This window comes from Podarcis cretensis (assembly GCF_951804945.1).
Source record: "Podarcis cretensis genome assembly, chromosome: 11".
Taxonomy (NCBI): domain Eukaryota; kingdom Metazoa; phylum Chordata; class Lepidosauria; order Squamata; family Lacertidae; genus Podarcis; species Podarcis cretensis.
Genome location: NC_137180.1, coordinates 21,904,451 through 21,976,539, shown reverse-complemented (window position 1 = coordinate 21,976,539; position 72,089 = coordinate 21,904,451). Strand labels below are relative to the sequence as shown.

Genomic DNA, 72,089 nt, shown 5'->3' with positions numbered 1-72,089 from the left:
GCTAAGGCCACATCCACTTCATACATTTAAAGTAGTATCATAACATACCCTCCAACATTTCTCCAATGAAAATAGGGACATCCAATTCATCATCAACAACAACTTTATTATTTATACCCTGCCCATCTGACTGGGTTCCATCTGACTGGGTTGCCCCTGCCATTCTGGGCTGCTTCCAACATATATAAAAATAAAACATTATACATTTTTTTAAAAAACTTCCCTATACAGTGGTACCTCAGGTTAAGTACCAGTACTTAATTTGTTCTGGAGGTCCGTACTTAACCTGAAACTGTTCTTAACCTGAAGCACCACTTTAGCTAGTGGGGCCTCCTGCCCTCCTTGCCGCGCCGCCGGAGCCCGATTTCTGTTCTCATCCTGAAGAAAAGTTCTTAACCTGAAGCACTATTTCTGGGTTAGTGGAGTCTGTAACCTGAAGTGTATGTAACCTGAAGCGTATGTAACCTGAAGCGTATGTAACCTTCTGTACAGGGCGTATGTAAGCCCACTGTACAGGGCTGCCTTCAGATATCTTCTAAAGATGGTATGGTTACTTTTATGGTTCCAACTTTTATCCAATGAAAATAGGGATGTCCTAAGGAAAAGTGGGATCAATCAGAAACTGGGATGGCTTCTGTAAATCCAGGACAGTCCCTGGAAAATATGGACACTTGGAGGGTCTGTCATATCACTTTAAAATAACAGCTTTCCCCAAAGCATCCTGGTAACTGTAGTTTATTAAGGCTGCTGAGAGTTGTTAGGAGCCCCCACCTTCCCCTCACTTAACTATAATTCCTAGAGTTTCGTGGAACGAGGGGTTGATTGTTAAATCACTCTGAAAATCGTAGCTCTGTGTGGAAAATAGCAGTCTCTGGGCAGCCCTTTTTATTCAGCCTGCATACAGATCCTCCGCCCACCCCTAGCAGTTAGCCCAAAACATCATGCAGTGGCATAGCATGGGGGGTGCAGGGGGGGCCGGCCGCACCGGGCGCAACATCTGGGGGGGCGCGCTCGCCGCCTCCAGAGTCGCCGAAGAGCCTCGGGCGCAGGCTGTAGCAGAGCCCCATGTCTCGCGGAACCGACGAGCTGTGTGCGCGTCCGGGCTGAAGGCGTCCGGCAGGCAGCAGCCCTCAGCGCTCACCGCGGTCCCCGCTTGTCAGGGCCGCGGAGGGCACGCCAGGCAGCCCCTCCTCACAGCCCCCCCCCCCCCGCCGCCGCCACCGCTGCTGCTGCAGCTGCTGGGCCATGTTGCATTTTCCTCGCCTCTCTGCCCTCCTCCTCCTCCGGGCAAGCGGCGACGTTTGGGCGGCAGCGCCAGCGGCAACTCGCCTCAGATCACCTGACACGGACCCGCCGCCACCGTGGCTACCTTACCGTAAATACCCCAGCCCAGGCAGCAGCAAGAAGAAGCTGGCAGCGGTGGCAGGTTAGGGGTTAGGGGCGCAAATTACTTGCCTTGCCCCGGGTTAGGGGGCGCAAATTACTTGCCTTGCCCCGGGTTAGGGGGTGCAAATTACTTGCCTTGCCCCGGGTTAGGGGGCGCAAATTACTTGTCTTGCCCCGGGTGCTGACAACCCACGCTACGCCGCTGACATCATGCATATTTTTAGAGGGACAACTTTAGGCCTGTGAAGTGTTCTTTTCTTTGCTTTTATTTTAGTAACTTGCATCTTCTTTTCTTCACAAAGCAGCAGAAGTAATAAAACAACAATGCCATAAAAAAAAAAACATGCAACGGAAACACTCATCATCCTTCTGGTGGGTGGTAAAAGGGCTAAAATATCAACATCTAAGACTACTAAATCAGCAATCCTTACCTGAGAAGAAGTCCCATTGAATTCAGCAGGGCTTACTCCAGTGTAGACATGGTTAAGGTGGTGTTGTGATTAGGTGCAAACCTTCTGGAACAGATGCCTGAATGAATAAAGAGTCAAGGCCTGGTGATCCTTTTCAGGGATACCCAACATAGGTGCCGTGCATGTGGGTGACGCTGTGGGTTAAACCACAGAGCCTAGGACTTGCTGATCAGAAGGTCGGCGGTTCAAATCCCCGTGACGGGGTGAGCTCCCATTGCTCGGTCCCTGCTCCTGCCAACTTAGCAGTTTGAAAGCACGTCAAAAATGCAAGTAGATAAATAGGTACCACTCTGGTGGGAAAGTAAGCGGCGTTTCCATGCGCTGCTCTGGTTCGCCAGAAGCGGCTTAGTCATGCTGGCTACATGACCCGGAAGCTGTATGCTGGCTCCCTCGGCCAATAAAGCAAGATGAGCGCCGCAACCCCAGAGTCGGTCATGACTGGACCTAATGGTCAGGGGTCCCTTTACCTTTACCTTTAACATGGGTGCCATTGTTGAAAACATTCTGCTCCTAGTGGCTGCCCACTGGGTCTTGTTCAGCAGTGATGCCTGCAGCATCTGGAGGTGATCAAAGAGGAGAAGGTTATGCATCACTAACTGTCTGTGAAGTTGGTTAGCTTCTTACCCACCAATATCTCAAGCTGACTCCATGGTTGATGACACGAAACTCGTAGCCCAACATAGTTGGGGATTTATTCAAAGCTAGTTTTGGAGGAAGCTGAACAGGTGCTGAGCCCAGGATACAGAGGTCTCCCTAACATAATTATAGACTGCAAGCAATCATGAACTGTTAATTATCAAATTCTTTTTAAAGATCTGTGCCAATCTATGTTTCAGAAGTCTTGCATCTGATTGATTTTTATCCAACTCTCCCACTTTTATCTGCCTGTGTGCACCTAGAATTAATTATAGCAACATTCAGCTAAATAAATGCCTGTGGCGATAATACTCATTTAACAGTTATCAATCTTAAGAGGTCTTTGTGACCGTGCCCAAATGCTTGAAGTTTTACCTCCAAACATCTATTTCAGCATTTTATTTGGCTCATCCCATACCCAATAAAAATTATCCATAAACAGGGGGTAGGGGAGATACTATCTGCGTTTAAAAAGGAGTAAAAGTAACAGAAAATTGAAACTAACTTTATTGTTTGAATTGAGTTTAAAAGGACTAATACAAATAGAAACTGTTTCCCTCTAAAGGAACTGTTTCCCTCTAGAGGAAGCCTTTGAAACTGTCACAAGAGTTGAGCTGGGGGAATTTCCAGCTGCAAGATAAAAACCTGTGAGATTCTGGGGACCTTGAATCGGTTAAGAATGTTGACAGAAGAGGCCTTAGTGGATGTATTATGTAAGATAAGTGACTCATTGGAACAGCTTCACAAAAAGGTGGATGTGGTAATTACCAAAATCGACAATTTGGGACAAAAAGTGAACACCAATACAGAAACTATTCAGAAACTGACACAGGAATCTACTTTGACATGGCAAACTGCAGAGAAGGCTAGGGAGGAAGTTATTGCCATTGAACCTAAAGTAACACAATTGGAGAGAGAGAGAGTCCCAGCCTTACAGATGCAATTTAATAACCATAAGTTGATGCCTGCTATGATTGAGTTTAAAGAAAATCAGATTTCGAGAATCAGAGCCCTACCTGAACTGGAGTAGGAAAGTTTGATAGATTTCCTCACACAGGAATTTGATGATTTTTGGGACCGGGACTTGGGTCAAGAAGAGATTAAAACTGTGAGGGCCTTCGGACTTGGAAGAGGAGGGGAAAAAGAGAAGAACAAAATAAGAGACTGTTGGAACTACCAGAAGAACCTAGAAGAACAACAGTCAATAGTGGAAATTTTGAAAGACGTCCCGAAATATCTTTTGGATTTTGGGTTTAACTACGGAGATTTGGTTGCCCTGTTGAGAAGGAACAAAATCATCTCTAGGTGGGAGTTTCCCCGAGATCTACTCTTCAGCCTCAAAGGAAGGAAAATGAAAATAAGATCAGTGGAAGACAAAGTAAAGCTCATGTATAAATATGAAGAAGACTCGCAGAAGGGACTTGGAAAAGAGTTAAGAGCATCAGACAGAAGATCACCAGGTTGATGGACTATAGGGAATTGGCGGATATGACTGGCAGAATCCGGGTCCAGGGAGTAGAGTCGGTGGAAGAAGATTGGAAAAAGTTTAAAGACTATTTATAAAAATATTGTAAAATTAATGAGTATTAGAAAAATGTTGGAAAGGAGTTATATGGCTTTAGTAGAAATGTTACAAGGAATTAAGTACAAATAGATTACTAGAGTATTAAAGGGAAAATAAGGTTAAAATATGTTGAGATAAATTACAGAATTGCTGAAACAGTTAATTAAAGTGGAATACAAAAAGGGGGGTGTGAGGAGGTCATTGAAATAAGTAAATGAAAGTTAAGATAACTTATTAGATGTGTTTTAAATTGTGTTTGTTTGATTTTGTTAATTTAATGTTTTGGGGCTGGTGTTGTGTGGTGTTTTTGTTTTTGTATTGTATTGTATTGTTTTGTTTAATTCTTTTTCTTTCTTTTGTAGTTTTTAAAATGTTAATAAATATTATTTTTAAAAAAAACACACCAGGGGGTGGGGGAGATAAAGCTTTATCTTTCAAATCACGCCATTCTGGGGGTTGTTAGATTTCCATTCACCTCCTCTCAGGGGCATAATTTATGGATTTGGATATCAGTAGACACATCTGATTGTGCTGGCAGGTAGCAAATAAACTGGCTTTTACTGCAAATTAAATAGTGTTAAAATAGCCCCACTCTTCAATCCATACTCTTATAAAGCAAGACTGCTGCCACATGAACCCATTAAATGCAGCTCTGTGTCTCCTCTCTTGCATGAATAGATGAGTGGACTTGTGGGGAGGACATGTTGCTGAGCATCTACACTTGTAAACTTCACAGACGTCTTTCTTCTCCAGTGACCCTCTTCGCATCTGAGATAAATGGAGCAGTGCCAGGGACATAGGTGGGACATGCTGTTTCTCTCTTCGGGGCAAGAGGCTTCAAGACAATATAATGTTATTGGTGTGTGTGGTGTCCTGACTTCCATAAATTCCTTGGTGCCAAATCCCCACCCCTTAATTCAGCAGTGTAAAAATACAAGCTAACCCTGGTTTTTCCTTTCCAGAATCCCCTGGCAGATAAGCTATTAAGAAACCAAGACTGGATATCAGCAAAGCAGAGGCTCTGCCAGCCTCAAATGGGGCATAGTTAGCAAAGACAATACCAGAGTTGGGAAGGAGATGTTTCAGAATTACCATGGGCCTGAAATAATCAAACAGGAAAAAGTGTCCCTTTTGCAAACTGGAGGGGAGGGGAAAGAGCACAGGCCACACAGTCTGTTTTATGCTGCAGAGAAGGTCAGGCATGATGTTTGGGGTCTCTTGGAATCTGAGGCTGCAGCAATGGGATGAACAGGACCTTTTTGGGATGTGAATGCTATGAACTCTCTCCACCTAGATGCAGCTTGGATACAGTATATGTGCAAATAAACCATCTATCATAAAGACACCACAGACTCTGTTGTGCCTCATTTCCAAAGGAAGATTGGACCCTGGGTAAGCACCTGGAACCCGTGAAATCTTGAACTGCTGTAGAGATTGGGGTGGCATGCAACAATATACTGCTAACACCCAACCCTGGTTTATCCCAAGCAGTTAAGTTTCACCTAAGCCGAAAGGTATATCCCTTTTAATTTTATTGTCTGTAGTTATGGACTGTTGCTATTTTAGTTTGTTGTGGTAGTTTGTGTGCTTAATTCTATTTTCTATTTTTATTGTACTTTTACTGTTTCTGGCTACTTTGTTAGCTATCCAGAGAACAAAAATAAATGAAAACTCTATAAGACGATAGATAGGTAGATAGATGATAGATAGATAGATAGATGATAGATAGATAGATAGATAGATAGATAGATAGATAGATAGATAGATAGATAGATATAGAGATAGATGGATGATAGGATAGGCCCTATCTGTCAAATTATGGAGACAGGTTCATACACTACCAGTTTATCAAATCCCTTCCAGTGTAGGAGAAGATATGTTGTTTCCTTCCCTTCTCACAGATCTCCTACCTATGAGGCCTCGGACACAGAGAATCAGTTTGTGATACTCTTCACCCTCTAAAAAAAAATGGGAACTGTTATGGTAACCAGTCCAACATGTGTATAGTCACATGCCTGAAGCATTCTTGTCACGCTTTATGGGAATTGCCTGGTTCAGGAGATGGGATGCATCATCCCAGTAGTTTTATGAACTGGGCAGAGGACAGATTGGGAGCTATAATTACAATGAACAGGGCTTAATTGTTATAGCAAAAGTCACTGCTGTTTTGTATTTCTCTTCTGCTTTTCTTCTCATTCCCTTTCTTTGAATTTTTCAATCCACATGGTCTCCTGTTACGACTAAATGCACTTTGCCCACAAGTTCTGCTGCTCAACTTTGCCACAGCTCCATCGAAACCTCGCTTTTGTTTGAATGCCAGGTTGTTGGGGGTTTTGTGGTCCCCACAGCTGAAAGGAAGGCGGCTCAATAAAGAAGAGTTCTCACAGAGTTAATGGACCAGGTTGTGTTGATTTCAACGTGGCAGACAAAGGGAGCTAATCACGATCAGCAGTAGTCCCGTCTCACTTCGGAGAAAGCCGCAGAGAGATTGCTTTGTATTAAGATGTTCCTTTTCAGTAACGCTCTGAAGGAATGAATTACATATCTGCGTAAAGAAGTGCTGTTCTACAGACAGCCATGGCTGCCATTGTGTCGTAATACAAACAAAAACCTTATAGCAGCCGAGAATTGGTGTCTCAGAGCTATTTTGGAAAACTAGAATGGTCCCCATTACAGGAGGGGGGAAAGCAAGGTCTACCGTTCAGGTCAAACCACAAACAATGCTGTTAGGTGGGAATACTTGTAACTGGGATCAGTGTAAGCTCTTTATAGACCAAAGGTGACGTTTCTTCCTTCCTTCCACTCCACTCAGTGAGACAGTGTTTGAATGGCTGAGTCACAAGTCTATTGACTTAGTACGGTGGTGCCCCGCAAGACGAATGCCTCGCAAGACGAAAAACTCGCTAGACGAAAGGGTTTTCCGTTTTGGAGGTGCTTCACAAGACGAATTTCCCTATGGGCTTGCTTCGCAAGATGAAAATGTCTTGCGAGTTCCTGCGGGTTTTTCCCCTCCCCCCCCCTTTTCCTAAGCCGCTAAGCCGCTAATAGCCGCTAAGCCGCTAATAGCCGCTAAACCGCTAATAGCGCTAATCCACTAAGCCGCTAATAGCCATACTTCGCAAGACGAAAAAACCGCAAGACGAAGAGACTCGTGGAACGGATTAATTTCGTCTTGCGAGGCACCACTGTATTGTCAGTTACAGCTTTGCCACAGTCATCCAGGATCTATCTAGAAAAGCATTGTGCATATCGCACTAATGGAAACAGGCCAGGAATTGACATAGTCATGTGAATAAAAACAAGATGAAGATGAAAAAGATGAGAGGGCAGGAAGTCCGGTTTTTGTTTGAACCCAGCCAGCAGCTTCCCATGCTTCTGATTTCACTGAACCCAGAAACGTGTGAGGTGAAGGAACCACCTAAGAACACAAGTCGAGCCTGCTGGGTCAGGCCCATGGCCCGTCTAGTCCAACATCCTCTTCTCACAGTGGCTGACCAGTTGTCCATGTTGGCTATTTGCAGTTTAGTTGCACTGCAGAAAGCTTGCTGGGGAGACCACACATTACAAGGAACTCAAAAATAACTTTAACAAGGTTTTAATAACAAAAACAAAAACTCTTTTTACACCAAATATATCAACAAGCATGACCCAACCACCAAGCCATCTCCCAAGGTACTGAGAGAGCTAGGTGCTGCTCTTTATATACTATACCCAGTTGCTGACACAGCTTAATTAACACAACTTAGCAGCACCTGCTATACTGTTTCACAGCTGTAAAACTGGGTCTCGTTATTTGCTCTGGCCCTTAAAGACATACACATCCTGTGGAACAATAATGAACCTTTACATTTAAAGAGGCCATTCAACAGTCCACAGGCACCGGCTTCCACCCAACTTTGGGGAGACCCAGTGCGAGTGCGTGAGGTGACGTCATGCAGCCAGAGGTGGCCGTGAGGCCCATTGTGGCTGCAGTGAGGCCGGACAGGGCCTGCCGCGGCTATGAGTAGGCCCCATGAGGCCTGCTGCAGGCCATAGACTATTGGGGGGTGTCCCCTTTAGAGGGGACGAGACCCCTCTGTCCCCCTGCTAGATGCTATTCAGAGATATAATGCCTAGATGACCCCTCAGTCCCCCTGCTAGATGCTATTCAGAGACATAATGCCTGCATGTGGAGGAGCAGGGAAGCGAACCCGGTTCACCAGATTACAAGTCCATTGCTCTTAACCACTACACCACACTGGCTCCCTGTGGTTGGTTCTTATCGAGGAGACAGTACCTCCATGCTGTTGATTTCAGTGAGTGAGCATAGGCTTGACTCCATGTCCTTCAGATGAAACGGTTTTTTAGATTAAGCTGACTGAGTTTTGGTACCGCAATGCAAAATCCCTTGCAAGGAAGCTTAAACTAAACGCTCAGAGTCTTGACTCAGCAAGTGAAGTGCTGGCAAATCAGCTTCCATTAATTTAATATCACTAATGGAAGATGGATGTCAAGTACCTAGTAAGATGAAGAAGGTGGTTCTTGCTGCTCATTTTTCCAGCTAGGAACTGATAAAAAATTTCCAACCATTTTTAATTACTGTCCTCTGAGAGGGAATTTATAGTCTTGCTTCCTATTTAAATACCAGTAACTCTGCAAACATATTGGTCTAAATGAAATATTGAGCCTTCTTTAACTATTATATCTGAATATATAGGGCCAGGTACAGTGCTGAACTTCTGTATCAGGTTACATACAGAATCTCTCTGAAAAAGAGGTCTAAGCTTTGGTTGCGGTGTCAATCTGTTGATGGATGGAAAGTGCCTGGATAGTTTCCTCCTACATTACTTCCTCATTAGGTGATTGGTGCTTTGACAGCCGGCATTGCCAGCCACTTCTTCAATGGGTGTGCACAGCTCTGCTTAAGATACGACAACTATTTGCCCCATTTCCTAAGGCCAGGTAAAAGAGTTTCCCCCCACTTATATGCGCAGTGCAAGACCCACTTCTCGAACCCGTTTCCTATTGCCGGATAGGGGCAAGCCCACAAACGGTTGTATCTAATGAAGTCAAAGTGCTCATACAATGTGTGGTATACAGTGGTACCTCTGGTTACGTACTTAATTCGTTCCGGAGGTCCGTTCTTAACCTGAAACTGTTCTTAACCTGAGGTACCACTTTAGCTAATGGGGCCTCCTGCTGCTGCCGCGGCACTGGAGCATGATTTCTGTTCTTATCCTAAAGCAAAGTTCTTAACCTGAGGTACTATTTCTGGGTTAGCGGAGTCTGTAACCTGAAGCATATGTAACCCGAGGTACCACTGTATAATGATTAGAGTGTTAAAGTGAGAAGCTGGGAGATCAGGGTGCAAATCTCCGCACAGGCATGAAACTGACCTTGGGCCAGACACAGTCTGTCAGCCTAACCTATCTTATGAAATTGTTGGGAGGATAAAATGAGGAGGAACCATGTACACCATCTTGAGTGCCTTGGAGAAAAGGTGGAATATAAATATAATAAGACAAACAAACTTCCCTTCCATGACCCCACCCCCAAATCTGCTCTGGGACTTCCCTCAACCCTAGCCCTCCATTAGATGAGCACAATTACTTCATTGGCTACAACGAAATGTTGGTGCTGATCTTTAAAGCCCTAAACGGCCTCGCCCCAGTATACCTGAAGGAGAGTCTCCACCCCCATCGTCCAGCCCGGACACTGAAGTCCAGCTCCGAGGGCCTTCTGGCGGTTCCCTCACCGCGAGAAGTGAAGTTACAGGGAACCAGACAGAGGGCCTTCTTGGTAGTGGCACCCACCCTGTAGAATCAGATGTCATGGAAATAAACAAGTACAGTGGTACCTCGGGTTAAGTACTTAATTCGTTCCGGAGGTCCATTCTTAACCTGAAACTGTTCTTAACCTGAAGCACCACTTTAGCTAATGGAGCCTCCTGCTGCTGCTGCCGCACTGCCAGAGCACAATTTCTGTTCTCATCCTGAAGCAAAGTTCTTAACCTGAAGCAATATTTCTGGGTTAGTGGGGTCTGTAACCTGAAGCGTATGTAACCCGAGGTACCACTGTATCTGACTTTTAGAAGACATCTGAAGGCAGCCCTGTTTAGGAAAGTTTTTAGTGTTTGATGTTTTATCGTGTTTTTAATATTCTGTTGTGAGCCGCCCAGAGTAGTTGGGAAAATAATAATAATGGGCATTATTATTATTATTACCCAATGTCAACCTTTGTGTCAATATTTTGGGGAAAAATCTAGTCAGGAGTTTTCAGCCACTTATGTGTCAATCATCCTCCTCTTCTTCTTTTTTTCTCATGGCCATTTTTCCAGAAACCACATTTCTACTTAGTGGTTTTACGTAAATTTGTGAATATTTTAAAATATCAGCAGATATAGAGGATGCTGGACTTCTGTTCCATTGAGATATTTCAGTCCGACTCTTCTTGATATGTATTTCAGCTTTGTGCCTGTTACATCTGCAGAAACTGAAATGAGCTGCATTCAGAAATTGTGGCAAGAAATTGTGGTTGCACTTCCACCTGTTCTAAGAAAGGCACTGCTGAGACAGAAGAAATGTTTTGTACATGGACTAAAGTGCCCCCTAGTGTTTCTTCTCTGAGTTCACTAGAGCTTTAGAAGAATAAAATTCCTCCTTAGACATTTTGTTTATGCTAACAGAGAAGTCAGTTACTTATCTCCTTGGCTTGACGGTCACCTGACTCCATACCCTCCAAGGCAAATAGGGACATCCTACCATACCCTCCAACATTTCTCCAATTGCAATAGGGAAGTCCTAAGGGAAAAGTGGGACATTAGGGGATCAAACCAGAAACTGGGGTAGCTTCTGTAAATCCGGGACTGTCCCTGGAAAATAGGGGCACTTGGGAGGGTCTGTGATAACAGAGGATAGAAAAGTTCCTGATATTGCCATATCCCAACCAAAGAAGAATGGCAACTTAAGTTGACAATATATGCACAACTTGCAGACTTAACATATCAAATAAGAGAACAGGAAGAACATATGTTTAAAGAAGATTGGAAAACATTTATTGAATATATGGAAGATAATTGTATACAGCTGAAAACGCTGACAGCATTAAGATAAATTCAACCATGTAGATAAGTTTTGATGGATGCAATAATGGAAAACTGATTGGTATAGTTTTTGTAAAATATGCAGGGATTTAAGATATGTAAAATGAACCAGGGAAAGAGAAGAAGGGAAGTCATTGATATTTTAAGGATGTAAAATGAATATTTGAAATTGTAAAACAGAAAATTTAATAAAAAAATTAAAAAAGAAAAGTTCCTGATATTTAAACTTTTTAACATAGGCACTAAAAGGTCTTATAAGTCTGCATATAAAAAGGTAAAGTGCAGAAAAGATACACAGTTTAAGGAGACGTTGTTTTTAAAAAAAGTTCCATTTCCTGTTTCAGCATAAGATAGCATGCCAATCAGGAATAACAACAATTATTTCTGTATCTACGAAAAGCAAGAAGCCATTCAGCACGTCGAGACTATTTTAAAGACTGTGGCACGAAATATTCAAGTCACATTCAGAAGCAACAGCAATAGCCAAAGAATAATAAATTAAACATAGGTGCTGCATTCATGCAGGAAAACAAGGTCAGAGAGGTTACCCCTCCAATTTTCCAATGTGTGTAACAATAGAGAAAGAGGCGGGTTCAAGAGAGCAACCTCATCAGATGCCAATGCATTTGAGATGAGAGAGATAATCCAGGTGGGGGCACAGAAAAGGCCTCGGGGTTTATAGCATGCCAAAAGCCCTATTACTCTTTCCACTTTCGGCGCGTTTAGATCCAAACATTGTATTACAGGGACATCGGGACAAATGAATCCTGCCAACCACATTTAGAACAACAACAAGTAAAAAAGTTGGCTTGACATCAGATGTGGGTCAAGAATTGGGTTTGCCCTGAGCAGGTTGGCTGTTTTGTTTGATAAGGACATTGGATTTGATGCCCAACGATACAGGAGTTTGTTGGCTATTTGGTTGGTTTGACGTGTTTCCTATTTTCTCCCATAGTCTCACAGCTGTTTACAGCAGTTTTTTTCTAAATATTAATAGTCCTAGTTCTTTGGTCTCGCAATCTTAATGGCTGTGCCCTCCCCACCCTGGATGTGGCAAGCCTGAAAATGATCTCTCTCACACACACACAAGAAAAACAAGACAAAACGGCTGCATGTTACACATTAAGCAGAGAGTGAAATTTGGCCCCAAGGCAATCAAATAGTTTGGTGGATAAAAGCAGCCAGATGAAATGAAAGATTGAGGTTAGAAAAGCCACCAAATGGTTTGTTAAAGAGTTACAGTGGTACCTCTGGTTACGAACTTAATTCGTACCAGAGGTTCGTTCTTAACCTGAAACCGTTCTTAACCTGAGGCACCACTTTAGCTAATGGGGCCTCCTGCTGCCGCCACACCGCCACTGCATTTCTGTTCTCATCCTGAGGTAAAGTTTTTAACCCGAGGTACTATTTCTGGGTTAGCGGAGTCTGTAACCCAAAGTGTTTGTAAGCCAAGGTGTTTGTAACCCGAGGTACCACTGTACTGTACAGTGGGACAGTGATGCTGTCTCTGGGCTGTCACAAAAAAAGCAGGTAGCTCTTCACCTGCTTGGGTCCCTGGAGAAGATGCTGCAGATTAAGATGGGGCGGGTGGGGAGCAGAGCTCAGTTTAACTGAAAGATCTCATTGGTTGGTATGATATGGGATTCAGAATGTGGTGGTTGTACTGTGTTGTTGGCATCTGTCTATCTTGAGAGACAATGGAGAGACAATGGAGACTTCTGGGGGTAAAGTCAAACTGCTGTGCTAGCAGCACTGAAGTGACCTCACCAGGGCGCAAGTCTGGGCAGCGTGCATGGAGGTCTTGTGCTGGCAGAGAACAAGACCCCTCTCTTGGCCTCGCTGATGTGGTCCAAAGGAAAGCAGAGCAATACGTTTGGCACCAGCTTGGCTGCAGGAGTTGCCAGAAGGAGGTGTACAATACACCATCCAGTTGTCTTAGGGACTCCACTCAGGATTTGTGTAGGGTTTACGCCTTAGCCTTTTCTTCTCCCAAAGACATCTTGCAAGGCAGTGGAGGTTTAGGATCAAAGTTTTCCTTCTCCTAGATGGGCTTGACAATCCCCATCTGCCCCTAGTGGTGGTTGTACTAGAGCAAGGATAATCAGTGTGACTCCCTCAGATGTTCATGAACTAGTTTCCATTATTCCCAACCACAGGCCATGTTGGCAGGGGCTGATGGGCAATGCAATCCAACAACAACTGGAGGGTTGCCCCTGTACTAGAGGTTGTGCAGGCACTTTTTATACTACACACAAAGCCGTAAACAGGGAAATAAACAAAACCTTTTTCATCCTGGACTCCAATGAAGAGAGACTATAAAGCTGCTTAGTCCTATGCAGTTTCCTAGCTGTATGTCATGCATAGACATGTATAGGATTGCATTATTCTTTTGATCAACTTTGCAAATGGGAACTTTCAATCTATCAAGTGTTCTGGGATTTTCACCTCCCTTCCCAACTCCGTTATCTAGCATAAAACCATCGTCAAGTTTCCTTGGTCAACTTCTGAAAATTAATCATGAGTGAAATGCTATTACTACAAAGGCCTTTTTAAAAAAATAAAATATGGGGAGACTTTGTTGTTTGTTGCTATGATTTCTCCACAAACTATTTAAAAACCTTAAAAGACACAATTTTTTTGTCTGGCAACCTAACCCCAGTGGTTGCTTTAGAATTTGCCAGTTTTGTTTGTTTGTCCCGAAGGATTGAGATATGCTTCTCTCTTCCGCGTGGCAATAAATACCAAAAAGCAGCAACTCTGCTAGACATGTGAATGAAAATCGTTCTTCCTTACTTGCTGCCTGGTTGATGGTCACCATCTACTGGCAAGACCGAAGAACAGCAAAGAAAAGCATCTCACGGTTGTTGAGCCAATATTACTGGGCAAGTTTACATGGAGGATGTTTGAAGGTGAAGACAGAAGCTCCCCTCACAGTTGTTACTCACATGGAGGCACTCAGCCACAGGAGGAATGAGGATGCCCCACTGTCATGTGGCTGATTTAGCCCCAATACCCAGGCATTAAGCTCAGACACCTGAAGAGGAGCCCTTATGTGTGAGAAGCTGCTATAGAGCTATACGGGGGGGGGGGGTGCTATACATTTAAAGCACTATCCTACCATTTTAATAGCTGTGGCATTCCCCCCAAAGAATCCTGGAAACTGCTTCGTTAAGGATGCTTAGGGTCAACAGGAGAACCCTATTCCCCTCGCAGAGCCACAATTTCCAGAGTGCTTTAACACTCCCACCAGGGAACTTTTGAGAATTGCAGTTTTGTGAGGGAAATAGGGGTCACCTAAGGAGTACGACAAGGCTGTCTATTGTCTCCCTGCTTATTTAACTTATCTGCAGAATTCATCATGCGAAAGGCTGGACTGGATGAATCCCTAGCCGGAATTAAGATTGCCGGAAGAAATATCAACAACCTTAGATATGCAGATGACACAACCTTGATGGCAGAAAGTGAGGAGGAATTAAAGAACCTCTTAATGAGGGTGAAAGAGGAGAGCGCAAAATATGGTTTGAAGCTCAACATCAAAAAAACGAAGATCATGGCCACTGGTCCCATCACCTCCTGGCAAATAGAAGGGGAAAAAATGGAGGCAGTGAGAGATTTTACTTTCTTGGGCTCCATGATCACTGCAGATGGTGACAGCAGCCACAAAATTAAAAGACACCTGCTTCTTGGGAGAAAAGCAATGACAAACCTAGACAGCATCTTAAAAAGCAGAGACATCCCCTTGCCAACAAAGGTCTGTATAGTTAAAACTATGGTTTTCCCAGTAGTGATGTATGGAAGTGAGAGCTGGACCACAAAGAAGGCTGATCGCCGAAGAATTGATGCTTTTGAATTATGGTGCTGGAGGAGACTCTTGAGAGTCCCATGGACTGCAAGAAGATCAAACCTATCCATTCTGAAGGAAACCAGCCCTGAGTGCTCACTGGAAGGACAGATCCTGAAGCTGAGACTCCAATACTTTGGCCACCTCATGAGAAGAGAAGACTCCTTGGAAAAGAACCTGATGTTGGGAAAGATGGAGGGCACAAGGAGAAGGGGACGTCAGAGGAAGAGATGGTTGGATAGTGTTCTCGAAGCCACCAGCATGAGTTTGACCAAACTGCTGGAGGCAGTGGAAGACAGGAGTGCCTGGCATGCTCTGATCCATGGGGTCACAAAAAGTCGGACACGACTAAATGACTAAACAACACCACCACTCAGCATGCAGTTCCCAGGATTGACCCTTAAATGACATCACAGTGCTTTAAAAATATTGTGCAGATGTGCCTCAGTTTTAATCTCAGAAGAGATTAAAGAGTTTCCTTCTGAAACATCTTGCATGGGATGAGGGAGCCTTTAAAGTTCACAGCACACTCCCCAAACTTAAATCTGTCCTCTTCCTCCATGAACACTTGCTATAAGCGCCCCTCCAGACTGGGATGGTGTTGTGGGTATATTATTTGGCATGTCATTGATGCAATAATAGTGCATTAGATGTGGGTTAATACTGGACTATCCAAATTTCATTTCACTTTATCAGTTGTTCTGCGATGCTCTCCCAATGTTAAGGTATCTTACGCAACAGTTCAGTTTCACAGGTCCATGTATATTCAGTAGAACCTTGGTTTTCGAGCATTCAGAAGTCAACCAATTCAGAATCCGAACGCCCAAAACCCAGAAATGACTGCTTCCATTTTCGAACGCGCCTCGGAAGCTGAACAGCTTTTGAGGCATGTTTCTCCATTGCAATTGCCAACTGCAACTGTGCCTCGGTTGTCAAATGTTTCGGAAGTCGAACGGTCTTCCAGAAAGGATTACGTTTGACAATGGAGGTTCCACTGTACACACACAAAAGGTAAAGCCAGGAACACCTGGAACCAACCCCCACCCCACCCCCCACAAGGTGGAGGTCTGCTTACCTGGCTTTGGGAAGGTGCAAGGGCTCTGACAATGTTCCAGAGCCCTCCCATCACCTTCCGAAATCCCACGAAGCCCTTGCCCAACTTTGGGAAATATGCTGGTTCTAGAACCCTGCCAAAGCCCTCAAGCATTATTCCCAATGTGCTGCCAGAGCTCTCATGCCTTCCCAAAGCCAAGTAAGGCCGCATCCACAGCTTTGCACAGGTCGGGAAAATAGATAAATGAGAGTCTCTTTCCTCTGCTATAATAAATAAGAAATGCAGCTCTTCAGCATATAAGAAGCCAATTGACTGGAGACAAACTCTGCATTGCCCAAATATGGAAAAGGAAAAACCCTTCAATTATAACAAGTTAGTTAAGAAAAAATATGGGGGAAAGCTAGCATATCTATGAAAAGCTTCAAGAAACAATCAGTTTGGATAATTTATTGAGAGATGGGCTTTCTTCATTGAATACTGTACTCAAATCACTTGACAGGACAGCACTATTAGCATTCCCCAACTCTGTATGTTCCCACTGTTAATTGTTCATCTTTGTGGAATTTATGTTGATCAAATAATGGGAATATATATATATATATATATATATATATATATATATATATCAGCTTCTCAAAATTTAGCCCTTTTAAAAACATTACCAGCCCCAATTCAGGACATCCATTGTCTTGAAAACCAACTCTTAATAGGACAAGGGGAAATGTGTAATCATCCTTTGCAAATGATTTAAGATAGTGTCAGAACCAGGACCAGCAAACAAAAGCTTTTATGCATTGAGAGCAAATAAATTGAGGGAATAAATTGAGGGAAATAAAAATAAATTGAGGGAAAATAAACCTGCGTATTAGAATCTTTAAGACAAGCCAGGGGGGTTATCTGAGCAAATGGAGAAGGGAAGGGGTTGAGTGTTCTGGGACAGGGCATGTCTAGCTAAACGGGCTAGCTAAACAAACAAATCCTTTCATAAATAGTTGGACTGGTTTGATGTACTGTTTGGAGTTGGCAGTGTGAACAGAGAAGGCCTTATTGCAGGGCCAAGGATCTAGAAATAGTCTCCAGCTCAAGTCAAGCCCAAACTTGTAAAGAACATCTCTTTTATGGGTTCAATCAGTAGGTTTGGGGCTGGCATGCCAACAATGAGGAAGGAATATGCTTCCCTCCTGCCCCACAAGACTGGTACACTATGAATAGCTAATTCTCATGTCCAGGAATTGGAGTTCCTAATACTATTTTGGGGAAAGTTGCATTCCACCTGAATGAAAGGGGTGCAGTCTAGGAGTACCAGATTCCTACTGGCACTGAAATCTCAAATGGCTAGGAGTACTTATGCACCGCTTAGGCTGGTTTGTCAGCTACAGCTGTGCAGTAGCCTGACCTTATTTACCCATGCTCTCAGTACATCCCACCTGGACTACTGTAACAGATTCTGCATCAGACTGCCCTTGAAGATAGTCTAGAGGCTGCAGCAAGTAGGAGGCAGCCTGTTCTTGCACCACTGACCCTGAAAGTGCTGCACTGGCTGCCAGTGAGCCCAGTTCAGAAGCCATAAACCACTTAGGACCCAAGGATCCAAAAGAGCAGTTGCCAAAATGTGAACTTGGGCCCTATAATCAGCAAGGGAGGTCGTCTTGGTGGCGACAGTGCACCAAGTGGTAGTTCCCCATTTGTGGAATGTCCTCTCTCTCTCTCATTATTAATGTTCAGGAGGAACTTGCTAAATTGTCTTGTTTACTCAAGCATTTGAGAGCTACATTTGATACTGTTCCAGGCAACCCTGAAATTATGAGCTGTGAGAGTATGTGATTGTCCTTAATTGTTTTTTGTTGTTTTAAATATTTTACTTGTTTATTTCTACACATTTAAAAAACAAGTATGAATCACAATTAATGCTGCACAATCAGTGCAAAATAATAAGCAAATTTGGAATGTGTTTTGGAAATTTGTCTTGAGCTAATTAAATCAGTTGCTTTACTTCGTTTTCATACCATTCACATTTTGAAATGCAGCCTGAAAGCAATACGGTATCAGCTTTCCCCACACCTAAAATCCAGTTGTCAACTGTTATTAGGGAGTTGCCATTATCTTAGTAATAACAAAGAGTGTTTAATAAGGACATTTTTATTTGACATACTTTATTTTTAAAAAATCTTGAGAAAGTTACATTTCCACTTCACAATATTTTCAAACAAGGCCTTACGGTTTGCATTAAAGCTTCAAATATTATCTTCTGAAAATTGTCTACATGATGTACACTTGTATAGAGCTTTGCAGATCACACAGTAGTCCCTAACAGGTTTGTTAGTTATAGCAGCTATATGTGAATGATCCACACAAGGTTTCACTTAGTCTGAATGTAAAGTGCTCTTTCTTTTCAGTAGAAACTGGATGGGTTTTTTCCCCCTTTTCTAAAAAAAAGACCAAATGAAACCATGACACAACATTCCTGGGTGGTTTAAAACTTTTCAATTTTAGTTTAAAGCAAGAAGCTCTGCATAGACAGGTAAGGGGTATCTTTGCCCCTGGTCCCTTCAGCTGAAGTGTAAGCACCACATTTATATTGAATAGGTCCCAAACAATCCACTAATTCTCAGTACTGATTGAAACAGTATGGTGCATAAAAGTAGCAGAAATGTCCAAATCCACTTGTTGATTAAATTATGGTGGGGGGGTGGTTCTTTTTAAAAAGCAGAATATCACTTCACTGTACAATAAATAAGTTATGGCTTAGTCAGCATCTCATAAATAAACACAAGCTAAAAGTAACGCTTTGGGCTACAGTTTTATGATCCCGAATGATCAGCAGCTGCCAAACCTTGGGAAACCTGTTGCAGTATTTTTAAACAGTATTTAGCAAAACATATTACACAAATTTAATTCCGCCAAAAGAAAACGATGATCAGAAGTGCAGTGCTTCACCAACCTCTGCTTAAGAGCGACATTTGCCACAAGCTAAGCAGACTATATGGAGCTTCAGTCAGTTTTGTATGGATTACTTTCTAGCTAACACATCTAATTGACAAGGGCACCCTAAGGCAAAAGTGTTCCAAACTTAATGGTCAGTACACTTTATTCTAAACACACTAAAAACCTTTTTTTTAAATGAAGTTACAGCATAAACTATGCAAACAAAAAAATGTTCACTTTTTCTTTTTTTAAAAAAATCTATAATATTACCATTTGGGCCTGCATTTTTAAATCTCTCTCTATGCAGTTTTCAACAGCAAGGTCTGATGTTTCAAGAGAAATTGCACTTATATTTAAATATACTGAAGTACAGTATATAGGAAATAAACAACAACACTGAAAACACACATAAGAACCTTGCTATTGATCACTCATAGACAGACAGGTTTGTAAAAGTCAATTGCCTGAGTCACAATAAATCCATCTTGGATGCAATCATTGTGATTCACATCTATCTCCCAATTATTATGTGTTCTATTGCAGTGTAGATTCACAATGTACTCTGCTCCCATGCAAATATAGTAACCAGGATACCTAACCACTCGCAATGTAGTGAAATAAACTCCTTTTCAAGCAAGGAGCATACATAATGCATAACCATAAGTAATGCACTGTTACATAGGGCCCGTTTCCATTTTAAAATGGAATGTGAATGCCAGCAAGCATCAGCTACGTAAGAATTTAAAACCAGATAGCCACCAGACTTCCTGCTTATGAAAGGCAATGAGACTGCTAATCCATTTGATTTCTGAAGGCTCCAAAGGCATGCCAAAAGACAGGTCAAGCGGTGACTCCAGAAAGCTCTTTCCGGACAAAAAGAAATCTGGTAGAGATGGAAAAATTTCTGTGACACTTAAAAAACGAAACGAAAACAGAAAGACTCAAAAGCAGGGTTGCAGCAAAAGCACTTAGGAGATATGATGTAATTAAGACATAATGCTAAAGATGGATCCTTGGGCATTACATGTCTTCATCTTCGTATTTCAAATATTTTGCTGCAATCGTTTCTTCCAGATGAATTCCTGCACTCCCCATCAATGCAAAAGCTGGATACATTTTACCAGAGCAGTCTACCTGACGCTCATACAGACATTTCATCCTGTCTGCGTCATAGAATCCAACTTTGCCTTTGTCATAGTCAAGGCAGATTCCAATGCATGATGGCATGGGAAGAATTCTGTTCATAGAATCTTTGGAAGCAGCTGGAGCAGGAGAAACCTTAGGAATAAAGAATTTCTTCATGCCTAAGGTTACCAGTGTGAAAGGCTGCAAGGACTCGACAAAGATGTCTTCACTCCCACTGTCATGACCACTGTCTTGTTCATATCTGGAAGAAGAACACAACATTGATTGATGTATACTAGACATACTGGAATATCTCCTAAAATCTTCAAAGTTTTCTCACAGTCCAGCACAGTAAATTTCACACAATAAAACACAGACCCTTAAAACATTGTGCATGAAGCCAGATCCTCTGCCATGCAGTCCCAAAGTATGCTAGAGGGCAGGGAGAAGGAAGATTTGTGCAGATTTAAATGAGAACTGCATGCATGATCATGCGAGTTAACCGCATTTTTTCACAATGGAAAAATGGCCCTCCTCCGTGATCCTGCCAGTATGACTTGCGACCACAGCAAGGTCCTTGGAGCAGGATCCTGGCTTGTGTCCTTGGAGATATGTTACATCCATCTCAAGTGATATCACATTCTTAAAGTGTACTGCCAAAGGCCAAGACTCAAGGCAAGCAACAATTACAATGCATATAGGGCATCCTGCCCCCCCCATCTTGTTTGATGTGCCTTCTGCCTTCCACAGGATGGAAGCAGTCAAAATGTGTTTGAAGAATGAAAATCTAGGTAAGTCAACTGTGAAGCAAGCTCAGGAAATCTGGATAAGAGTCACTTGTCTCTCAGCTTCAAAAGCTGTTGTAAGACTAAAATGCTGCTTTGATTTCCCCTGAGGAAGGCCAAGTACAAATGTAAACAGTTGAGAAAATAGTATACGAGGTCAAAGTTTGAGGCATTGCGTAAAGCAGGCTTCCTCAACCTTGGGCCTCCAGATGTTTTGAGACTACAGTTCCCATCATTCCTGGCCACTAGTCCTGCTAGCTAGGGATCATGGGAGTTGTAGGCCAAAAACATCTGGAGGCCCAAGGTTGAGGAAGCCTGGCGTAAAGTAGCAACTTTGGTACCCCTGAGACCAAGAGGACTATGCTACTATGCTACAGGGTAACGTCTATCAGCAACGTTCAATAAAACAAACGAATCAAAAGAGGATTCTAACTTTCTGAAACAGTGAAAGTAATTCCTCTTCTGAAAATAGTATTTCAGTGGCAGTGTTCTCATGTTTGAGGAAGTGAAGCCAAACAGGCTCTGGCAACATGAATACAAGGTACAGTTCATGACAACTACAAGTTGTTGTTTCTTTCTATTTTATAGAGAGCATGTACCTGGTTACCATCGTCCCCTGAACTATTTCCTCTGTGGAAAGAAACTTTCTTGAATTAAAATTTGCAGTGTCATTTACCATTTTGTTCTCTGCCAAATGTTATAAATATTAAACACCTTTCCTTTGTAATTCTGCTGGACTTACCATATGCAGGCCTCCAGCGATAAGTTCTCCTCTGCAAAAAATCACTATGAACTAGGTCAGCCCTAACATGGCTTCCAGATAATTGAGCACAAATGAGAGTAATTATCTGGATTCAAGAACCTTACAGCTAGAAGCTACTGCTGTCTGTGAACTGAGGTAGAGCAAATAACAAAGGAACCCCCAGCAGGTAAAGTAGGATCCTATTCCTGGCAAGCAGGAAACCCTAATGCTAGAATCTACACTCTTAAAAATGAGCTGCTGGATGTTGGCTACCAGAAAACATGAACTTTAACAGCCAAGAGCAGAAAGACCAGGTCTAAATTGGAAATTATAAGCGTCTGTGTGTCGTAACTTATCTTCTTCACATTTTCTCTCTCAAAATTTTCACTGATCCTCCCCTATCCAATGACTCCCAAAAGCTTTTCCCAAGGGTTATGGGCAGTGCTTTTCCCCCCTAAAAAAATAAATAAAAATGTTTAGGGGTACTCTCATTTTCCTACCCGTACTGAAATACTGCCGTCAATGAGGCCAAACTGAGATTCACAAAATGTTTAGGGGTATGCGTACCCCTGCGTACCCCTCCCAATAAAAAAGCACTGGTTATGGGACACTCTAGAATGGTATGGACTAGAGCAGGCTTCCTCAAACTCGGCCCTCCAGATGTTTTGAGGCTACAATTCCCATCATCCCTGACCACTGGTCCTGCTAGCTAGGGATCATGGGAGTTGTAGGCCAAAAACATCTGGAGGGCCGAGTCTGAGGAAGTTAGAGGGCTGCAATTGGCAAGGGGGATTAGCACAAAGAAGGAGTCTTGGTTGGCCCCAGCAGAAGCACTTCTATGCCAAGTCACCATTGGATACAACTCTTTGTTTCTTAAGGCAGATGATGATGATGATGATGGATTTATTCTGTGCAGGTTATTACCCACATACTGGTTACAGAGTTTCCATCTATATCCCTGTGGACAAATTTTCCCAAGCTCACACTTGCTGATGTAACACCTCCCACACCCATGAAATCTCTTCGGCCTCCAGTTCTTCTCCCAAACAGGCTTCACTTCCATTTTTAAGTGTGCAACAGGAAAAAACACTGCCGTTGAGTGTAGCAGTAATGGTAGAAATTACTAGCAGCAGCATTTGAGAGCTAGGAAGTATTACTATTCCATTTCACCTTCCAATTCTCTCTTGCAAAATCCCATGCACACATGTTTGCCTTACAAAATCATATAGTGAGTTCGAACCTTCTTCTAACATACACCTCCACCCTCAGTTGAGTCAGGATTTGGGGGAGGAAATCATTTTGAGACTCTCAAAAAGAAGAAGAAAGCACTCTGCAAATAATACTAATTCCTTTTTTCAGGTTCAGGGTAGGAGGTTGAAGGAAAATTGTCTGAGGGATGGAAAGATGGCTGTATAATAGAGATTAGTAAACACTTCAAATTCCTGCTTTGGGTAGTTCATTGTAAGTTTGTGTTTACTGTGATGTGTTCTAGTGTATGATAAATAAAAATTGAAGAACCAAGGCTATGAAGATATGTAAGTCAGCAAAAAATGCAGGTATACAGAGGTTGAGCCTAAGGCATGAATCAACCTTGGGAATCAAGCAACAGGTGGGAAGCCAAAATAGCCCCCATCTACACATGCTGAAGAGACAAGTCTTTGCATCTTTGCTTTACATAGGATGTAAAGTAGCTGGCCAGGTGTATATATCTACTAGCAACAATCTGGACTGTGCTTCTGAGAAATGTGCAATTTCAAACTGTATTAATTTTTTAAAAAATTGTCCACCTTTTTTCCATTCTTCCCCCCTCCTCCTCTTTCTGGCCCTTTTCTTCATGTTGTAAGATTTTTCTCTCCCCGACAGTGTCACGCAACTGTAATCTTAAAAAAAAAATTAAAACGGTACTTGTCAGTACTAGTGAAGAGGGAAAACAAGGATTATGAACAAAGCAACTGACTCAGGACAAATATGGGCAGCCAGCATTAGCAAAATACCCATCACAGCAGCCGCATAGGAATCATCATCCAGTGCAGAAGGATTCGTTTCCCCAGATGCTGAACGTGAAAAGAAGCTAATAGAAGTTGAAAAGGCAGCTTAGATCCTGTCCTCCTCATTTCCACCCCTCCTGCTAGAAGCAGGAGGTCAAAGGAGACTGACCTGAAGGGTCTGAGCTGAGTTAGAAGAGTAGCCATGAATGCATTGCTGTCTGCATGCATGCACATATTATTTCTGCTCAATTTAAGCAATGTATACAATACTGTAAAAAGGAGGCTTCTTGCCTGCTAGTGTGAGCTGCTGCAGTGCTGAGCAATGATCTGTAACAGTTTGCTTTTGAATCACACTCTATCGCACTTCTGAGCTGAATGCTTTTTTATTGTTGCTGCTGCTGCACTGAGTAGAAATTTAGCTTGTACAAGCACGCAAGTCAAAACGAAATCAGCAATCTGTCCTTTTATGCCCATGTGCTTCTTGGAAATGCATATATAGATATTTGATACACAAATGCGAGCACCAACTCTGATACACAAGTACTAGCATCAAATCTGTGTTCCTCTTCCCTATACAAGTTGTAGGAAATGTACATTACAGTGACCAATATTCACAAGGGGGGAAAGGCAGGAACAAATGTCATGTTGACATGTGCATGAGTAAGCAATCAAGAGCATGTCGCTTTTTTAGAGACCCACTCCAATTGAAATCACTTGAAACAAAATCTCTAAAAAGAAACAATCACTCTCTAATAGTGAAATCTTGGAAATGGAACCAGAAAGATGGCTGCCGAGAAGCAAGTGGGGTGTATCAGCATGCTTGGGGGAATCCCAAGTTTTATTTAAAACTTGAGAATTTAAAACCAGGAGAAAGAGGCAGACTGCCTTCCCCGTGTGAAGGCAGCTGAGGCAGCAATCCAGCTGTTACTTCAACCAATATGGCTTTTATCTTATATAACCTTTGCATTAGCTTCTACGAAAGAGACGAAAAGTATTACTCACCTTGGGCTTGTTAGATCACGAGAATTTTGGAACCATTCTTGGATCTTAGCATCAGATGCAACTCCTACTTTCACCAAATATGAATAGGGCTCCACGCGGAGAGCCCAGAAATGCTTCCCTTTCACAATACCGGTGTCTCCAACAACATAGTCTAATGTAGTGTAGCAACCAGCTTGGATACGTTCAGCTCCCAGAAGCAAAGGAAATCCAGCCCTGCTTTCCACAGCATTTCTCCTCGCATTCAGCATGAGGTGTTCGCTATTGTAGCCACACTTGTCATCGAAAAGGAAACTAAAAACTGAAAAATATGCATCCTAGATCAGCATCTAATGATTGAGATATTCCTAATTATTTTTTTTAAAATCACTTTTTTACTCTATCAGCAGACTGGACAAGGAATCTCAGACATAATTACTAGAACACATTAGTGGCACCATGAATCCTATTAAAGTGCAATTAACTTCACCTCCCAAGATTTTGTTTGTTTTAATAAGCATGATGCAAAGGATGCTCTTCTCCTTAAGACACCATAATTATGCTAATTTCTTTTTGTGGGCCAAATGGTATTGGCTTCTCTATATCGTAATTTTGAAATTGCCAACAACTGGGGCACTACATTGTCACTTCTTCCCTTAAATATCTGATATTTTAAGAAACTGTGATTGCTACGAAGTTCTAATATTTTAAATAGTTTTGCTTGCTATGGTTTACAATCTCCTCCTTGGTTCTTTAGCAAGAAGGGAAAGGCAGTATGAGCTCTCAGGTGCTGAAGACCATCAGCACTAACTTAATTTTATATTCACAATTAATGTAGCCTTCTACTAATAAATAATCTCTGTGGTACGACGCTCCGGCTCTTCCTCTCATTCAGAGAACCATTCCCTTGATTCCATAGCCCAGTCCTCCCATTATGGATCAACTTTTGGCAGAGTGAACTTTTCAGTCATCTTCCTAAACATTAGGAAGAACTTCCTGACAGTAAGAGCTGTTCGACAGTGGAATTTGCTGCCAAGGAGTGTGGTGGAGTCTCCTTCTTTGGAAGTCTTTAAGCAGAGGCTTGACAACCATATGTCAGGAGTGCTCTGATGGTGTTTCCTGCTTGGCAGGGGGTTGGACTCGATGGCCCTTGTGGTCTCTTCCAACTCTATGATTCTATGATTCTTCATCCCTTGTGCATTCTATGCTCTTTAAATGAAATATAATTAGTTTCGTTTCTCCCTAAAAAATTATTCGGCTGGCATCAAAGGATGTTTTCTTTTTTCAGATTCAAATGATTCAATCTGGTCATATTTCTTTACATTTGGCACTACATATCTCCTTCCAGGAAGTACCTATAGAGGAACATATGTAGGCACCATTCAAATTCAAGTATATAAAGACCAATTGAGACTAATTTTCAACACTCAAGGTTTAGATTTTGTTCTACTACATACAGCGAAGGAATGCACAATTGGTACACACACTGACCAAATAGAATGTGTTATTTTAGACATAAACACATTATCTGAATATGTTTCCAATGTTTGCCGTTGTGTAGTGACAGCTGCATTTGTTATTGGTTACTCCCAACCCAAAACTGAATCCAAACAAGATTGGGTAGCAGACCACAAGACTTATGCGGGATGGGTAACCAGCATGGTAAGGCGATGCTACGAAGCCACCGTCCCCACAGCAGTATTGCTGTCACTTACCTGAAGGGACAGTGGCCATGTCAGGGCACACTGGTGATAGTGCTGGAATGGTTCTGCCAGTGCCAACCTCACCACCCACCTGCCCCCAGCCCCTCACACCCAGAAGCCTTGAGTGCTTCAGGACTAGCTGTTGTACCTAGAAGCTCAGGTGTTTCTAGCAGCCAAGGGCATCGCTTCCACTGCAGCTACGCATGGTAAGAAAACTGCAGCCTATTCTTTCTGATGAGGCCCTGGTGTTCATCAGTCATTACCTTGAGACATGGTGACTGGGCTGACCTTGGAAACTATTCAGAAGTCTTGGTGCAGGGGAATGAAACTGCCCACCTTTTAACAAAGCTGAGTCATCAGAAGCACATTGTACTAATGCTTTTGTGATCAAAAGAGACCTCTCTTTTATTAATAGAGCTCTAAATGGTTACCGTAACTTCTCCTTTGTATTTCATTTGTTCCACTATGAATACTTGTCTTTTGGTCCTTCCTCTCCTAAAACTGTCTCCTTCAATAGCCATTGCACCTGGTCACATTTACGTAGCTTTATTAAACAATTAAGTATCTGCATTTGCTTGTTTTGGTATTGTTTCTCAGGTTGTATCTCTGCAAAGAGATACTGCATTTTTAGTGTTTGTAAATGTTAAGTGGTTTATAAAACAGAAGCTAGGACTGCCTCCTCCTAAGATCAACCAAGTGTGTCATTCTAACAATACAAATCACTGCACCAAGTTTAAATAGGATATGGAAACACTTCTTGTAGTTGCCCCCATTTATGGAGTTCACCTTAAAAGCTTGCCAAAGAGCAAACCTGTGCACATTTCAGAAATATTGCTAGAGCTACCTGTTTGGGCTAAATACTGGGGCTCATGGTTAAAGCAGGCGGAGTGGGGAACTTAAAATATTCATTAAATGGAATTTTATTATAACTTGGTGATGGATATAATTCTGTGTGAGTGTTCATATATGTATGCACAGCAAGACCTCAACCTTCCACAGCCACCAGTTTGGGAGTTGCAAAAATACGTGAATTGTACCTGGAGCTGGAGGTGTGTGCAAGGTAACTTCCCTGCTCCAAGGGCTACAGATAGATCCTTTATATCCTCTGACTCTGAAGGCATAGCTGCTGTTAGTGTCAAGATCAGAGATGATCTCACTCTTGCCGAAGACTTCAATCTCTTGCCAGGCTGGGTTAGCATCTTCTCTGTTCAGTTTACGATATTCAAGGATGTAAGTATCAGCTGAACCTGCTTTCTGTGGATGATCCCAACAGATCAAAGCTTTGTTATACATTTTGCTTTGTTCCTCATTGATTTCTGGTATATCAACACCTGAATTAAACATACAAGAATATTTTTTTTAGATTTGTAAACAAGCTTTTAACTTCACTAAATTAAAACAAAGACATCTCCAAGTTGATAGTTGTTGGGCTGGGAGGGAATTCTACAGAATTTGTGCTGGATCTTATTCATCCTTGGTTGTCACTCACTCAACAGCAGTGCTGCTCATACCGTCTACCAAATCCCTTGGTAACAATACATTAAACTCCAGGGAAATCATTGGCTGCTCCTGCTAACACCTTTCCTGGACTCATTCCCAATCTAAATATGCTTTGAGATCAACTAGGTTACAAGAAAAAGCAACTCCGGCATGTGCATGACAGCACACACAGCTGAGAGCCAGTGTGGTGTAGTGGTTAAGAGCGGTAGTCTCATAATCTGGGGAACCGGGTTCGCGTCTCCGCTCCTCCACATGCAGCTGCTGGGTGACCTTGGGCCAGTCACACTCCTCTGAAGTCTCTCAGCCTCACTCACCTCACAGAGTGTTTGTTGTGGGGGAGGAAGGGAAAGGAGATTGTTAGCCGCTTTGAGACTCCTTCGGGTAGTGATAAAGCGGGATATCAAATCCAAACTCTTCTCTTCTTCTTCTTCTATGTCAAATACTGACTTGACCTTGCCACACTATGATTACTTCTTCAATACAAAGGATCTGTTCTGTCTCCCCCAAAATGCCCAATAGTAGCATGGCCTATTAGGGTATTTTCTAGTACTAAGAAATCCCCATAGTTGTTACAGGTATACAACTGGCTTTTGAAGAACTTTGAAAACTCAACTGAGAGCAAATTGTGTTTGGAAAGACTATGTTGGGGAGAGGGGCGGGATTAAGCAGAGCTTCCTTTCCAACTTACCACTCGAAAGGAAAGACATGTCCCCAAGAGCCTCCTGTGGCTTTGCTATGTCAAGAACAAAATCTTCAAAAGAAGCTTGAGCTGCAGGTCTGAAGCTCTTCAAAGATTCAGTTGCTTTTTGAATTCTGTATGTGGAAAAGTTTTACTAGCTAGATATATACATATGCATTCTTTCTTAACGAGTTAGCCAGTGGTTCTCAAACTTTTCTCTCTGGGCCACACTTTCAGAATAAAAATTTGCTTGCGCCACACTAATTTTTTTACTGATAAGAAATGCATTGGAAAACGAAAAGAAACAACTTCTAGCAGTGCTTGATTTGTAACATAGAATACAACTACAGTGGTGCCTCGCAAGACGAAAAGAATCCGTTCCGCGATTCTCTTCGTCTAGCGGTTTTTTCGTCTTGCGAAGCAAGCCCATTGACGGCTTAGCAGATTAGCGCTATTAGCGGCTTAGCGGCTTTTAGCTGCTTTTAGCGGCTTATCGGCTTAGCGGATAAGCGGCTTAGAAAAAGGGGGGGAGGGGAAAAAACCCGCAGGAACTCGCAAGACATTTTCATCTTGCGAAGCAAGCCCATAGGAAATTCGTTTTGCGAAGCGCCTCCAAAACGGAAAACTCTTTCGTCTAGCGAGTTTTCCATCTTGCGAGGCATTCGTCTTGCGGGGCACCACTGTACTTTGTAATATGCTTGTAAGACATTCAGAAAGCCTAAAACAATGCAGCTACATAATAACATGAATCATTCACAAAATATAATATTGATTGTCCTTGAATCTGCCCAGCACACTTGCTATCTTCTACTGCCACATCAGTGTGGCTGGTGCACCACACTCTTTGAGTACGACTGCTTTAGCCTCTTACAAGTGAGAGAAAGAAAAGATCTTGCAAATGAACAATACCTTCCAGAGACCCATACTAAAATATATGATCCTTTAGTTTTTGCTAATGTCTTAGAATGAATAAAACGAGTCACCTGCCTAAGTATTCTTCTTCTTTGACTTTCCTATGTAACAGTGGAATTGAAATCCCCAGTAGTTTATTATATATTGATTATTCAATTAATCAGAAACTTTATGATGCATAGTTGACATAAGCTAGTTTGAAAGAAAGTGGGGACACGATCTAATAGGATGTTCTCCTCTGCAAAGAAATTACAAGTGTATTGGAGCTACTTGAGACCCATGATCTCAAAACATATCACTTAGATTCAAAATACAGAAAGTGGGCAGAAAATAATTTTACTTCCACATAAGGGAAGTTGCCCCACATGCAGATCTCTATACTCAAATTATGGTGAAGAACAAGGCATGTTTTGAAGGACATCATCTACACATTTTAGAATATAAATGGCATACCTTTCATGAAGCTGTTTCGCTGTTTGAACAAAACAAGACTGGTCTGTTTCTTTAAGAACTTCTTGGGCATACCCTACAAGGCCATTATTTTCTAGAAGTCCCTGATACTCTTCTATCTGAGAATGCAATTTCTCCAGTCTTAGGTTTTTGGAAGCTTCAATAGCCCTGAGTGCAGTTGCTCGCCTCTCTTCCAAAACATCGAACAACTTATCGAAGCTGTGAGATGCTTCTTCCTTAGCTCTTTCACCATTATGCTGAAAAACAGGAACATATTTTTCAATAACTACCAGAACAATTTCCAAAGGTAGCTAGGTCAGTCTGTTGCAGCAAAAACAAGAGTCCATACCTGCTAACATTTCAAGGATCTGAAGAGCCGTAATAAAATTTGTAGTCTGCCAGAAGACTTGTTCTTGCTTTTAGCAAAACAATGACATTGAAAATCTAAGCTTTTGGAGCAAAGTGCACTTACATACTGTATTTTCAAAGTTACAAAGAACCACTTCCAAGCTAGGTTAATTAACACTTCACACAGCTGTCCTGGCCTGAATATAAGAGCTGTTATTGACAAGTCAGATGTTGCAAAATGTGTGAAGAGCTGCTCTCATTTTCAGGTGACAGTGAGGCTCACCTGAAGTTAGTTGTGTGAAAATACATCCAATTATAAATTTCTAACAAAAACTCAAAGAAAACTCCTAAATTTACTATTTTGTTTTATCAAGAGATAGGTGTGGGACTTTAAAAAATAGCAGTATTTATAATGCAAGCCTTTAAAATCACTTTCATTGTCCCTTTGGCTACAATAAAGATAAAGTAATAACTTGGATACAGCGGTACCTTGGTTCACGAACTGAATCCATTCCAGGAGTCCATTTGACTCCTGAAACCATTCAAAAGCCAAGGCGTGGCTTCCAATCAGCTGCAAGAGCTTCCTGCATACAATAAGAAGTTGCAGAAGCCGCGTCGGACGTTTGGCTTCCAAAAAACATTTGCAAACCGGAATACTTACTTTCGGGTTCGCGGCGTTCAGGAGCCACTTTGTTCGGGAGCCAAGCCATTTGAGAACCAAGTTACCACTGTACTTATTTCAAAACTATTTCAATAACAGTTGGTTTTTGGAGGGTTTTCAAATATGCAAGTATCTGCACCTCACTGAAAATATTGGTTCCAACCTAAATGGAAAATTACATCCCTCCATGCATTTTTTTCTAGTGTGAATCCACTACTTACCACCTGGTATTTGCCCTGTTAGGTAAAAGTATAAGTTTAGCTTGGCGGGTGGCGCTGTGGTCTAAACCACAGAGCCTAGAGCTTGCAGATCAGAAGGGGTGGCTAACCTTTTGGGGCAAGATGGTCGAATTCACCCTTGGACAACCCTCTGGGGATCTCATGGCAACAGTGTGGGGTGGTCAAAAGTGGATGTGTGCTGCCCAGTCTTGCACTCTCACATGCATGCACAAAGGACACGCAGGCAGATATGCGCACAGACAGAGCTCAATCCACCATCTTCAGCTTATCAATGCAGACCAGCTGAGAAGAGGTTATTGTCCCCTCCTTGCTCGTCAAACGCTAGATCTGGTGGTGAAGGATCTTCATCAGGTTCTGGGTTCTACCTACCCCCAACCACTGTGTCTACATTATAATCATCATTTTGTCACTGCCGCCAAAATTGGTGGTATCAGGGAGGGGGAGGGAATTTGCTTGCAAAAGTGCATCAGGCTCCCAAACTGGGTACAACCTCACACACACACAAATCCGCCACTGTCTCCAATGTCTCATGTGAGCACACACACAGGTGAAATGATTTTCCTTGTGAGATTGCAACTTTTCCATCAAATACTCTTGTTTGCAACATCAATATCCGATGGAATCTGTACAAAGGCTCTATGGATAATGTTTCTACGTATTTTCTTGCCTTAAGATTTATTTAAAGTCATTGTTGCTCTTGGAACATTGTTCTCACATTACTCTTCAGACTTCTTTCTTTACGAAGCACCACTTTCTTAGAAACTCCAAAATGTATTCACACATTCCAGTATTACAAATGTTAAACTTGCCTTCAGCCAAAATGGTTGCAAAATGCCTACCATCACCAATATAAGCCTCTCCCCGCAGTCTCATCTGCTTCAGGATGTAACTTACTGGTACTTGCTTTTAAGAAATGCGTACTGGTTTCCTCTAACCCATGTTACGATTTTGTATTGCCATCTGAACACTTTGCATGCAATACCACATTGTGGTATATCCTTCATCACAGTCAACATTTTTTTTAAAAAAAATCTGCATTATAAATACCAGCCTACTGTGGCAGATCTTTTCACCCCAATTCCTAGAATGAAGATAAATATTCTCTACCCACCTACTAACCAAGTATGCCAGATTCTTATTCAGCTTACGTAATTTGTTTATTATGTTCTTTAGAAACACATTTATAGGCAACTCTGCCAAATAACTGGATGAATAACTGGATCTCTGTGAAAAAAAGAACTGGGAAAGGGAAGTAAGTTTTGAAACAACCAACTAAAACCTGAGGAAGAAGGAGAGAGAATAGCCGATGGATTCATATTAGGTGCATTTACACCCCACTTGTCTTCCAAGGAGCTCAGGGTAGTGTAAATACATTGTAGTGTAAACTTAAGTTAGGCTGAAAGATAGCGACTGAGTTGCAGGTAATCCAGTGAGCTTTGTAGCTGAGTAGAGATCTGAACCCAAGTCTCATCACTCCTAGCACAACAGCTTAACAATTATACAGTACCTATCTAGGAACCACTCCTCTTTTAAAGAAATTTGTATGCAAGTATTTTAAATATAAATGACTGATCTATGGCTAATATACATGGGGGTTTTTTTAGGGAAAGCTTATTTATTAAAAATCATTTATTTACTGCCTTGAACAAAACACCACCTAGCCAACATGCATAAATTAACATTAAAATGAGCATTGTTAAAAATGAACACACATCACAAGAGAGTTTAACACATGCCAATATATAATTCTTACCTCTGCCTCTTTCATTAAAAGACCAAGTTCTGTAATCTGGCTTTTCACCTGGCTCTCCTTACTAATGAGGTAGTTTATGTCTTTTGAAAGTTTCTCCTATTAAAAACAGCAGCAATTCTGGTTAGAAAAAAAGTAAAAACATTGCATAGGAATTCTAAGGCTAAATGTTCTGCTGCTTTTTGAAGCAGAATCTCTCGAGCAAACAGGGAATTTGGGGGCTCTTTTCAGAGGAATATCAGGACATTAAATAAATATGTAAGCAAATCCCCTTCAACAAGCAACAGTGTCATGCAAAATACCATCTCATCCAAGCAAGTGTTTAGGTGCTACTACAGCTAATTGCCACTGGCTGTGAGATACAAAACAATGTATAATTCAAGTAAGTACAGCTAAAGCATGATGGGAAAGAGTGTGTGGTAGAACTGGTCATGATCCACATGTGCACTGCCCTGAAAGTCATTTCTGCAACTGCAGTACAGGTGAAGAAAACCAGCTTTCATTCATGGAAACCAATGCCACTTCATTCTATCAGAACATCTGTAATCACTTCTAGACTGCTTCAGTCTGAAACAAGAGTAACTGAGAGTCTGAATAAAGGAGTACCAATCCACTCCTGTCATCAGAATATTGCTTTATTCAAAGTATGGTTCATACATAAAAACCCATCGTGACAAAAAGTCCCTACAGAATGAAGTGAATTCAATAATTAAAATGTCATTTGTTCTACAAACACAATCATAAAACATTTGTCTGTTTGAACAGCTGGTATGAGCCATGCTAGGAATAGTCAACAGTGTTAATCAAATTTAAACTTCCATGCTTCAAGAACATTAAACATTTTATGAGCAATAACCACTACCTCTGTTTTATGGGTTAAGGCTGGCAACATCCAATTAAAAATGTCCGATTGTAAAAAAAAAAAAAAAAAAAAAAATGTAATTTGGTGAGTTAAATAAAACCAAAAACAATTTTACCTCTAAAGCTATCAAAATGGCACCACCATGGCTATTTCGAGAGCATGTGTTGGGCAGACTGCAGCCAGGGCTGCTCCTAGGCCTTAAGGTTCCCCAGAGACCAGATCTGTTCTTCTACAGCCCAATCTATCTATGCTATCACCCATTTCTACAAATCTCCTACAAGACACCAGGTGGCTAATGGCAGTGCTTCCTGCCAACTGGAGGCAATGCCAGGTACTGGCTCTGGAAGGATATGATACGCAAGCGGACTGTTCTTTAGAGCCACTGCCTAATACAAACACAACGTCTGCCCAGTGGATGCCCTGGTTCCCATTGCCACTGGAGCAATAATCTCAAGAATAGAATCCGACGTGGTTTTCAACACAGGGCCTTCTTAGTGTGCCCCAACCAAGGGAAGATGAGAGAAGGTAACCTAATGAGAATGGGCCTTTTCAGTAGTAGCCCTGGGGCTGTGAAAGGGCCTTCTCAGCGAGACTCACCTGGCCCCACCTTTGCCATGTTTCATGCACCAGGCTAAGACCTTTCTGTGTACCCAGGCCTTTAGATAATTAATGCTGCCTCCTATAGTGGTGCAAATGTCTTAGTGGGGGGTGGGGCTTGGTTCTTATTAACATGTTGTGGATCACAGAATCATAGAACTCTAGAGTTGGAAGGGATCCTGAGGGTCATCTAAAGCATCCATGACAGATGGCTGCCCAACCTCTGCTGAAAAACATCCAAGGAAGTAGAGTCCACCACCTCTGTAAGACTGTTGCATTGTCAAACAGCTCTTACTGTCAGAAAGTTCTTTCTGGTGTTTAGTTGGAATCTCTTGTCTTGTAACCATGGGTTCGTGTCCTACCTTCCAGAGCAGGAGAAAACAAGCTTGCTCCATCTTCCATGTGAGAGCCCTTTAGATACCTGAAGATGGCTATCATATCTCCTCTCAAGTCTCCTCTTTTCCAGGCTAAATATACCCAACCCGCTCAACAGTTTCTCATAAGGTTTGGTTTCCAGACCCTTGATCATCCTGATGAGCATTTTATGTACTGTGTATTATCGGTGTTTAAAAATACTTCAGGTTTAAAATTGTTTTTGTGTGTTGCATTTTATTCTTGTCATTGAGACTTTTTGTTATAAAAAGCAAACTGATAAACAAAATAAACGAAGAGGGTGCCATTTCAACAGATGGTGCCTACATTTGCAAAAATGAGCCTGTATGCAAATAATCTCTGTGTGTGTGTGTGTTAAAATACACCAGGAAAAAACTTCATGATGCTTTTGTTACCAAAGATGAAAAAATAGAGCATTCCCACTTACCTTGAGTGTTTTGTAGGCACTGCTCATGGTAGTCACTCTATGGTTTGCATGTGAGCCACCCAATTTGCAAAGATGACAAACAGGCCTTCTGCATATTTCACAATACATGTTTACTCTTTCCATTTCATGTTCCGGACACATCAAAATCTGACAAGAATAATATAATATAAAATGTCTTTCACGAACTGCCCAGCAACACAGGTTATTTATTATTCAGTATGTTATATATACTCTTCTGTGTATGACTGTGCTCAGATTTTAGACTATGCACACAGCATCAGGGAAATGTAACTTAAAAACAAGATTTTAAAATATATTTAGTTTTTGATAAAAACTAATTAAAAAGCACAAAGTCAAGAATTCATATAGCTATATTACCTCAGTTCATCCAACCAATTTCTTGCAAAAAGAACATTTAAGAAACATGATTTAAAAAGACTAAATCTAGTAGCCATCAAAAGTCGACAATATGGAGGGGAAGAGATACAAACATGTTTCAATCAAATGAAGCCAACCATATGTGATAAATATCTGAATGTCATAATTTCTGCCTAGAGAATGACCCACTGTAACAAATAGGAATTTTGAAGGATAGCAGCAAATTTAATTTTACTGAAATTCAACTATTTACTAGTTGAGAAAAAATAAGAGGGGAATAAAACATACTTCCACTACTACTGTGTGTTCTTAACAGCCACATAGGTTTGGATTCTTTTATTTGTTCCATGCAGAGAACATGGCTTTTCCACCTCATTTCTCCATCTGCAGCTCCCTGTGCCTACTGAAAATCCACTGGGCTTGGTTATGAATAGGATGCTATGTGCAGGAAGAGGGACTGACAAAACCAGACCCCACAGACCCACACATAAATGGACATTACTTACACTCAATGCATGAGAACTTTAGGATTAAAATCAATTTGCTGTTTCCACTTGTTTTTTTTCCTTAACCAGGAGCATTACAAAATGCATGAGAGAAATCTGGGTAAGAGATGGGCTTTGTGTTTACAAAAATGGGGAATCAGCTGCTCTTATCCCAGGATCCCAGGTATACCCGATACCTGCAAGAAGCTAGCTGAGATCAATCCAGACTGCAATCTCCACCTCCTAATCAAGTTTAAATGCATACATCAAGGCTTCAACATCCAGCATAATTTCTTATCCCTGCTTTGAGAAACTTCTAGCTGAATGAAAAGTTCTGTAGAACTCAAAAAGCAAGCCTTAATTGCTCAACTAGATTTTGAAGTGTTTCCCTCTTGTGGACTCCAGAACTCTGTTTCAAAATCAGCTTCTTAAGGTATGTGTCAACAAGGCATGTTAGATCTTTTCAGGAATAGGTGCAGATGACAAACTAGCATAAACTGAACAAAAGGACCCCTAGCCACAGCTGCAATCTGGACATCCAAATGCAAAGCCAGGTCTGTTAAGTCCCTGCCCACTACCTACAAACTGAAAACCCTTCCCCCCCCCCAAAGAAAGTGTTGCATCATTCAAGACAAACTGAATCCCTATTCCCTAATCAGTAGCACTTACGTCCTTATCTGGATTAAAGGTAAAAGTATAGGTCCAGTCGCGGACAACTCTGGGGTTGCAGTGCTCATCTCGCTTTAATAGCCTGCGTACAGCTTCCGGGTCATGTGGCCAGCATGACTAAGCCGCTTCTGGCAAACCAGAGCAGCGCATGGAAATGCGGTTGACCTTCCCACCAGAGCAGTACCTATTTATCTAATTACACTTTGACGTGCTTTCAAACTGCTAGGTTCGCAGGAGCAGGGACCGAGCAACAGGAGCTCACCCTGTCGCCGGGATTCGAACCGCCAACCTTCTGATCCTCAAGTCCTAGGCTCTGTGGTTTAGCCCACAGCGCCACCAGTCTCCCTTTATCTGAATTAAGCCCCACTTTATTGGCCCTCATCTAGTAATGCCTCCAGGCATTGCTCTGAAGCAATAGTGTTGCTCTGAAGCAATGGTGTTGCTCACTTGTCAGGCTTCTGTCAACAGAGCAACAAAAAGAAGCAATCTTCAGAGATTTCCCCCCTGCTGTGGGAGATTCCCCAGCCCTTTGGAGCAGATTTGGGAGGTGGAGGGGCAAGGGAGAGGTGGAGATGCCAGAAGTTTCTCTGTTCTGTTGACCGAAGCCTTATTAGCTAACACTGTCGAATACAATCCAAATAGTTTTTCCAGAATCTGATGTCAAGGGAAACAGAACTGCATTTTAATGGCAATGCACTCAAAATTCCAGTTGTTCGCCATATATGCTAAGCAGCGTGGGGAACAAAACCAACCCCTGTAAGATACCATATGCCAGGTTTCCTCAAACTTGGCCCTCCAGATGTTTTTGGCCTACAACTCCCATGATCCCTAGCTAGCAGAACCAGTGGTCAGGGATGATGGGAATTATAGCCCCAAAACATCTGGAGGGCCGAGTTTGAGGAAGCCTGCCATATGCCAACATTTTTCAAGCAGTGGGTTGGGGACCGCCAACGAGTCTCAGTTCACTTTCAGGTGGGCTTCACTGCCACAGCCCACCAACGCCTCCTCACTTGTCTGCCTCATCCCCTGGTCCTGTCATAGTCTTTTGGATGAAGCCATGCCAGTATTATAATTCCCAGCATGCTGAACAAATGTGGCAAGGAATCTGAAATTCAGTGTGAGGAAGGGAGGCATCCCCTGAGGGGAAAGGGCCAGAGGAAGAGTGGGTGGAAAACAGGCGAAAGAGAAATAAAAGAGTGTATTTTTAAATATATGTATAATGGAATAATAATAAAATAAAACTGGGTATAAGGCAGTTTCCATGTTCTTAACATTTGCCACACCCTGCCAGAGGCCAATGGCCAAGAAGTCAAACAAGAGTCCTCTGCACCCCTTTCTGAAATCAAGCCTTCAGAAAGAACTAGAGTCACCATAAAAAGCCATCCAAAAGGATATGATGGCCAACTCTGCCAAACAATTTAAAAAGATATCACTGCTGATGGCATTGGATGCTAAAAGACTGTGAAGGAAAACTGGTGAACAAATGGAAGCATTAACTGCCAAAAAAAGTGTTTTAGAAGCAAGCCATCTGGCTGTGGAAAGGGATGAAAAATGTTGTTTCTTGCATTTGGTTTTCTTTAAAAAGTAAAGCAAAATTCAAGCTAGTTGTTTCACCTAATTACTTGTTTTGCACGTTACAAAGATTTGCTTTTTTCACCTTACTCAGTTACAGCGATTCATATGATTGTTTACAATTTTAAATAGCAGCTGATATAAGAGACGTTATAATTAGATTGGACTAAAAACCCACAGCAGCCTTGAATTTAACATTTTAAGGTTAATTCACTTTAACAAGATTACAAGCAATTACAAGATTCCATCTGCTTCTCTTTCTTCACAGAAGAAAGGACAAATAACCATTTAAAACAGTTATCCTGCAGGTGCTGTGGATGGAAACTAGCTCAACAATACCACTATCTTGCCTGAAATACCGTAGGTAGCTTTCTTTTTAAAATAGTTTTCCTATTAAAATTATAATTTTACAATGATGGGGCTGAATACAATGCTCTATTTGTGCAAATGAAAGGCACTCTCACTAGCACAAATGGATGTACCAATTTACACACACAAACTGTAACTCCTGCACTGCACCACATTCCATTCTGAAGAATTCCTCAACTCTCACAAAAGTTTTCAGCTTTTCAGTGGATAGAAAAGCACTATTGCATTCACACCATGCCTTGCAATGGGTTTTTTGGGACCCAAGTCTATATTTAGTCTAAAGAATATGTTTGGATTGGGAAAAGCAGAAAGCAAACACAAATAAATCAACTCTGAGTGATTTATAAGCTGGAAATTGGAAGGAAGTTGTTAACTATCCAGGGAATTAAAATCTGGAACACAGCCCCAATAAAGCTAAAAGCAAATAACCTCATTTGTTTTCCTAAGCTGAATAGGCTATACGTTTTGTACAGCCAATTTTAACCTCAGGCGTTATGAGACAGCCTCTTAGGGCAAGAATGATTCTCATTCTCATTCACAAAGCCATTTCCGACATTAAGTTAGGTCCCAAGTAAAGATATCCATATACTGTATGAAAGTAATACAGTGAAGGTGACAGGCAATGAAAACTCCAGAAGTGAAATAAATGATTAAGATCCAGCTATGCCCATGGGGTACAGCAATTATAGTGGAGGCACCAAATAGGATTGCAAATTGTCTTTTTTCCCTTGGCATTAAACGCTGTCACATTTAAAAATGTGAAAATGGGCGGACCTGTGTCAAATTAGTTTTAAACACTGCACATACACAGAGCATTCTCAACCACAGTGCTGGAAAAAAAAGTCAGCCAACCCAAACGAATGCTGAGCAGCAACTTAGAGGTACCGTATTTTTCGTCCCATAGGACGCACAGGCCCATAGGACGCACCTAGTTTTTTGGGGGGGAAATAAAGGGAAAAAATGTTTCCTTTATTTCCCCCCCAAAACTAGGTCGGGGAATCCAAACCAGGTCGGGGAACAGCGGGATGGCGGCGCTGCGCCTCCCCGCTGTCCCCCGAGTTTGTGGGGCTGCCCGATGTCTGCCCAAAGCGTGGGGCGCTCTGCTTCAGCCCCCCCGCGCTCCGTGCAGCAGGCTGCTATCCGCAGCCTAGGGAGCCCTGCGGGAACTCCCGCGGGCTCCCCAGGCTTGCGGATAGCTTCCTGAAGCCTGGAGAGTGAGAGGGGTCGGTGTGCACCAACCCCTCTCGCTCTCCAAGCTTCAGCGAAAGCCTGCATTCGCCCCATAGGACGCAAACCGATTTCCCCTTCATTTTTGGAGGGGAAAAATTGCGTCCTATAGGGCGAAAAATACGGTAGTTTTGCTTTCCCTGTCATGTACCACTTAGCTTGATTACTTGAGCCTTGGGGCTAGTTACCAACTGACTTTGCAAATGAGGTGAGGAAGTCAGACACCATAAGCCAGATACTAAAAACACCATGTAACAGAAGCAAATCCTGATAACATTAAAGGTAAAGGTAAAGGTAAAGGGGGCCCTGACCATTAGGTCCAGTCGTGACCGACTCTGGGGTTGTGGCGCTCATCTTGCTTTATTGGCCGAGGGAGCTGGCGTACAGCTTTTGGGTCATGACTAAGCCACTTCTGGCGAACCGGAGCAGCGCACGGAAACGCCATTTACCTTCCCTCCGGAGCGGTACCTATTTATCTACTTGCACTTTGACGTGCTTTTGAACTGCTAGGTTAGCAGAAGCAGGGGCTGAGCAACGGAAGCTCACCCCTTCGCGGGGATTCAAACCGCCGACCTTCCGATTAGCAAGTCCTAGGCTCTGTGGTTTAACCCACAGTACCACCCACGTCCCAAGCGCCACCCGCGATAACCTTAAACATCAGATAATGCTGATTATACCAAACTGTTGCTTAAAACAAAAAGAGATTATGAAGAGCTCCCACTGAATCTCTCTAAACGGAGTGAATGGACAGGAGAGGCGTAGCGTGAGAGGGCTGGGGGGGGCATGGCCACGGGCACACATTTTTGAGGGGGCACAATCAGGCGCCCCCACAACTGGCACGGAGCCCTGGGAGCTGAGACGTGGTGGCAGGCAGGTTTGCCTAGTGGGCAGATGGATGGAGGCAGCAGGCTCCATTCACCTTCCACATAGGCTCCATGTGTGCCCCCAACCCAGCTGCCCAGTCCACCGGAGGGGGCATAACACTTGCCCTGCCCCGGGCATCGGCAACCCATGCTATGCTGCTGATCGGCAGTAAAGTGGCAAATACAATACAATGTAAAAAATGTGACGAATCTAGGGGCAAAAACCATCTTAAATTTGCATATACACCCTTGGGGTTTGATCTGGCAGTAACTGAACAGCGGTAGTAACCTTGGGGTTGTAATGAATAGCTCTATGAAGGTGTTGACCAAGTGTGTGGCAGCTGTGAAAAAGGTGATTTCCATACTAGGGATCATTAATAAAAGAACTGAAAATAAAGCTGTGAATATCATAGGTAAAGTAACCCCTGACCATTAGGTCCAGTCGTGTCCGGCTCTGGGGTTGCGGCGCTCATCTCGCTTTACTGGCCGAGGGAGCCGGCGTACAGCTTCCGGGTCATGTGGCCAGCATGTGACTAAGCTGCTTCTGGCGAACCAGAGCAGCGCACGGAAACACTGTTTACCTTCCCACTTTGACGTGCTTTCAAACTGCTAGGTTGGCAGGAGCAGGGACCGAGCAATGGGAGCTCACCCCGTTACGGGGATTCGAACCCCCGACCTTCTGATTGGCAAGCCCTAGGCTCTGTGGCTTAGACCACAGCGCCACCTGCATCCCTGCGAATATCATGTCATTATACATATAATGCATTATGTACTACATTATATAATACATTATAATGTGAATATCATGTCATTGTACAAATCTATGGTGAGCTCACACTTGGTATATAGAGTACAGTGTTGGTTGCCTCACCTCAAGGAGGTTACTGCAGAGCTGGAAAATGTTCAGAAAATGCAAAGGAAGAGTTGCAACATTTGGGGACTTTCAATATAGAGAAAATATGAAGAGACACCATAGAGCATTATAAAATTACCTATGGTGTGGAGAAAGTAGAGAAACACTTTTCTCCCTCTCTTATAATGCTAGAGCTTGTGGATATCCAATGAAGAGGAATGTTGGAAGACTCAAGAAAGACAAAATAAAGCACTTCTTCACACAGTCCATAAACTATGGAATTTGCTCCCATAAGTAGTAGTGGATGCCACCAACTTGGAAGACTTAAAGCAGAGGTGGGGAACATGTCGCTCTTCAAACTTCCGTTCCCATCAGCCCCAATGAGCATGGTGAATGGTCAGAGATGATTACAGGAGTTGCAACCCAACATCTGGTTGTGCCATAGGTTCCCCAACCTGTCTTAAAGAGTGTCAACGTGGCTCTGGCCCACTTGATTACCTCGGGGGGGGGGGAATATGGCTCTTAATACAGAAAAAAAGTTTGCCCGATCCTCATTTATAAGGTTAAAAAAACCTGTAAAATACTTAAAATTACAGAGTTACCATCACCACCCCAAAATATCCCACTCAGCATAAACTATGCTATGCTAGATGTGCAATAATAATAACAACAACAACAATACTTGGAACTCATTCTACCAACGTAAGTAATAACTACAACGAATTTAAACTTTTAGTAGATTCTTAATATCTGAAGACAGTTATGCGGAATAATTCAACAGTAACAATGGTGTACTATTTTCAAAATAAAATGTTCAGCACTATGCTCAACATCCAATTTCTGTCTATATTACACAGTTCTCTCTAAAATGCAGCTCATCAACAGTCATAGCAACAGAATCAGAAGACAAAATTCAGGAATTTAAAATCAAGAATACTTAAGTAATTGTTATGCAGTAACGTGCGGCTCTGGCTCGCCAGAGCAGCGATGTCACGCTGGCCACGTGACCCGGAAGTGTCTCCGGACAGCGCTGGCCCCTGGCCTCTTAAGTGAGATGGGCGCACAACCCCAGAGTCTGTCAAGACTGGCCCGTACGGGCAGGGGTACCTTTACCTTTTAACAGCTAGCATACAAATTGTATGTGCACAAAGGCAAGCCAGTTCTATTACACATTAAACAAACTCACTTACTTTAGGCCTGAAGTTCGTAGTTGGTCCCACATATTCATGTTGCGCTTTTACAGTTCCCCAGGGATGATGTATTTTGAAGCATTCGTTGCAATAACTTGCACTACAATCCATGCAGCTCTTTGTGGATTCTTGCGGTGGAGGTTTACAGAGATCACACATAATGGCTGTAGCTGCCCTTGCTGCCTGCCTATATCGTTCTACAATAGTTTCCAAAGTGAAGTTGCGAAATAGGCCATTGATGCCACGCTCTCCCAGGTCTATGTCATGCCGGCATCCAGGACAAGGGAAGGTAGTTGTCTTAGGAGTCAAGGAATTGCGTTTCCAACCTGTGCAGATGGCAGGACCTGATTTAGTTGCAATGTTGATAAGGAAAATGATTTGGCAGGTGAATAAACGATAAGCTACTACATCTTTATTTATAAATTTCCTTTAATGCATATGCCATGTGGCTGCCATACTTAGTAATGTTTGTAAATAAATTGCACAACTTTGCAAAAGGAAGATAAGATGGAAGCTAGAGAAAAATGTTTGATATTTCATCTTTTGACAATCCATGGACCAACTTGAAAAATGCTGGAGTTGTTTTTTTGTTCAGTAAGAACCTTACTGGAAGAAACATTATAATTCAAGGGAGAGAGGTCTGGGAATGGCAAGTCTCTGTTCAATTTTTGCTCAGCCTGAATTTCACTTAACATCCTCTGTAACTCACTGGCTCCCACCATAATCCATTACTGTTTTAATGAGTTGATGAATATATTGCTATAGCACATGCTGAGTGCAAGACAGGGCAGGATGCAAATCTAAATTAAAAAAAAACCCAACTGTAAGAATATCCTGAATAGCAAGATGAGGCTAGCTCCTCCAACATGCTCAGCAGGCTTAAGTTTAAATTCATTCCCAACTGCAAATCTTGGCTGAAGCATAATAAAAACAATTGCAACTACAAAAGAGAAAAGGAACACTGGACACTTACCTTGAAGGTTCTTTCTAGTTATGTTGAACAGGCATCCAATATGCTGGCAGGGTTTAATTCCTCCTATCCTATTCTCCTATTCCTATCACCCTGGAAGGCAGGGAATACGTGACAAACATTTGGGCCAGCCATGTCACCCTAAGCTTCTCCACCAGTTCCATCTCATAGCAAAGTTTGAGACAGAAGTGCCGAGAAGAGTCCAGAACAAAAAAGAAACAAAACCACAATGTGAACCTAGAAAAAACAGGTGATGCAGAATCCTCGTTCACAGGAGAATACCCAGTACAAGCTGGAGATTGAGGGACAATGACCACTGAGATATGTAATGTTTAGTAAAGGCAGTAGGGACTTCCATGGGCTGCCCAGCAGATTTCTAGGTAGGGGTCATTAGTGTAAAATGTCGCCAAAGAGTATGCTATCCTGCTGGAGTGGACCATGATATGTTGATGTTTTGGGAGGTGCTGTGAACTGTAAGGCAAAAAGATGCATGCTTTGCACCATCTGGTCAACCGCAGTACTAGATATTTTTTTCCCCAATGACCTTTAGTGGAAAGAGACAAAGAGCAGGTTTGATTGGCTGTTTTTTGTTCAATAGAAGTTTGTAGGCCCCTCCTAATGCCTAGCTAGTGCCAGATTCTCTCCCTTAGGTGAGAGGGTTGCAGGCAAGTTCAGCTCTTGTTCCCTAAGGAAGGCAGAGTTAACCATCAGTGGATCCATTTGAAAGATCTGAAAAATGTGCTTAATGTTCTTTGATCAAAAGAACTTCCAGATCTAAGAACTTGCAAGTGGTGGTAATTGCCATTAGAAAAGGAGACCTTTGGGGACAGCAGTCTTAATGGATCATCCTTCAAAGCTGCAAAGGGAGGTGCTGTGAGAGCCTTGACAATCATATGCAGGTACAAGTTGGAAATCTGTGCACCACCAGAGGGCAGGGGAGAGATGCCTCCTTCATGAAGCGTCATAGGTGTGGATGGGATCCTAAAGCTTTGGAACAGCTGGTATCTACTGGGGGGAGGAAGAAGGTTTAGAACCAACAGGACAGTTTCTTCACCTCTAATGACATCCCATTTCCTTCACTTGTCTGACAAACTAATACGCAAGGTCATCAATCGCTGCCTATTTCATGCACTGAACAAAACATTTATCCATAAGGAAGACGAAGAAGGCTAAAGCCTGTAGTCCATAAAGGGCCCTCAGAAGTTTTTGTGGCCCACTGAGGATCTGCTGGGAAAAGGCACATTTGATACCTACTGTATCTATGAAAGAAAATCTCAGCTGGTGGCTCCACTGTGGCTGAAGTAGGCATCTTTTATCTTTCCTTTTATCTTTCACTACTCTTAATTTACTTAATATATTCTTTGTAGCTCACGTTAATTGCTTGGCTGAGGGAGCTGTGGAAGAGGAAGGAAAGAGGAGGAGGAACAGAGCAAAAAGGAAAAAAAACTATTCCTTTTGAAGAGAGGAACATGGAAGTAGGCTAGGCAAATGAGCAAGCCATGAGACGGTAATCAGAAAAGAGTAAAGATAATAGTTAAATGCTGAGAGAGAAAGGAGCAGCAAGGAAAATGGGTCCTGGGTCAAGGCACGGAACCAACTGAGGGATGAGCTTAGGGTTACATGGCTGGCCCAAATGCTTGTCATGTGTTCCCTGCCTTCCTAGCATTAATCCAGATTATTGGATGTCTCAGTCACCTCAACAGAAAATAAACTTTTATACATGAGTGAGAAATATTCATATGTCGCTTTCATGACTACGTTCTGGCTCTGCAATAATAATAGTAACTTGGAACAAATTGCAACAGAGCCCTCTTCAGTATTAAGCTCTTTACACATGTTGTCTATGCAAAGATAAAACCCTGACTTTTTCCAACACACATAACAAACATCTAAATTCTATAAGCAGACTTATATAAGTGTCACCAACTTTCACACATTTCAAACGATTTGTTTCCAAGATCAAGGCTTTCAAAGAATTTTGATGGGGGGGAGGGACTAGGAGAATAGAAGAATATAAATTAATATTAAAATGAATGATGCATACTATGAAAATAAATCAGGAAGTTGTCAGACACCAAAAGCCCTGTGGAGTCCTATTTTTCATTCTCTATGCTTTTCCCATAGCACTTAAGTTCTATTTTTCTTTTTCCAAATATTTATAAAAATCTCAAGATATAAAAAAATAAATATAACACTATTTCACATTTAAAATAAATGTCAACTCAGCATATATACAAATCCACTATCACAGTCAATAATCAATACAATTTTGACAATGTATTCTTACCATATAGAGATGCTATTATATTTTTCAATATCCATATTATATCTATTTTTCATATATTCAATCAACAGGATCCATTCATTTTTTAAATAATTCCTCTTTTGTCTTCCATCATGCAGTCGAACCAACTCTGAGTTTATACATTTCTACCAGTTTCCAAAAATTACGGTAACTAGCCATTCTTTAATTGTAAGGGCTCTATTTTCTTAAACCATGAAATTTGGGGTCTCGGGATGTCAAAACTTGGCAGGAAATATTTTTCAGATATAGAGCATTTCTGTATAAGAATCTTTCTCCAAAGCAAGCTGAGGTACTGAGAAGAGTGCAGATGCTTTGCAATTCTGCTTCTTCTGCATAGGAGCCATCTCTCAAAAATGAGGAGCCATTTCTCAAAAACAAGATACAACTTTATACAAAAATCATGTGATTCAACCAACTGAAAATGAAGGTGATATTACACTGGATTCAGGAGACACATCGTTGTTATCATAGGGCTAAAAGTTGACTGCTGCTACCGCTTCTGGGATGCAAGAGTGAATTATGTTAGTCATTGCTGTGTGCAGTGCAAACTGAGGATGTGCTAGAATCGTGAATTCGAGTGTTTATGTGTTTGACGCAAGTGCATTGATCCTGCAAGGAAGCTGGACAAAACTGTATTTAGATTCCATGGGGCTAGGAATTAGATGGGATTGGTTTGTTTAATCATTTAACTGATTTGGCGTATGGTGGTTGGGAAGTACGAGTTGATTTTTCTTTTGCCTAAATATCATTATTGGAGATTATATTTATTTTCAGATGCAATCTATCTGCTGATGTTTAGAAAATACTTTATTTAGCATTTACTATGTTTTACAATATGCACTTTTCTTTGTATTTTGCGGCTGATTTCTATGCTAAAGAAGACACTCCGTTTAGTTAATTGTGTCTTACATAATGTGTAAATTCTCTGGTATTTTTTGTGTTAAGTTTTTTTATTTAAAATGTCTTAAATCTAGGTTCCAACCCGCTTAAACATTACTTTAAATAAAAGTGGTATATAAATTGTAAAAAATAAATAGTAAAAGTAAATAAAATTCAGGATTGGCTTCTGTGACTCTGCAGCAACCCTATACAGTGGTGCCTCGCAAGACGAAATTAATCCGTTCCGCGATTCTCTTCGTCTAGCGGTTTTTTCGTCTTGCGAAGCAAGCCCATTGACAGCTTAGCGGATTAGCGCTATTAGCGGTTTAGCGGCTTTTAGCGGCTTATCAGCTTAGCGGATCAGCTGATAAGCGACTTAGCTGCTTAGAAAAAGGGGGGGGAAGGGGAAAAAACCCGCAGGAACTCGCAAGACATTTTCGTCTTGCGAAGCAAGCCCATAGGGAAATTCGTTTTGCGAAGCGCCTCCAAAACGGAAAACCCTTTCGTCTAGCGGGTTTTCCGTCTTGCGAGGCGTTCGTCTTGCGGGGCACCACTGTATACAGGAAACATACTGTCACCCCTACGCATAGTAGTATCACAGCCACAAAGTGGCTACCTCCAAATTAGTTGGTTAAAGTATGCAGCGTAGAAGCCAATATAACTTTTTCCTAGTTCTAAAGCTATTTTTTAAGAACATTAGGCTTCATCTTGAGGACTCCTTCGTCCCTGACACAAAAAGAGATCTGGATCCAACCCTATGACAGAGAATTGGCCGTATGAAATATTTTTTTAGTAGAAAGTTACTCCTCAAAACAATATTTTCTATTAGCTGTAGGTATACTTCAGAACTCAAAACCCCCTTTATGTGAATTATCTAGGGTAAAGAGGTGAATGCAGCTCATCCAAGACGGCACTCCAGGGAAAGATGTCTACCCTTAGATTCATAGAAAAATATGCAATTATAGTGATGAGTGCATTATAATTTGATCAAGGAAACCCTAAAGCATGCCTGTACATTAAACAAGTTTAATCTCAAAAGCCACATGCCCTGCAACAAGGCATACAGCAGTATGTTAATTGCAGACACTGAATAACTCAAGACCTTTAAAGTAAAAAAAGAATGTAACATGCAACATGCAATTAAAAGCAGCAGTCATATGTTGGCTAGTACGGCAGGCAACTAATATCACTTATATCCAAACTATTGACTATTTAAAATGGCAATTAAGCAGGCAAAGAAACAGAATCCAATTTAAAAAAATAAATAACTGCGATGCAGTGGTCAAGTTTAAACAATGCAATCTGAAATGCTTAGCCAGTAGCATGCTTCTGAAGTGTTGGCAGGTATGAACCCTATAGTTCAGGCTAAAATATAGAGTTAGATAACACAGTTATGTGGTCTTTATATCAATTAATTAAAAATAAGGAGAAGCATGATAATGAAGGCATGCTTTTACACACATACTAGTGACACCATGCTGATGATTCGTAAATATAAAAGATCTAAGATGTTTCATCCCTTTTCATGTAGTCTATTTATCTTTGCGTAGAGAAAACTTTTACATAGCATTTTACTCTGGTTCACACAGCTGCAAAAGAGCCCATTTAAAAAAAAATAATTGGGGAAAAGCACCAGAATTGACAATCCTCCACTTTTAGTAGGGAAGCTACTGGCTACTTCCTTTGCTTCGTTATTTGCTTTTGAGAATATGATATGATTAAGGTGGTAAAATTTAGTGTTAATATGCAGTGCTCATATTATATTAGCCTTATTTGCCTTCAATCATATTTCATATCCAAAAACAGAAGCGTTTGTGACACCTTAAAGGCAAAGTGGGCTTTTATCCTCAAATCCTTATGCCATAGCAAACGGGTACATTTTTCTTTAAGTATCACATGACTTTTGTTGCAGACCAGGACTAGCCAATGTCATGCCCTCCAGGTGCTTTGGACTACAACTCCCATCAGCCCCAGGCAGCATGGCCAATTGCGAGGACTATGCAAGTTGTAGTCCAAAACAAGGCTAAACGTTTTTCATATCTGGTTGATGAGAGTTCAGAAACTTCAACTGGTTCAGAACAAAGCAGCCCTATTTTTAACTTAGGCAAGCCATGTCATATTGGGATCTTGGTACATGAAAGACTATTTTCATACGTATAGACCTGTCTAAAATTTATGAGTACAGTTACTGTGTTAGGTATCCTCAGGTGCACCAACCTTCAAGGGGTTAAGTAAGTAACAACCAGCGAGGAAGTTTTCAAACGTCATCACTTGTTGCAGGCAGATTTGGCCGGCAACAAATATTTTATCATTAGGCAACAAGCTAAGACCTTTTTATTTTCCAAAGTTTCAGTGACTACCGTATTTTTCGCCCCATAGGGCGCACCGGCCCATAAAGTGCACCTAGTTTTTTTGGGGGGGAAATAAAGAAAAAAAAAATTATTTCCACCCCAAGGCGCGAGGCTGGGGCGGGGGAAGCCCAAGCTTCCCCGACCCCAGCCCCCAGAACAGGCAGGTGTGCGCAAGCCGGGGAGCCCTCCCGCGGCTTGCGCGGAGCTACCCAAAGCCCCGGCACGACTGCTCAGGGCGACGGGGCTTCGGGGTGCAGGCAGCTCTGCGCAAGCCGGGGGAGCCCAGGGGGAACTCCCGCGGGCTCCCACGGCTTGCACAGAGCTTCCTGAAGCCTGGAGAGGGAGAGGGGTTGGTGCGCACCGACCCCTCTCGCTCTCCAGGCTTCAGAGAAAGCCTGCATTCGCCCCATAGGACGCACACACATTTCCCCTATAGTGCGTCCTATAGGGCGAAAAATACGGTACTACTTTTATTGCCTTGCTCTGCTTTATATGATTTTAAATCACTTTTTACAGGGTTTTGTTTCACCAATTTTATTATTGTTTTATAATTAATTTTGCTGTAAATTGCTTTGGAAATTTGATTAGAAAAGTACTATGTGCATATTTTAAACACAGGAAAAAAATATTGCAATAATTGTACTCTGCCCACTTTTTTCCTCCATGCAAATATAAATGCAGAATTTGACCAAAAAAAATTTTTTTTGCTGCAGATAGGTCCTTACTACCACCTACTTTAATCTTCTTCCCACATACATGGCAAGGGTAGTATTAATAGCTGCAATTCATGCTCTTTTACACATATGCAATGAGTTTCACGTGAGTAACAGAGCCTTCCTGTCCCCACCAAAGGTTTGTGTGTGGGTGGGTATTTTTCTCAAGAAAAAACATTCTCGCTGTTTAAAAGTATGATTTCCTACAGCAAAAGCCAGAAGAACTAGAAAAGGGATAACACATCTTTTAATTCAACTTACATTTTTTAATAAGCAATATCACCAGCATAATGAAGAATAAAGAGTAAATTTCCAGGGTGTGTTTTGAAACAAAACTATGTTTTAAGGTCAGCTGGATTCAAGTTCAAAAATGAATGCTTGCTCTCCTCAGATAAAATATTTCCCTTAAGGATACGCAGGTATTCAGTGACAGTTTAGGAATCAAACTTTGAGAAACCTTTATTTACATTATGGCAATGTTGTTTTCCTTGAAGGTTAATAAATTTTACTAATCGATCTAGCATTGGAACCCTTTTCCAGTTCCATTCATGTCACTCTGGAATGCATTCGTCCTCACAAGATGCACTTTAAAAAGAGAATATATATGTATCGGTAAGTCAAATATTTTGTAATCTGTATTTTCAAGCACAAAATGGGATATCAGCGAAGTAGAAAGTACCGTATTTTTCTGTGTATAAGATGCCCCCACGTAGAAGAAAACCCCTGGTTTTTTAAACCCAAAATTAAGAAATTAAGTTGTTTAGCTGGGGGGGGGTCACTTCTGCCAATCGCTTGCCCGCCTGCCCGCCACTGCCAATCGCACACCTCGCCACAGCCGCCAACTGTCTGCCCGCTCGCCACCACCAACAGCCCACCCGCCCACAGCCAATCGCCTGCCTGCCTCGCCACAGCCCCCAATCGCCACAGCCACATCCAATCACCAGCAGGCCTTACCGCAGCCACCAATCACCCGCCCAATTGCCGCTGCCAATCTCCTGCTTGCTGCTCCCATTAATCGCACTTCCTCCCTCTCAGTGGCGTAGCGTGGGGGGTGCAGGGGGGGCCGGCCGCACCGGGCGCAACATCTGGGGGTTAGGGTTAGGGGGCGCAAATCCATGGGTTAGGGGGCGCAAATTACTTGCCTTGCCCCGGGTGCTGACAACCCACACTACACCACTGCTCCCTCTGCATTCACTCTCCGTGTATAAGACGACACCCAATTTTTGCCTAATATTTTTTAGCAAAAAGCATCGTCTTATACACGGAAAAATACGGTACTTCTGACAGTCTTTAATGGGAAGGGGATACTGAAGAACAAGCAATTCTCTTGTTTGGAGAAAAATTGTTAGCCTACAGATATGTAACAAAGGTGTCAGGCGAGCCTCCCGGGGGGGGGGGAGCATTCCACAAACAGAGAGCCAACACAGAAAATGCCTGTTCTCCTGTTGCCACCCTCCAGACCTCTTGTGGAGAAGGTGGGGTTAGTGCAACAAGCTCCCCCTGCACCCTCCCCAGATCTGCTCAGGAGGAGAAGCCCCAATATAGCATGCTGGCAGAAGACATTGCACTGGGCAAGCAGAAATGCTTCCATTCTGATGGAATGATTTCCTTAGTGCTATGCTGAATTCCACCCTTTAAGTTGGCTTGTGTACACTAAAAATAGTTAAGATTAAGCAGAGTTTGTCCAACAAACAATAATACTATTTCCAGTTTAGCCAGCAATCTAAGTGTGACCTTGCCAATGGGGCTGCAATACTATACCATTTATCCAGCAGTAAACTCCATTAAATTCAATGGGACTTACTCCTCAGTATAGAAACACAGAGAATTGCATTGTGGTTATAGTTATTCCTAAAGGATATTCTTTTATTTGTATTGATTTTTTTAGATCATGCAATAAGAGCTACCAAGTTGCACCGTTGAATCCAGTTGACCTTCATATTTCTTCCACAAAGATGAGAGTAAATAGGTCCTCAACAATATTACCTTTATCCACCCACTAAGCTTGGACTTGACCACTGATGTCTAAGAGAAGTATAGGCAAACATATTTATTACAAGAGCCAAATACTAACTACTGCCATACAAAAGTGAAGCATTTCTACCTCTGCACCCAAGAGACCTCCTCTGTGAGGCTGTAAACAATGAACAAAAAATTGTTTTTAGAAGCTGGTTTACTATGGTATACTTAAAATAATGGAGCAGGTCCCCTTCTTCCCACTGCAGAACAGAAAAATGGATTAGGTTGTAACTGCATGCACACTTACTTGCGTGTAAGTTCCACTGTGTTTGAGGGGACTTACTTCTGAGTAAACAAGGACCAGATCAGGCTGCACAATTGTTATGAGGCATTGGGGGGAAGAGAGCTTGATTTCATCTTATCATGACTACTAATATCAAGTTGTCAATATCTCTAATTAAAAGATGAGGGTTTATTTTAATACAGTACAGATCTTGTTTCTTTTAAGAACTGTTACTTTTTGAAGCATTTATTATCGGTTACTTATAATACCATTTATATTGTCTTGGACAATCAATGTAACCTCAGACTTACTTACCATAAGGAGATTATTCATAACTCTATACCCAAACACAAACCCAGAAACAGTTAACTAGCCAATAGTTCATAGCCCTACTTAGGCACTTTATAACAGCAGCAGCACATATAGATTTATTAAGTAAAAGTTTAACATATGCAAACAGTCATATAAGCCCTTTTGAAAACACAAGGTATTCCAGTTATGGCATCTACCCCAGTAACAATACTAGTAAAATTTAGTTTCTGGTGTGTCAGGACTGCAACTACCAAAAGTACAAGGAAGAACGCAAGATCCCTGGGAAATCTACAGTTAAAAGGATCAGATAGCAGGTGATGGGAAAGACCTCTGCCTCAGATCCTGAAGAACTGTTGCAAATCAAAGTAGGCAATACTGTTGTCTACATAAATGGCAGGTGGACAAATTGTCTTACCCAGTACAGTACATGTCTAAAATGTATCTGGCAATTCCAGCATCACACGGCAAACCAGATATAGCGGAGCGTAGAAGTGAGTGGGGCATTAAAGCCATGATCCTAAACACTCCTTTTTCGAATAACTGATGAGCAGGGCTTATTTCCAGGAAGATGGATTTAGAGGTGCTATAAAGGGTCTAGAAATTATATCAGCACAAACACAAAATATATGCTTAGCAAAGTCAATTACAGGGAATGTAAACCCAATTGCGATACTACTAGAAATATACAATGGGCTCTGGTTTATTAGGGCAAATGGGGAACTGCCAAAATGGACTGCTCCCAGTCTGTCTCTACCTGCCTATCTTCTTACCTACAACCAGTCCTCCTCCTTAGTCGCAGCAATGCTCTTGTAAATTTCAGCAGGGAGGAGGATGGGGACAAAATTGGCCTGTCATTGGCCTTGACTTCATTACTTTTGGTCTCCCTGCCTTCTTTTCCTTTGGGGACCAGCCACCACTACATATGTGATCCAGCCCACTTCACTGCAAATCTAATAATAATATTAATACATCTTGACGATAATAATAACTACCTATAGAACACTAAGGAATGTTACAATTAAAAAAAATATATTTGGCTTGTTCCAAATAATTTTTGCAATCCACTAATCACAGCGTTACTTTTACATACCTGATCTATTAACCCTGTCAATTCTATCCAAGCTAGGGGAATGCATTCGGTTGCGAGGGCTACTTTGATTGGAGGTCTCTGAGGCAGCATCATTGAACGAATCTTCAAGCGTAAAGTAGAGGATTTCTTTTACGCATTTGTGGCAGATACTATGTTGACAAGGGAGTATAAGTGGATGGGTAAATAACTCCTTGCATGCTGGGCAGATGAGCTCTCGTTCAATATTCTTAATGGTAACCTGGAAGCAAACAACAAGGAATGAAAAAAATTATAAGCAGCAGTGAGGCAACTACATAAACAAACAAAATACATATACCCATTTCATTTGCTATTTCAACCACAGAGCTTTTTTAAAAAAAAAAAATGGAAGAGCAAATATATTAAACTATATTTATTTGAGATTCGGTGTTCAGAAAGACCACACAGGGTCCTATTGAACTTATGGATAAAAGGTAAAGGTAAGGTAAAGGGACCCCTGAGCATTAGGTCCAGTCGTGGCCAACTCTGGGGTTGCGATGCTCATCTCGCTTTATTGGCCGAGGGAGCCGGCGTACAGCTTCCGGGTCATGTGGCCAGCATGACTAAGCCACTTCTGGCGAACCAGAGCAGCGCACGGAAACACCGTTTACCTTCCCGCCAGAGCGGTACCTATTTATCTACTTGCACTTTGATGTGCTTTCGAACTGCTAGGTTGGCAGGAGCAGGGACCGAGCAACGGGAGCTCACCACATCATGGGGATTCGAACCGCCGACCTTCTGATCGGCAAGTCCTAGGCTCTGTAGTTTAACCCACAGTGCCACCCGCGTCCCTTGAACTTAGGGATATGAGTGCACTAAAATAAATTTTAATGCCACAGACAGGACAAATATCCAAAGGAAATTCTCAGCAATTCCTATGTATTCTGAGGGTTGCACTTTCAGTGATGCCATGGTATGTCAGTAAATACCATAAGAAGTTACTACCAAAATGTTTTTACATATAGGAACAACTTTATATATTAAAGCAGTTGTATAATCAATTACTCTTCAAATATTCCATTTATGCAATTATAGTAAATTATCTCATTAAATTTTATTTCCTTGCAAGGCAAGTTGTATTTGGTAACCAAAGCACTTGAAATAAAACTGCCCCTTAAATAGACACTACTGTGCATGCTGCAGTTTGCTTTGCCTCTCTTCCAAAAGGACTCTGAAGAACAAAAAAGCACATTGTTAGGTAAGAGAGAAGAGATGTTTGTCCCAGTTACAGCTCAGTCAGAATAAGTTATAGCCTGGTTGAATAAATTAGGAGACAGACTCCGCAATGCCCGGCTCTTCGCCTTTGGGGAATAGGGCTTTGCGAACTGTGCTGCCAAAGCACAGTGAGTGATGATCAACCCTCCATTCATTCTTCAGAAACAAAAGCTGCACCTTCCTCTCATCCAAAGAAGAGGGAGAAGAGAGATGGCGCTGAACATTAGTCGTAACACACTGACTGGAGAGAGAGTAGTTTTTAAGCCAGCTGAAAGTGGTCTGATTGGAGTAGCATTGCTTATGCTGCAATTTCTCTTGTGGTACTATTGTTCTAGCTAAAAAGATTTTTGAAGCATTCCAGAGTCATAGTTCAACACTGATCATTCCAGATCCAACTGTAAGTGACTACTAAGCTACCACCCATCTATCAAGGTACACAAGATAATATGGATTCATTTGTCAAAATACTTTCCCGCTCTTTGAGGTGTTCTCCCCCCTCTACATTTTCAGTACAGACAGGAAAATTGGTTTCCAGGTGGAGAAATCGAAATTGGAAACAGAATTGTTAGAACCCAATACTAAGAATTTATCAAGAATGTACAACTTGCTGTTGAAGTGGAATACAATAGATGAGACAGTGAAGTCTGCTATGGTTAAATGGGCACAGGACATAGGTCATGACATTATGTTTGCTGACTGGGAGCAGTTATGGACCACAGGTATTAAATTTACGGCATGCAATGCCTTACGAGAAAACATTATGAAAATGATTTATAGGTGGTACATGACCCCAGTCAAGCTTGCGAAGATTTATCATTTGCCCAATAATAAATGCTGGAAATGTAAAGAGACTGAGGGTACCTTTTTCCACCTCTGGTGGACCTGCCCAAAGATTAAGGCCTTCTGGGAAATGATTTATAATGAAATTAAGAAAGTGCTTAAGTGCACCTTTAACAAGAAACCAGAGGCATTTCTCTTGGGTATGGTCGGCCAGTTGGTGCCGAAGAAGGATAAGAATTTCTTTTTGTACGCTACTACGGCAGCAAGGATCCTTCTAGCAAAGTATTGGAAGACACAAGAGCTACCCACGCTGGAGGAATGGCAGGCGAAAGTGATTGACTTTATGGGACTGGCAGAAATGACCGGCAGAATCCGCGACCAAGAGAAAGAGACTGTGGAAGAAGATTGGAAGAAATTTAAGATGTATCTTAAGAATTATTATAAAACTGAGGAGTGTTAAAATGCTGAGGGAAAAGAAGACGTAGAATTGCAGCGATAATTGGGTTTAAAAATAAGGGTGGAATAGAGAAAGAGGACAAATTTATATTTAATTGGGCAAGATAGGTTGCTGAATAATGGTACTAAACTAAGGATGCAAAAAGGGAAAGGTATGGGGAAGTCCGGGAAAAGAGGGTTATGAAAATAAGGTCATGAAAATATGAGTTTTTTGTTTGTCTGTTTTCTTTTTTGTTGTTTTTTGTTTCTGTTAAAAAATTGGAAATTAATAAAAATCTTTTGAAAAAAAAAAATACATTTTCAGTACATCCCAGAAAGGGGGCAAAGGGGAGACAATGCAGCCTGTAGAGGACATTCCAAATTAACGTGGATGACAGACATCAGCCCATGGATACCAGATCAGGCGCATTATCACTGCTATGTTTTCCCCATGCCTGCCACTCTCAATTACGAAGCTTCCACAGGTGACCCTAACACAAATGCATCTACTTTATTCCGCACACAGAGAAAAGCAGGGGTTGTTCACAGCTTCTCAGCATGTGCAGCGAGCACCTTTGGCACGCCCCTCGTCCTCTCCAATGCGCACCATTGTCTGTTCCCACCCACGCCCAGAAATCCCTTAAGAGATCTGAAGAGAGAGACCCCTGGTCAGACTGCAGCAGCTGACAGCTCCTCCTTGGGGCAGAGTCCACCCAGTGGTCAACTGCAGCAAGCATGAGTTTGCACAACGCTCTGGGCGCACGGTACATATAGCGAGAGGTTACACACCCAAGTACTGCTTATTGTACGTGTCAAATCGAAGAAGAGATGGAGGGGGAGAAGTCACGTCCCACGTAGGAGAGAATGAATATATATATATATATATATATATACGACAAAACCAGCAGCTGTAAAGCAAATGCTGAAAGAGGACAGAGGAGGAGGCTGGGATATCTTTTTGCAGGCAGACCAGGAAGGTTAAGCACTAAAAGGAGACAAGGAAGAGATTCGCTTGACAAAATACGACTCCACCTGAGGAGTGGGCTTCTCCTCCTGCATCAAGAGCAGAGGACCCCACACAACTCCGAGGGGCCTAGATCCCTCCAGCCCCACCTCAAATAAAATATTTGATGGGAGCACCTTCCCCCCCCCCCAGGTTGATGGTCATTATTCCCTTTTAAATAGTATGTGCTGTGTCTTGTGATGGATTATGCAGGTCATACCTACCCCCCCCCCACATGTTTTATTCAAGTTGGCACCCCTGATCAAGAAGCCAGGCACGTGGGCGTAGCTGGGGTTTATGTCGTGGGGTGGGGGGGCAGGATTCATATTAGGGCGGGGGCAGAACCTAAGTATTTTTTATTTATTCACTTGATTTGGGGGTAGAAGGGCAGCTGTCCCTTTGAGCCCCCCCCCCTTGCCCATGGCTTTGGGGGAGGCACCTAGGTAGGTAGCTCAACTACTCTAAAACTGGAGAAGAGCATTTCCTCCTCAGTCCCTGCAAATCTCCCTCACACACACGCGCGCACACACATACATACGTGCCCCCCACCCCGCCCACCCGTCTCCCGCCAGCCCCCCCTCCCTCCCTCAGGGCTACTCACGGCGGGTTCCAGCCGGTCCCCTTCCATCCTGGACACGCCACCGCCCCCGCCGCCTCCGCTGCTCCCGAAGGGTGCCCGGCGCGCGCGTGTGCCTGCTTCTCTCTCGGCTCGCTTCGCTGCCTCTCTCGGGACCGGCGAGGTCCGCCCTCCCCGCTTTGGGGAGCGCGCGGCGCGAGGGAGGAAGACAGAGGAGGAGAGAGGGGCGCGCGCGCGAAGCAGCTACGAGGCGCCCAGCAGCTGCCACCCGACTGCTGCCTACCCCCCCGAGGAAACTCCGGCGCTGGCCTGGAGGGCGGGGCGCGAGGGGAGGGGGAGGGGCCTGGCGCGGGAGGGGGGCGGGGAGCAGGGCGGCGGCGGCGGCGGGGGCCGCCTGGCAACCACGCCCACGACACAATGTGGGAGGGGCGGCACCTGGCACCTTTGTTGGCCACCTCAGCCGGGAGGCGGGTTGGCGTCGGCGGCTGAGGGACTTGGCTGCCCGAGAGGGGAAATGAGGCAGGCTGGGCGGGGACGACACGTGTACACGCGTACACACGCAGGAGCCAAATGTGTGGCGGAAAGGGGAAGCGAGCTGCGCCCCGCCCCGCCTGTCCCCTTTCGCAAAAACAAGTGCCGGAATCGCGTTCACTCCGGAGAAAAGTTGCTTGTTCGCTCTTTCTTGCTCTCCAATCACCAAACGCACGTGCACACGCGACTCGTAGCCAAAGCAAGATGCCGGCCAGTCTTGCTTCTCCCCGGCCTTGAGTTGCAACAGGGAGGGCTGCTTCTTCACCTGTTGAGTTGATGCCACGTGCAGCTGGGGTGACTGCAGGGGAGCTGAGCTGGGACACAGAGGGGGCTGGAGCTTTTCAAGCCACATAAACTGCTTTCAGGTTGCTTTGCGATATATAAACGTGATATACATATAAAAGCGATCTATAAACGTGAACTGAGCTGCAACCGTTACTACTACAGTAAAGGGAAGCCCGGAATGGTTTAGGGGCCCAGGAAAGTCCAGCCCCTAGGCTTGGAACTTGCAAGGGGGAGGGTGTTGTAGTGTTTGGGCTTTGGGGAAATCGGCGCAGTCCTGAAAGCCCCATGCAAAATGGGTGCTTCTGGGTATGGTGAGCTATCGACTTTGTTTGGCTGGAAAGCACCACAAAGGCTCGGTTGCCTTAGTGGCAATGGGGCTTGTTCCCCTTCATTCAAGAAATACATCCCAGGTAGCGGGTTATCTTTGCTGTAGTTCCTCTGCAAATGAAGTCAAATTATTTTGGCAAGCCCGTTTTCCAGGCACAAAAGAATGATCATGGAACCATGGAGGCAAAGGTGAAGCTTTTTAAATCACCTTATTAACAGTTTGTGCTGTGTCTGCACAAGAGTAATGAGTTGGTTCAAGTGAGTCACACAAACTTAAGATTGATAAGACTGTATTCTCAACAATGCTTCCTGCCTCTAAGTAAACATACATAGTTTTGCAGGGCTACCAATATCAGAGAGCCCAAAAAGAGGATGAGGAGCAAATGGGCTGTACTTGTCTGTTTCTATCACTGTCAGTTCAATTAGATTAATTATTAAGCTATCATTAACATTCAGAACAGAGGGAAACAAATTCAGGGAACTCTACCTGAAACTAGGCAGCAGACCTCTCCTTTATCTACATCCAGCAAACTGAATCTCTCCATCAGGAGGAGAAGAAAATACCATCTGTGCTTCCATAGGGTTCAGCTTCTAAAATCACATTGGATAGATTTATTTATTTTTTTAGACTGAGAGCCATTGTGTTTGGCTCACATTTTTGGGAAAGGCTTAATTAAAGCATGTTGAATTAGTCTTAACACAAAGCTGGCTTGACTACTCATCTTGACTTAGACATTTCTTTATGGAATTCATTGTTTTGATAGCGTTGCATTTTCCTTTGCCAGTTTTCTCTTTTCCTTCTACAACTATTCAGATTGTTCATGCTCCTTGGCCGCGCTGGATCTACAGATTTTGCCTTAAGGAGCAAAGCTCTGCATAGCTGCCCTCCACCGTCTGCCCCTGAAAGAAGCATAGAAGGGGAGGGCTGGAGATGTAGGCTTTCATAAAAGAGGAAGACAAGAAGCTGCAGCAGCAGCAAAGTGGGGTGGGCAAAAGCAGAAACTCTTTCTTGCCTTCATTGTTTTCACAGATCAGAACAGGGCAAGACAGTTGAGCTTGTGGGAATCCTGACAGGACAGATGCTGGGAGGGACAAGTGTCAGGCTGTGGGACATTTTTGTGACCCAGGTGGTAGAAGGGGCGGCTACCTCCTGCATGGCAGACATTAAAGGCTGCATGCCTGGCATCCTCAGCATGGCAGGGGGCAGCCCACCCCTTTTAAGCACCAGCCACCCTCTCACTTCCCCTTTACGTTCCTGCTGCTTCAGCAAGAAAGTGAAGGAGCACTACAGCGTGTGAGAGTGGCACTCCATTGGCCTGCAATACATGCTCAGCGACATTCCAGCTGGGTTCTGCCTATTAGAATAGGATGCTGTTTTTGCTGCCGCACACAACCTGCCGCCTGAGGCAAATGCCCCCCCTTGCCCCACTCGATCATGGCCTGCTCCGTGAAGTATTTAAATTTGTAGGGGCACTTGATTCCACCATTGCTTTGCAATTCCTACCCAGACCACAGGACAATGATTTTTAAAAATACATTGTTTAGGGTCACAAGAGATAGCATAGTTTTTTATATTTTCCACACTGCAACAAAGCACTTCAACTTTCTTATTAACATTTTGTCTGTTTGGCAAAGCTTCCCTGTCCAGCACAGTGTTTGTTTTTGAAAGTTTACATACATATAAAGAGATGAACTAAAAATATTACTGGCTCCAGAGACATGTTCAGTCTCAGAAGAATGAAATTAGTCACCACTGCTTCAAAATAATGGGGGAAGGGGCCGAAGAGGTTGGGGAAACAGACTTTCCACATTAAGCCTCAAAGTTTTAATCTTTCATATGCAAAAATGAATTAGTTTATGTCTTATTTCAAGAAAAACAAGCAGCCCATTCCCAAAAAATCTGGTGCATATATAGTCTTACTTGTAAACTTGCAAGAAGTTTGAGAATGCTAGAGTATTCCAATAGCCAGAGTATTCCAGTGGGATTATTTCATAGTACAGTGGTACCTCGGGTTACATATGTTTCAGGTTACATATGCTTCAGCTTACAGACGGACCTCAGGAACAAGTTAAGTACTTAACTCGAGGTACCACTGTAGATAAGTAGTACCTATAGATACCATACACCACCTATTAGTTTTTGCTGAGCTACCAATAATATTCAAGGTTAACAGCAACAATTAATTGATATAGAATCATTGCTCAGTTGTTAGGGACCATTAAAAACAAGTCTTTCTTAGACTGCAGGGTGGGTGGGTGTACAAAGGCTGCTTGAGACTAACACAACCAGTATCTATCTATCCACTGACCACAAGGCAACAATAGCTGCTTTTGCATGCACACAGGCACAAAGTAGATTCATTATAAAACTGGCAGGTTTCTTGGCGGTCCCTCCCAACTTTTGTTATTGTCATGACTCCTTTGTGAAAAACTGCTTGCTCAGTCCTGTCACTAACAGATGAAAAGGATTAACCTGTTGATATGTTTGTTTGTTTGTTTTGGATTTAAGGAGCTTTCAAACGAAGAGTTCAATTATCTTGCTCTACTACGCAGATTAAAACCACAATGAATTAAAGGTCATTTTACTTTCATAGGTAACAGAAGCATATTTTAAACCGCCTAGGTAGGACCAGGGCAATTGTGTAAGTATCTACTCTTCTTAACTGTTTCAGCAGTAATATAATTTAAATTTCAAAGCTACTTGTAATATAATATCTTGAAAAGTTTGGCAATCCACTATTATCTCAGCAGAAAGACTAAGCACAAACCAAGTAGTTACAAATTCTTTTCTTGTTCTCAGATGCGCCAGATAGTCAATTATCCTGTTTTGCTCCAGGAGAACAAAGCATCTACAAAACTTCCCTAAGAAGAACAAAGGCACCATCCTTGGGTTGCATTTTGACGGAATATTTCTATTGTCTATTGTTTAGTGTCATATTTGAAACCAATTCAGGGTTTTAATCAGCAGTTTGATCTTCCAGTCCACACCAGGTGACTTCTGACTGTTATGTAGGGATAACTAACACCACCTTTCTGCACAAGACTCCCAGGAAGATGTACGTATACAGTAATTTAAAATAGCAGAACAAATACAGTGGTACCTTGGTACTCAAACGGCTTGGCTCCCAAACAAATCAGCTCCCGAATGCAGCAAACCTGGAAGTGAGTGTTCTGGTTTGCGAACGTTTTTTGGAAGCCGAACATCCAGTGCGGCTTTCCATGGCTTCCAATTGAGTGCAGGAAACTCCTGCAGCCAATCGGAAGCTGCACCTTCGCTTTCGAACCGTTTTGGGAATCAAACTGTCTCCCAGAACGAATTAAGTTCGAGAACCAAGGTACCACTGTACAATAACCCCTCCCCGCAAAATAATACAAAATATCAGAGCAGCAGCTGTAAAACCAGTGAGGTCAATACAATCCTGCAAAAGCTTTAAGAATACAATGAATGGTGCAATCCTACAAATAGAAACAAGCCCCTCCGAGGTCAATGAGGCTTACTCAGAGGTAAGCATAGATATACAGAATTTCAGGCTAAAGTTCAGCTCCCACCCCCACCCTGGACACACACATCTAATTTCTATTGGGATTCGACAAAGTAGTTCTGATTCAGCAGAGGTCCTGGAGACATACACTGATTGTTCTGTTGTAATGATTACATTAAGAGCAGCATTTGTATCCCTTGGGGGAAGGGAAGGCTGGCGTAAGAAGACACAGGAAACCACAGAATACACACACCATCCAGGACAGAAGACACACAGACAGCACAATCTGTCCATCTTTACTCAAAAGTCTCAGGGCACTAGCCATTTGAGGGAGAAAGAGATTCTTGCGAAGTTCTTGACGAGAGCTGTATCTATAACTTAATTATTTACAGGAACAATAAGCAAAGGTAGCTGTGTTGGTTCATGAGGAAAAAAATCCAAGATCTACTGTCAGGCAATATATTTATTTGGATACTGTATATTATATTATTTTATTTTATTTTATTATATATTTGGATATATAGTCACAAAGAGTAAGCAAGAAATTATTTAAAATGCCGTTGATAAATAAACTTTCCATTTTGACATAAGTCTGAAGGGGGGAAATCTCTATCTTGCGTCTCTGACTTTCACTCAAGAAGAGATTCTGCATTCATATATTCAGCTGGATTTTGAAATATTAATCTAAATGTCATCAGAGAACTGGGAGTAGACATCATTTCTATTTGTAGCCAGTTTACTATGCTCTTTGTTTATTATCCTTGTTTGTCAAATTGAGTACACAGGTATTTTAGAATACATCATATTTCTCTAATATGAAGTTGCTAAAATAATTTGGAATCAACATTTCACAATACGTCAGCTAAAAATATTTAAATTGATTGCATAATACTGGGGAAGCAGTTATAGCCCAGAAGCCTTAACCAAGCTTCCTGTATTTGAAACAACTTTTTTCAGCTTCTCTGCTACTGTTGTTTCTGGCTCCTACTGGATAGAGTTAAGCTTGTGCTTAACACATGCCCTAAATAAAATATTTTGTCAAGAGTTTTACTTCCGGAATCATAACCCCATAAGCCCACGCCCAATCTTGATATGGAAAACTTAGAAGCAGCTTCTCTCTCCGGCAGAAGTGGACAGAATTTTCTTGCGGGTGTAAAATCTTAGTTTAATAATAATAATAATAATAATAATAATATTAATATGTTGCATTTTTGCTGGTGACATTATGCAAAACTTTTCTTTTGCTCTCTATGCTGCAAAGTTAAACACTCTATCCTGAAGTGCACCGGAATATGAGCTGTCATTCCACAAGACAGTGCATATCATATGGTGTGCATTTTAAACTCCTGCTGCAACACAAAGAGCAGCGTTAATTTTAAACAACATTCCAGACAAGCAAACTTTTTTTTCCTGCAAGTATACTTTATGAATAAGCTGAGGAAGTGGTTTCTCCCTTAGCCCTCTTAGCCACAATTCACATTGAAGACTAACATCAAAAAACTAAGGCTTCAAAGCAGCATCAGAGACATGTTCTCTCCAACATGAAGCAAGACCTTGCTTGTCTTTTATTTTGGGTCTTAGTTTCTCTACAGCAGGGTTCCCCAAACTTGGGTATCCAGCTGTTTTTGGACTCCAACTCCCAGCATCCCTAGCTAGCAGGACCAGTGGTCTGGGACAATGGGATTGCAGTCCAAAAACAGCTGAAGACCCAAGTTTTGGGACCCCTGCTCTACAGAGTACCACCATATATTACAACCCCTTGATCCAAAATCCTAGCCTTTTAGACAATGGACAGACAACTCAGAGCGGCACACAAGAGATGACAGGATATATAGAGCCAGATTTTAACAGCACACACAAATATCAAAGAAAACGTCAGCAATATCATTATGCTACCTTGAAATGAAATCACTTTGGTTATTTTAGCTGAGAGCTTCATTCCCATTTAGTTACAGGCAGTCTCTCCTGCTGCCTCTTTTACATGAATTTGTGCAGTTGAGGCATGTTTAATTTGGCAATTTAAGAGGATGCTCAAAGGACTCCTCCCCCCCAACAAACTTCATTTTTTTAAATTTAATTACTAAAGGAGCAATTACCAAACAATTACCAATGGACTTTGTTCATTAAACTGGGCATGGGAAAGTGCTTCAACCACTTTCTAGTCTGGGGTGCAGTGCTGCCCTTTTTCACATTCTCACCAGCAGCGGCGTAGGGTGACAGGGCCAGAGGAACCAGCTTATGGGGGCGATGGGAGGGCAGAGAGCTGACCTCACAATGTCCTTCTTCTATGTGCATAAGCATCACGCCTCCCTCCCTAAGCTGGACACAAGTTTCCCAGACTTTGGGAAGGAGGCACCATGCTTTAATACTTTAATTTACCAGGAACATTTAGGGGACTAGCCTAGCCCCCTTAGTCCACTGACCACAGACAGCCACTGCACCACGGCTAGTCCAATCGCTAGGACACCTACGCTTCACTAGAGTCAGCAGAACTAGTGTAGAAGAGGGCACCAAATGCCCTCATAGGACAAACACACCCTTTGGGAATGATGGAGAGCCCCTATGGAGGTGGTTGAGCCTCAACAAGAAATGTTTGGTTCAGGGGTGGGCCCTGGAGATGTTGCTGGACTCCCAAGTTCCATCAATCCCACCAGTATAGCCAATGGTCAGGGTTAAAAGGAGTTAATAGGGATAATAGGCCACAGGTTGAGCCCCTTCCCTGGTGGAGTCCATTCGCTGGCCAAGCAATAGGAGCAATAACAGAGTCAGGGGCAGTGATGCAGTATTGAACTATTGAAAGCAACTTCAATTCCCCCGGGTTTTATAGGCTGCTGGTTGCACACTTTGTGAAGCAGCGAAGAGAGAAAACCCTAGTTACTATAACAAGTGATATCACACTAGGAGGAGTTTGGTTTTCAGAGTGTGAAGAAGATGCAAACACCCTCAGTTTCCCCCCTGAGCTCCATTTACAAATCATTTCCTGAAAGATGACAACTTTTCCCTAGCATATTCCCTATCTGTTGCCACAGAATGAGAAATTATTTTTAGGAGTGTCACTTAGCAACATGGGACTATTGCTTATGCATACACTGATCCTTATGATAGCCATAATTAACTTCCATTGGGAGTGGTAAGCGCTAACAAAACTTATACACAACTCCTCCGCAGGTTAAGACCAATTTGTAGGCATGAAAATAACAGAAAATTTAGCCAGCCAGAAAAGTTTTAAGTCCACAGCGTTTCTGCTGTGCCCAACACACCCTTTTTACCTCATAAAGATTCTGTGGAAATCAAGTTGTGTTCAGGGAAGTATTAGGACTGATAGGTTTTCGAGCAGAGTCACCTTTATCAACAGAAACTTTGTAAACGTAATCTTGCTCAATGAACGGTATTGTCTCAAGGGCGCTTGAGACAAATTGTGCTATGGGTCATCAACATGCTGCTTGAGAGCATGTATGTGTCCCTTCCAAGCACCCAGAGGGTCAAATCCTGCTGAAATTACACTTGAAAGAAGCCTTCCGTAGCATATAGAAGACTTTTCTTCAAGCCTCATTGCGGCACAGAAGGTAATTTGGGGTGAGTGGGTGTTACAGGTGGGATGCGAGAGAGTTGTATCATGTTTGTTGTGACCATGACAACCCCTCTGGTTTACAAATGTCGGAGCAATGGAGAAATTTCTGAAACAACAATGGAATATTAGCTCTGCCCAAGGCAAGATGGAGAACAGCAACAACCAGGAAAAATGAGACATAACATTTTACAAGGACAGGAAGAAATATCACAGACAGTATGACTGCCACACACAGGAAGAACAATGATATAGTTTGAGTTCCTCACTAGTAAAGGTAAAGGTAAAGGTAAAGGTCCAGTCATGGCCGACTCTGGGGTTGCGGCGCTCATCTGACTTTATTGGCTGAGGGAGCCGGCGTACAGCTTCCGGGTCATGTGGCCAGCATGACTAAGCCGCTTCTGGTGAACCAGAGCAGCGCACGGAAACGCTGTTTACCTTCCCTCCGGAGCGGTACCTATTTATCTACTTGCACTTTGACGTGCTTTCGAACTGCTAGGTTGGCAGGAGCAGGGACCGAGCAACGGGAGCTCACCCCGTCACGGGGATTCGAACCGCCAACCTTCTGATCGGCTAGTCCTAGGCTTTGTGGTTTAACCCACAGCACCACCCGCGTAGCTTTATACATATGTGCCCTAAAAGGGTGGCAACCCCTGTGTCACGCAATACAGTGGTATCTTGGTTTACAATCATTATCCATTCCGGAGGTCCGTTTGTAAACCAAAACAGGTTGTAACCCAAGGCACACTTTCGCCAATGGTGCCTCCAAAAAAAATTTGTTCGTAATTTTAAAAAAAGGGTTGTAATCCAAAAAAAGGTTGCAAACCGGGACACACACTTCCGGGTTTGATGTGTTTGTAATCCAAAACGTATGCAAACCAAGATGTATGCAAACCAAGGTACCACTGTACTTTAACTTGTTTTTGGTTTTTGTTTTGCCTTTGACTGGACTTAACCAGCCAGTCAGATTTGAAAGGGGGCACACACAATACAGCTGGATATCTCAATTGGTTAGCACAGTGCTGATAATGCCAAGGTTGCAGGTTCGATCCCTATGAGGAACAGCTGCATATTCCTGCATTGCAGGGGGTGGAGTAGATGACCCTCAGAGCTCCTTCCAACTCTGATTATGTGATCAAATCCAGACTCCTCCTTGCTTAGAAGCTTTGCCCCTTTGCCAAAAGCTCTTAGCTAGTGTGGCTCTTGAGTTTGCAGTAATCAAATTACTGAGCAGAAGGGTTCCAATTTCTCTTCCTAACCTAATCAGAATTCAACCAGCTAAGATTTATTTAAATAATGTTTGCTTCGGACTAAGGAATATTCTCTCTCAACCTCCACCCCAGACATGTTCAAATCAACTTCTTCTCTACATAAACTACATCTATTGCTGCTTAATTCTAATTTAATCCCAGCAGTCACCGTCAACACTTTAGAACAGAGGAATTAAGTATGGGCCCAGGAGAAAGCAGTTTGTTGGTTAGCGCAAGTCTGCCTCATGCTGATTTGTCCCTTTTAACAGTCCAGTCCCTCCAAACAGAGAAGTTCCCCTTGAATGCATGAAAAGCACAGAACAGGCTCTGACTAGCAGGGAAGGTGAAGAAACTGTGCAGTAGCTAACACCCCAATAGCCCCAGTAATGGAAGAGAGAGGCTGGGAGAAGCTGCTTGCAACCAGCCTCGCACACCAACCATATTGAAAGGTAGGCCGCTCCCACCCCAAAACTATCCAGTAATCGCTGCTGCTTCCTCCACCACCCCCTCAGATGAGATAATTCTGGGGTGCTGGAGAAAATACAGTGGTACCTTGGTTCTTGAATTTAATCCATTCTGGGAGTCCGTTCGACTCCCAAAACTGTTCAGAAACCAAGGCGCAGCTTCCGATTGGCTGCAGGAGCTTCCTGACTCAATCAGAAGCCGCGTCAGCCGTTCGGCTTCTGAAAAACGTTCACAAACCAGAACACTCACTTCCGGGTTTGAGGTAATCGGGAGCCGATTTTTTCAGAAGCCACGCCATTTGACTACCAAGATACCATTGTACTATAAACCAAGACTATAGAGACAGCAGCCACCTTCCTTGACACTTTTCTCTGACCAAAGCCCTCCCAGTACAAGAGAGCAGACCTGGCACCCAGATTTCTCTCTCAAATGGATCCAAGTGGTCTGCTTTTCTCTGTCAATCCCAGTCTATACCTCTGTAGCATGAACTAAGTGGCTTATTCTCAGGGATGTGGGGTCCATACTAACCCTGTGAGTTGGCAACAACCAAATTGTTCAATTAAATAATAATAATAATAATAATAATAATAATAATAATAATAATAATAATAATTTATTTATACCCTGCCCATCTGGCTGGGTTTCCCCAGCCACTCTGGGCGGCTCCCAACAGAATATGAAAAACACGATAAAACATGAAACATTAAAAACTTCCCTAAACTGGGCTACCTTCAGATGTCTTCTAAAAGTCAGATAGTTGTTTATTTCCTTGACATCTGCTGGGAGGGCGTTCCACAGGGCAGGCGCCACTACCAAGAAGGCCCTCTGCCTGGTTCCCTGTAACCTCACTTCTTGCAGCGAGGGAACTGCCAGAAGGCGCTCGGAGCTGGACCTCAGTGTCCGGGCAGAACGATGGGGGTGGAGACGCTCCTTCAGGTATACTGGACCGAGGCCGTTGAGGGCTTTAAAGGTCAGCACCAACACTTTGAATTGTGCTCGGAAACGTACAGGGAGCCAATGAAGATCTTATTATGAAGATATTATGTTCTTATCCGCTTTTCAGGTTGTCTCCACCTCCAAATCTGACCCCTGCATGAGGTGAGTTGAAGCCTTCTGCCTCAGGCGGCGGAATCCAACCCTTGCCATCGCACCACTGCCAGCCCCACCAGGGCTTCACTCTCATCGCTGCATCCACAGGTGAGGGTACAGTTGTAGCAACCGGCCTGGTGGTAGTGCAGCTGCTACAGTGGGTAGAGGGGGCCCAGGTCTGCATGTGGGGCATTGTGGGGGCAGGGGCAGCACGGTGTGTTTTGCCTACAGCAAAATGTCTTGGGCTGGCTCTGGATATAACAGAGAGTTTGGTACACTTTAAAGCAGCCTTCCTCAACCAGTGCCCTCCATATACTTTGCACTACAAATCCCATCAACTTGTTGGCATGGCCAAACAGCCAAGCACGTTGAGAATTATAGCCTATGGACTACTCGGAATTGGCAAAGTTAACAGCCAAAATAAGAGACCCGGACGATGGTTGTTTGGCGGAAGAATGGAAGCCTTTTTCCCCGGACTACTTAAATACAGTGGCAAAGGTAAAGGGACCCCTGACCAATAGGTCCAGTCATGGCCGACTCTGGGGTTGCGGCACTCATCTCGCTTTATTGGCCAAGGGAGCCGGCGTACAGCTTCCGGATCATGCGGCCAGCATGTCTAAGCCGCTTCTGGAGAACCAGAGCTGCGCACGGAAACGCTGTTTACCTTCCCGCCAGAGCGGTACCTATTTATCTACTTGCACTTTGACGTGCTTTTGAACTGCCAGATTGGCAGGAGCAGGGACCGAGCAACGGGAGCTCACCCCGTGGCAGGGATTCAAACCGCCGACCTTCTGATCAGCAAGTCCTAGGCTCTGTGGTCTAACCCACAGTGCCACCCCGAGGTCCATTCTTAACCTGATCCTGTTCTTAAACTGAAGCACCACTTTAGCTAATGGGGCCTCCTGCTGCCGCTGCACCACCGGAGCACGATTTCTGTTCTCATCCTGAAGCAAAGTTCCAGTGGTGTAGCGTGGGGGGTGCAGAGGGGGCCGGCCGCACTGGGCGCAACATCTGGGGGTTAGGGTTAGGGGGTCAAATTCACGGGTTAGGGGGCGCAAATCCACGGGTTAGGGGGCACAAATTACTTGCCTTGCCCCGGGTGCTGACAACCCACGCTACGCCACTGCAAAGTTCTTAACCCGAGGTACTATTTCTGGGTTAGCGGAGTATGTAACCTGAAGCGTATGTAACCCGAGGTACCACTGTACTCTAATATGATGAACTCGAGAGCAGGATTTGAACTATAAGCAACAGATGGGATTCGAGATTATAGTATTGTTATGGTATAAGAGATAGAAGAAAGGGTGCAGAAAAGAGGGGGAAATATTTAAAAAAACACAATGGAAAACGGGGTGGCAAGTCGACAAACGTGTAAATGCCTCTAGAGGGCGCCACGTCGGGGAAGGCTGCCTTAAAGACAGAACACCTTTTCTTATGGAATAAACTCCGTGAGCGAAGAGGCTTCAGCAAGTGCCTCAAGACCTCCGCTCCAACAGATTAGCAAAGCTCCACACACACACACACACACTCTTTGGAAATTGCTCCTGGTGCATATATCCATATCTATAAAGGAACTCGACTGGCCGGATCCTTTCCCTTGGCTTTCAAGGCGCCACCGCGCGTCTAGTCCCCGGCTGGGCCGAGCGGGGCGCAGCAGGGAGACGAGCCGGGGCTTGGGCTGCAGTCGGGCGGCTTATCGATTCCTTGGCAGCGCCCAACCCGTTGCCCCAGGGAGCAGCGCGGCCTCGCTTGATCCCCTCGCTTTGCACGGGACCGGCCGCCGCTCTCGTTTCGCCTGCCACGCCCGCCCGCTTTTCCCGCCCACTTCCAGCCCCCTTGCAAACGCAAATCGCCCCCTTGCAGCCCGGCAAAAAAAAGAAGACAAAAGCGACAACGAGGAACAAGTAGTTCTTTTGCACCCAGACAGACCTCCCGTCCTCCTCTCGGGTTGTATTCGCAGCCTCGTGGGGTGGGGTGGGGTGGGATACAGAGGGAACAACTCGGCAAGTCCTGCCGCTCCCGCCGCACATTGCAAACTGGAAGGAAATCAACAATTGCGCCCGATCCCGGCCGGAGCTGCAAGAAACGCGCGCGCCCAGTCCCGCCTTTGCAAGGGGGAGTGCCTGCAAGGTTCCCGACTCGGAAAGAAGAGGAATCGGGGTTCCTGGTTTCGTCGCCTTACCTTGCCTTTTTCTAGCAGATCCACTATGTAGCCAAACTCACTCCCTTCCTCTGGCTCGGACATCGTCAGCGAAAGAAACGAGGAGGCGGCTAGGAAACAACCCCGACGTCCTTCCCCAACACAAAAATAAATATATTGTAGTCAGGCTCCTTCGTCCCTTTCACTTGGCGGGGCTTTCTTTCTTTCTTTTTCTCTCTCTTTTCTTTTCTCTCCTTCCCACCCACCCCCGCCGTCGGAAGAGAGCGCGCGCGCGCGCGCCCTGGGCGCTCCGAGGGAAACCAGACGCCGTTGCCTTAATTGATTCTATTTGCGAGCCGGTCAAGGCTGAGCTAACGGAAAGAAGGAACACACGAGAGGCTAGAGGGATGTGAAATTTTCATAAGCTGAACTCCCATCTCGGGATATTTAAGCTCCGCCTCTAGGCGACGAGATGATGGATCCTCTTCGCTGCCCCGCCAGCCTGGCAGAGGGCTCGCCAAGCGGGGATCAAGCGGAGGGGGGCGGCGAGGAGGGTCGAGGCATCCCATCTATAGGCGCCCATTTATATAGAACCCAAATCGGCCCGATCCGATTCATGTTTACTCCTAAGCAACTTTCACTCTTAAGTCTGGGGGGATCTTCCTTCCAGGTAGGGGTAGCCCAGAGGCGGAACAGGCGCCTTAAGAAAGCGGGGAATTTCGGCAGGTGAGGCTTCTATGGCTCAGCTGTTAAAGGTGCAGAAGCCCCATTGGATCTGGCCACTCTCCTCCCAGGTAAGGGATGTGCATAGGTCTACAGCCCCATACCTTCCAACATTTTCCCGATGAAAATAGGGCTGTCCTATTGCATTATTGTTTATTGAATTTATATACCACCCTATTCCCCAGGGGTCTCAGGGCAGTTCACAGAATAAAATCAAGATATAAAAGCACAAAATACATAATAAAAATAAAACCAACAACCCAATAGCCCCCCAAAAAACCACATTTAAAAAGGGCATATTATTATTATTATTATTATTATTATTATCCTCCCGATCTGGGCTGCTTCCAACATATATATAAAAAAATTAAAACATTTATTTATTTTTTAAAAAAACTTCCCTATACAGGGCTACCTTCAGATGTCTTATATGGTTACTTATAACCTTGGCTGGGGGGTGGGTGCATTTTGCATAACTCCATACACTCCAATGAAAATAGGGACCTCTTAAGGAAAAGTGGGACATTTCAGGATCAAAACAGAAACCAGGGTTTGGTGGCTTCCATGACTCAGCTGTTAAAGATGCAGAAGCCCCTTTGCGTATGGTCACCCTAGGTAAAAGGTAAAGGGACCCCTG

At 43.1% G+C, this 72,089-nt stretch overlaps 1 protein-coding gene across 8 annotated transcripts; it reads right to left on the bottom strand.

The window, feature by feature from the left end:
- Nucleotides 1-18,461: 18,461 nt before the first annotated feature.
- TRIM36 (tripartite motif containing 36) lies at nucleotides 18,462-70,911 on the bottom strand. 8 transcript variants are annotated; one of them, XM_079995455.1, is made up of 11 exons: nucleotides 70,772-70,911; nucleotides 53,565-53,802; nucleotides 42,703-43,046; nucleotides 35,097-35,243; nucleotides 32,821-32,916; nucleotides 29,823-30,076; nucleotides 28,467-28,591; nucleotides 27,316-27,609; nucleotides 24,600-24,897; nucleotides 23,397-23,489; nucleotides 18,462-20,344 (listed from the first exon to the last, which is right to left on the bottom strand). In XM_079995455.1, exons 1-11 carry the CDS (start codon nucleotides 70,832-70,834, stop codon nucleotides 19,978-19,980), a joined length of 2,319 nt encoding a protein of 772 aa, XP_079851581.1. In that variant the 5' UTR covers nucleotides 70,835-70,911; the 3' UTR covers nucleotides 18,462-19,977. The 8 variants fall into 8 exon arrangements, with proteins under 8 accessions (XP_079851581.1, XP_079851582.1, XP_079851583.1 ...); XM_079995456.1 differs by having other exon boundaries at nucleotides 42,703-43,028; nucleotides 70,772-70,908; XM_079995457.1 differs by lacking the exon at nucleotides 70,772-70,911 and adding an exon at nucleotides 57,617-57,909.
- Between the last annotated feature and the right edge of the window lie 1,178 nt (nucleotides 70,912-72,089).

Coding starts and splice junctions, on each gene's coding strand:
- TRIM36 (XM_079995455.1), bottom strand. CDS start 70,834: ATGTCCGAGCCAGAGGAAGGGAGTGAGTTTGGCTACATAGTGGATCTG. Junction 32,917..35,096: donor GTGCCTACAAAACACTCAAG/GTAAGTGGGAAT, acceptor TGTTTTTAATAG/GAGAAACTTTCAAAAGACAT. Junction 20,345..23,396: donor GGGGGAAGAATGGAAAAAAG/GTGGACAATTTT, acceptor TTCTTCTTCCAG/ATATGAACAAGACAGTGGTC.